Source organism: Salvia splendens, chromosome 11, assembly GCF_004379255.2.
Source record: "Salvia splendens isolate huo1 chromosome 11, SspV2, whole genome shotgun sequence".
Classification (NCBI taxonomy): Eukaryota; Viridiplantae; Streptophyta; class Magnoliopsida; order Lamiales; family Lamiaceae; genus Salvia; species Salvia splendens.
In genome coordinates, this window is record NC_056042.1 from 5,461,330 (window position 1) to 5,532,850 (window position 71,521).

Consider the following 71,521-nt stretch of genomic DNA (forward strand, 5'->3'; position numbering starts at 1 on the left):
ATGGAATGAGCAAGGAATGGCATGAAGATATGAATGGAATGAAGATGGAAATGGAATGGAATCCCCTGTGTTTGTTGAATGTAAGAAATACAAATGGAATGAAATTGAGTAGTGTGTGTAAATTATGTGTATTGCGTGTGGTGTGCGCAATGTGTGTAGTGTGTGGAGTGAGTGTGTGTATAGTGTTGATTTTTATTAATAATTAAAAATTCTAAAATTTTAGTTTTGTTATAAAATTTTAAAATTATAAAATTGTGTGAAATTAAATTTAAATATAATATAATACTACTATGTTTTATAATTAAAATCTAAAATAAAAATAAAAGAGAAAAATGGAATGGAATGGTCTTTCCTTAGCTAACCGGAAGGAATGACTATTCTCATGTGGAATAGAACGGTGACTAAGGAAGAAAAATACCAAGGGTAGGAATGTCATTCCATTCCACTATACCAAGAAGGGCATAAGCCTCTCGATCGGCCCTTCCATAGTGAATGCTCTAAATATTATATTAATATTTTTATAAATTTATACACATTAAATATTATTCATACGTTTTGATTTTTTTTTTAAAAAACAACAAATGAAACCGAAAATTTGGCATTTGAACAAAAAGAAATCCAAATCGAAAATTTAAAAAATCTAAACTAAATTTGAAATAATTCGATTCAGTTCTTCAATTACTATATCTTGCGGACTTTGATTATACCACTTTGGATTGAGAAGAGAAGAAGAGAATAAATTACATGAATGATTAAAAAACTTAATACACGTGGCTTATTACTAGCAACAGTTCATGATTTTAGGTGAACTATGTCGTAATAATCTGTTAAATCATATTGACTGTGCGAATGTGACAGAAATGCATAAATAATGAAATTGAAAAGGTCACGATTCCACGTTTTGGTATGTTATACGTTTTCATCAAAATTTTAATGATTGTTGGTAGATTGTGATGGCTCAAGTACCAAGTTCGGCAAGCTCGTTCAAGTTCGGCAAAGTTCGGGCTCGCCAAGCTCGGCAAGTTCGGCAAGCTCGCCAAATTCGGTAAGCTCGTCAAGCTCGGCAAGTTCGGCAAGCTCGTCAAGATCGGCAAGCTCGTCAAGCTCGTCAAGCTCGGCAGCTCGGCAGTTCGGCTGTTATGACAACTCGTTTCCGGCAGCCGTTAGATCTGTTTGTTAGTCAAGTTTTAATCCTAGCCGTAGGATTGAAACTAGCCGTTAGTTTTAGTTTCTGTTAAATAGTTTTTTTCAGTAGTTAGTTTGATATACTGTAGCTCATCTTCTCGCTCTCGTTTTTCTCATTCCAGTGAATAAAATTTCCTTTACAATTTCATTCCAATCTTCAACCGATTGATCTTGATACTCAAATCGTTCCTCAATTTTTATCAAATTGGCGCCGTCTGTGGGAATCGGGAGGCGCGATTGATTTCTGATTTGTTCTTTCGGTGGTAAGATTGGAGGGTGTTATGGCTTCTAGGTTTGAGGCCGAGAAATTCACGGGTAGGAATGATTTCGGCTTATGGCGGATGAAAATGCGGGCTATGCTGATTCATCAAGGCCTGGCTTCGGCGTTGGAGGCGGGCGGAAAGGAGGACAAGTCGGAGAAAGGGGAGAAGATGGATCTTGACGAAAAGGAGATCCTTAAACGAGCTGAGATCGAGGCGAAAGCTCATAGTGCAATTGTGCTATGCCTCGGGGATAAAGTTCTTCGAGAGGTTGCAAAAGAAAAGACTGCAGCCGGAATAATCGCGAAGCTCGAAGACTTGTACATGGCTAAGTCCTTGGCAAATAGGCTGCTCATGAAGCAGCGGTTATACTCCTATCGATTCTTGGATGATAAAGGGATATTGGAGCAACTTGAAGACTTCAATAAGGCGGTCGATGATCTTGAAAATATCGACGCCTCGATAGGGGATGAAGATAAGGCAATATTACTTTTGAATGCTCTGCCGAAGTCATTTGATCAGCTACGAGATGCCATATTGTATGGCCGAGAGGGTACTATCACCCTTGTTGAAGTTCAGTCGGCCATAAGAGCAAAGGAAATTCAGAAGTCAGGCTCTAAGAATCCAGAGGCTATGGCTGAGAGCCTAAATGTCAAGAAGTTCAAGGGAGTCAAGAGGTTTCAGAAGCCGAGCCAAGAAAATCAGAAAACTCCATCAAATAATCAAAAGGAAACCCGCTCATGTCATTGGTGCAAGAAGCCGGGTCACCTCAAAAAGGATTGCTTCGCATGGAAAAGAAGGCAAGCAAATGGTGGTGGAAACCGTGTTCCATCCACTGACTGTGTTGAGGAAAATGATGTGCCAGAAATTCTGAATGTGATGGAGGGTGGTCTGGGAGGATCTTGGATCATGGACTCGGGGTGTAGTCTGCATATGAGTCCGAATCTTGGCTGGTTTGAGGAGATCCAAGAGATGACTGGATCGGTTATATTGGGCAACAACCAGGTTTGTACCATCCAAGGTATAGGCAAGATCAGGCTGAGAATGCAAGATGGATCTGTGAAGATTATAAGTGAAGTGAGATATATACCTGATATCAAGAGGAATCTCATTTCACTTGGGCTTCTTGAACGCAAGGGATATACATTCTGCTCTACTGGGGGAAAAATGACAGTTTCCAAGGATCAAAGAGTGGTGATGGAAGCTAAAAGGAGGGGAAGCTTGTACTATCTACTGGCTAGTGTTGAGATCCCTACTGCACAGGCAAATATTGTGAAGGCTGATGACTTCAAAATCTGGCATATGCGGCTTGCTCATGCAGCTGAGGGAAGCATTAAGGAGCTGGCCAAGAAGGGGATTATACAAAGTTCTGGGCAGATGGACACTACTCCATGTGAGGAATGCATTTTGGGTAAGTCCAAGAAACAGCCCTATCCCAAAGGCAAGCACACTTCCACATCCACTCTTGATTATGCCCATAGTGACTTGTGGGGTCCTGCATCTGTGGTGTCAGTAGGTGGAGGGAAGTATTATATGAGTATCATAGATGACTACTCTAGAAAAATGTGGATATACATCTTGAAAGAGAAATCAGAGGCTTTTAGTAAGTTCAAGCAATGGTGCCTGGAAGTGGAAAAGGAGAAGTCAGTGGTTCTTAAATGTTTGAGGACTGATAACGGCTTGGAGTATCTCTCCAAAGAGTTTGATAACTTTTGTAAGGAGAGGGGAATTAAAAGGCACCGGACTGTACCTCTGAATCCTCAGCAGAATGGCATAGCAGAAAGGGCAAATAGAACCATATTAGAGAGGGTGAGGTGTATGCTCCTCTCATCTGGACTTGAGAAGAAGTTTTGGGCTGAGGCTGCATCCACGGCTGTGAAACTTATCAACAAATGTCCCTCATCAAGTATAGAGGGAGACACACCTGATTTTAGATGGTATGGCAGCCATGGAGATTACACCACATTGAGAGTGTTTGGCTGCAAGGCATATGCTCATCTCAAACAAGGGAAGTTGGATGCTCGGGCTATTAGGTGTGTGATGTTGGGATATCAACCTGGGGTGAAGGGATATCGTTTGTGGTGTGTAGAGCCAGGGAATCACAAGATTGTGATTAGTAGAGATGTTGTATTCTCTGAAACTGAAATGCCTTTTCTGGATAAGAACAGAGTGATAGTTGAGAAGCCTGATTCTGTGACTGATTCTGTTGGTAAAGCTGACTTTGAGGTGGAGCATGGGAGGCATGAGAAACATGGGGAGAGTGAAGAAGTCACTGAGCCTCAGAGTGCTCAGAATGAGACACAAACACAGCCTCCAGATAATCTGGAAAACTACCAGCTGGCTAGGGATCGAGTCAGAAGAAAGATCAAGCTGCCATCAAGATTTGATGATTCTGAGATGCTATTTTATGCATTATGTGTGGCTGAAGATGTTGAGTATATAGAGCCATCCTCATATAAGGAAGCAATGGAGAGCAAAGAATGGGAAAAGTGGATGAAAGCAATGGTGGATGAAATTGATTCTCTACTGAAAAATGGCACTTGGATATTGGTTGAGAAACCTGATGGAAGGAAGGTTATCAGCTGTAAATGGATATTCAAAAAGAAGCTGGAAGGTGCTGAGGGTGATCAGATCAGATTTAAAGCCCGGTTAGTGGCTAGAGGATTCACTCAAGAGCATGGAGTTGATTTCAATGAGGTCTTCTCACCGGTTGTAAAGCATTCTTCAATTCGAATGTTGCTGGCTTTGGTTGCTAAGTTGGATCTGGAATTGGAGCAGCTTGATGTGAAAACGGCCTTCTTACATGGAGGACTAGAGGAAACAATCTACATGGCCCAGCCTGAAGGCTTCATCAAACCAGGGAATGAAAATAAAGTATGCTTGCTGAAAAGAAGTATATATGGTTTGAAGCAGGCTAGTAGACAGTGGAATAAGACTTTTGATGATTATATGATCAAGATTGGTTTTCAGAGATCAAGTTATGACTCCTGTGTATATGTCAGAAAAAGGGGCATACAACCTACATATCTTCTACTTTATGTAGATGACATGCTTGTTGCTGGAGCTAGCAAGAAGGCAGTGCAAGAAGTGAAGGATGAACTCAATGCTGCGTTTGAAATGAAAGACCTCGGGCCAGCAAGAAGAATCTTAGGCATGAACATTATCAGAGATAGAGCTAAAAGGCAATTATGGCTCACACAATCTGATTATATATCAAAGTTGCTGAGAAGGTTCAAGGTGGAGAATATGAAGGCAGTGGCTACTCCACTAGCAATGCACTTCAAGCTCAAGGCTGATCAGAGGCCCAACAGTGAGGCTGAGTCCAGAGAAATGATGAAGATACCCTATGCTAATATAGTAGGGAGCATTATGTATGCTATGATCAGCACCAGAGCAGATATAGCACAAGCCACAAGTGTTGTCAGCCGGTTTATGGCAAATCATGGAAGAGAACATTGGATTGCTCTCAAATGGTTGATGAGATATCTAAGGGGTGCTGGGAATGTAGGCATTCTATATGGAGTGAATGATGGAGGTGGAGCTGATGCTATTGTGGGATATTGTGACTCGGACTTTGCTGGTAACTTAGACAACAGAAAGTCTCAGTCGGCATACATATTCACAATGTTTGGGTCTGCTATTAGCTGGAAATCAAGTCTCCAAAGTGTGGTGGCACTTTCCACAACGGAAGCAGAATTTATCTCACTTGCTGCTGCAATCAAAGAGAGTTTCTGGTTGAAAGGAATGTTGTCTGATCTTGGGATTGAGCAAGGGGCGATAGCAGTTGGCTGTGACAATAATAGTGCCCTATTTCTGGCCAAGCATCAAGCTTATCACGAGAGATCAAAGCACATTGATGTGCGGTATCACTTCATCAGGGAGGAGATTGAAAGAGGCAATGTGAAAGTCTTCAAAGTTCATACTTCAGAGAACCCGGCAGACATGTTAACTAAACCATTGCCTAAGGAAAAGTTTCTGCTATGTTTGAAACTAGTGGGACTGGAAAGGAAGAGTTTGGTTGGTGATTGAGCAATCAAGGTGGAGTTTGTTGGTAGATTGTGATGGCTCAAGTACCAAGTTCGGCAAGCTCGTTCAAGTTCGGCAAAGTTCGGGCTCGCCAAGCTCGGCAAGTTCGGCAAGCTCGCCAAATTCGGTAAGCTCGTCAAGCTCGGCAAGTTCGGCAAGCTCGTCAAGATCGGCAAGCTCGTCAAGCTCGTCAAGCTCGGCAGCTCGGCAGTTCGGCTGTTATGACAACTCGTTTCCGGCAGCCGTTAGATCTGTTTGTTAGTCAAGTTTTAATCCTAGCCGTAGGATTGAAACTAGCCGTTAGTTTTAGTTTCTGTTAAATAGCTTTTTTTAGTAGTTAGTTTGATATACTGTAGCTCATCTTCTCGCTCTCGTTTTTCTCATTCCAGTGAATAAAATTTCCTTTACAATTTCATTCCAATCTTCAACCGATTGATCTTGATACTCAAATCGTTCCTCAATTTTTATCAATGATATTGGTTATTGGACGAAATTAACCAAAATGAGACTTATGATTGTCCCTTCCAACACACAGATTCTCAACTGAAGCCGAATTCCCACTTGCAGCAACAGCAACACCGGCTGAACATCGAGTCACTCCGCCAACCTTTCCTCTGCATGCAACTTCAAATCCCTTTTCTGCGTGCTCCTCTCTCACACCAACACCGGTAGCTCTCTCCCGGAAAGCCCACAGTCATGGCTGATTGACCCCAATTACACACCCTCAACGACCAACCTTCACCGCTCCAAAACAGCACCAGCTATGCCCACAATCAATGAAATTCACCATTGCTCGCATCCGGAGCCTCCGCCGCAGTTTTCCACGCCCTCAATCATAAAGCAAGGAGTGATTTTCTTGATCATTTACTTGACCTTTGGTGTGATTATATGCTCTTTGATTATGGACTCCTTCACGACCACTCGAACTCACCCCATTGTAGATGCTTTGTATTTTTGCATTTTGACTATGTGTACAATTGGTTATAGTGATATAACTCCTGGTAGCGCTGTGACCAAGCTGTTTTCCGTCGCTTTCATGCTGCTGGGATTCAGTTTCATCGTGGGATGGTCAGTTACATGCTTGATAAGACTATCAGGAGTGGGGTGGCTCATGATCCTACCTCTTACATCATCGATGCGAGGATACGGATGAAAGTGGCGTTGGCGTTAGGTGTTGTGGCTCTTTGCATTGGAGTAGGGGTTGGTTGTGATGCATTTTGTAGAGAGGCTTGATTTGTTGGATTCATTCTATCTGTCTGTTATGTCAGTTACCACCTTTGGATTCGGGGATAAGGCGTTTAAGTCTTTGCCCGGGAGGCTTTTTGCCTCAGTCTGGTTGCTCGTGTCGACTCTTGCTGTTGCTAGAGCCTTCCTCTGCTTGACTGAGCTGAGGGTTGAGAGGCAGCACATGAGGTTGGCGCAGTGGGTGCTAGGGCAGGATATGACTTTCGCGCAGTTTCTTGATGCAGATATTGACAACAAAGGCTTTGTGTCGTGAGTGCTTCTCTTTGCTCGTGCTAATGAAGTTAGATTATAGCTAAATGTTTATCTTTTGGCATTTGAATTACTTATGATTGATTCCCTGATATAGTTTAGTGGATAATGCTTTAGCCTTCCTCTAACTGACTGATAAAGGTTTCTTCTTTAGGACATCAATTTCCTAAAGAAGATATATAGGTTTCTTCTTTTGATACACTAGTACTACTATTTGTTTAGTGCAAGCGTGTGTGAAAATATTCTGATACTTTCAAGCAATAGTCATGCCTTTTTGATCACACATTTGTTCTGTTCTCTCTATTTTGAATTATTTACCTCTGAGGGTGTGTTAGATATAGTGTGTTGATGGGGTGCGTACTAAACAAGCCCAACAGCAATGGCGGCCCATCAGCCCAAAGCCCAAGGAAGAGTATGAGTTCGGCATTACCAAAGAGTTCGGCCTCAGCCTACAGCTCGGTAAAAGCCAACCAATCAAGCTCTACTCTCAGATCGGCAACCAAAGCAGTTCGGTCTCAGTATTCGACCGAACAAAGAGTTCGGCCTCAGCCTACAGCTCGGTAAAAGCCAACTAATCAAGCTCTGCTCTCAGGTCGGCATCAAGCTCTACTCTCAGATCGGCAACCAAAGCAGTTCGGTCTCAGTATTCGACCGAACAAGGAGTTAGTGGACCCATACAGGATTTCCACAACTTCCAACACACCCACTACCACGTGGTGTCAACTCAGGCCACGATCGTAGGCCATGACCTACGCTACATCCACGATCTTAGGCCATGACCTCCGCGACATCCACAACCATCATTAGTGGTGATGCAAGCCACGATCTTAGTTCAATGTATAAATAGAACTTAGATCAGATAGAAAAAGGTTAAGCTCTCTAGAGATGAAATATCATATAGCAAGTCTGTGTTGTATGCTGTAATCCCAGATCAAGCAATACAATCTTGCCCTCCCTTCTTCCCGTGGACGTAGATTTACTTCAGTAAATCGAACCACGAAAATCTCTGTGTCGTGATCTGTATTCTCTACCAGCATTTACTAACATCAGAAACTCGCGGATTCATCACTGGCGCCGTCTGTGGGAACCAGAGAACCAAATTTGTGATAAAGCGAATTTTTGACCCTTTTTCCACCCCAAAAAAATGCATACCAGACCACTTCGGTTAACTGGGAAAGTCCGATCCACGCGATAAAACTCGCCGAATTAGGACAAGGGAAAGTTCGATCCCGGCGACAAAAATCGCCAAATTAGAACACAAACCGAGTCCGGTCAAAGAAGTTTCTTTCATCAGACCAAAGACGAGTCCGGTCAAAGATGTTTATTTCATCAGACCAAAGACGAGTCCGGTCAAAGATGTTTATTTCATCAGACCAAAGACGAGTCCGGTCAAAGATGTTTATTTCATCAGACCAAAGACGAGTCCGGTCAAAGATGTTTATTTCATCAGACCAAAGACGAGTCCGGTCAAAGATGTTTATTTCATCAGACCAAAGACGAGTCCGGTCAAAGATGTTTATTTCATCAGACCAAGGACCGAGTCCGGTCAAAGAAGCTTACTTCATAAGACCGAGGACAAGTACGATGAAATTTTTTCGCTAAGCTGTAAATACACAGTGTTAGAAGCGAAAACAAAATTTCATTTTTCAAATCTTGTTCGGCATACAACTCCGCTACCCTACAAAATGGCGTTACGCTATTACAAAGGACTATTCTACTGTCCGGGGTTGCTAAAGTTAAGCCACCTATCTGCAAAATCCTCTGGAAGCCGAGTTCGGTTGGTCCGAGCAGATGAAGAATAAGCAGGTCGACGAGATGCTATCCTCGACCCAACACCTCTTCCGCGAGCCCCAGAAGCTCTAACCCCTCGGCGATGAAGAGTCTCTGCAATAAGCATCTGCTGATCTTGCTCGCTCATAGTCACAACTCCTCGGCGAATTTCAGTCCGTCCCTGTCTTGACGATTCCGGTTGCTCCTGAGCCCGTTCTCGTCTTGACGTTTCCGGCTGTTCCGGAGTTCGTTGTTGACTTGGAGTAGGATTTTGAACAAGGGAACCAGAGGCTTGATCTGGAGTGCGAGCATCTGTTGGCGGGAAATGCCTAAGGAATCTCTCGATTGAGGGACGCCGGGAAAGAATGATGTCGTACCGAGAAGCCCAGCGCCGCAATGATTTCACAACTTGTTGGCAAGCCGAGCTCTCCAGCGCATTGTTCCTCCGGAGTACATGATATTCCTCCCACAGTTCGTCAACTCGACTCTGAACATCTGATATGGTCACTCCCCCGCGCATACGGATGTAATCCTCGTACGCAGTCCTCTCAGCAATGGTCGTATTCAGCTCGGCCTCCAGATCCTTCTTATCGGACTCTAAGTCCTTATTATCGGCCTCCAGCTTCACTAAACGAGCCAGAAGCTCGTCATTCTTCGTCTGATCGGCTATAGCTCTTTTCTCAGCTTCGTCTAAAGCCGAAGAGTACAGCCGTTTCCAGTGAGGTATCTCCATCTCCTTGAGTACAAAGCAGCTATATTAGTTCGGCAGCTGTACCGAGCAGATAGTAAAACACAACAGGAATAAAGGCGAGTACGAAAAGCTATACGAAGACAAGTGTAGAGAATTTTTCATTCACAAGGAAAATTTTTTACACTAGGAGGGCTTCAAGGCCATTTTACAAGGAAGAAACTAGACTAAGAGAAGGGAGACGAAATCATACTCCGCCAGCTTCATCTCCGGCTCCTAGGTCTGGTTCAGCTTCTTTCTCCTGAGCTACCTCAGCCTCGGCCTCGCATCCTGCCGGCCTCGCCTCCGCCTCCTGATCGGCTTCCTTCTCCGGATGCCCGGCCCGCTCGACTTCGGCATCCTGCTCCAGCGGCTCGGCCTCACCCTCTCCGTTGTAAGTCGAAGCGGGTGAAACGGGTCCCACGGAGGCAAAGATAGCCTCCAGGTTCTCGTCCCGATCAGCTCGACAACTCCGGACTCGGTCTGCAGAAAGCAGGACCGAGGATGAAGCGAGCTCCTCAAGGAGCGGCAGATTCTGAAGCCGAGCTGCTATCTCTCGGCTGTACAGAGGCAGCACGACGTCGGCCCCCTGCTCGCCCTTATCGGTAATTAGCCTTACCAGGCTACCGACAAAGGCCGAGAACTGGCTGCTCAAAAAGAGTTTCTCCGTGTAAACACGGAGAGCCTCCCCCTGGGCAGCCACGGCGGCAGCCTCCTTCTGAGCCTCCCGGTGCTTCGTCTGCTCTTGCAGGATGATGAGCTGGTTTTTGGCTGACCGGGCTTCATCCTGAGCCGAGATCCTAGCAGCTCGGGCCCTCTCAAATTTGGCCTCAGCCTGTTCGGCCAGACTACGAGCAAGATGCAACTTCTTCTGCATCTCCTCGTAGTCGTGGGATGCTTTGGAGAGCTCCACGGAGACGAGCTTGGCTCTCTGAAGATGAACAAGGAAAAAACTCAACAGAATGGCCATCAAAAAATGTGGAAAAGAAGCCAAGTCAGAAAGCTTACCTCCACAAAATTCGTCGGCCATTGAAAAGGCTCAGGGACGTGTTCCGGGATGTCTGCAACCACCTCGGAGACGACCAGGTCTTTCCCCGGCACTCTTGGGGACTCATGAAATTTCCCCTTCCCTTTAGCCGAACACGACTCCGGCTCTTTCGGATCCGAAGAAGAGGTTTTTTGCCTCTTCGGATTCTTCTCGGCTTCAGACGCCGAGCGAGGGGCTCTCTGCCTCTCCGGCTCCACAAGCTCGGAGGACTTTCGGATAGCCTTATTCAACATGTACACTGCCAAAAAGCAAGAAAGCCAGGTTAGTTTTCTTCGTTAAAGCAGTAGAGCATAAAGATAAAGAGAAATCCTCACCCTCGGCCTCTTCGTCCGAAGACGAGATGTCGAACACGACGTCGCCCTTGACGAGCTCAGACTCCGTGTATTGTTTCCTAACTATGGGAATCTTGTTGAGCTCGCCATCGAGCTCGTCCAACGGTTCAGGCCGAGAATGACGGATAACGGACTTCGGCCCTCTCCAGGGAAAACTAGGAGCCGCGGTCCTATCATAGTAGAAGAAGCGATTTTGCCACTTCGGCCACTTCGTTTTACAAAAGGCCCTAAAGGGCTGTACAGGGATCAAGTAAAACCAAGACCCCTTCCTCTTAAATTGAAAGAATTTAAGGATCGCCTTCAAAGACAAATCCCTTCCTAACTTACGGAGTTCGGCAGCGAAGGCCGACAAGTGCCTCCAAGAGTTCGGAGTCACCTGGCCTAAAGGAAGCTGAAAAAAATCTAGTAAATCTATAAAGGCAGAAGGGAGGGGGAAACGAAGCCCGCATTCTAAGCAGGCCTCGTACACGGTGGCGTAACCCTCCGGCGGGGAGTCAGCCCTATGATCACCGTCAGGTACCACCACCTTCCCCCCAGGAAAAAAGTATTTTTCGGGTAGGGATATCACAGTATCCTTACTCAAAATACTATGGAAATACTCTACGGTCTTCTCCCCGGACTCTTTCCGGCCAGAAGACCCTTTACCGCCTCTCCTACCGCTACCCGACTCCGAAGAAGAAGAAGAAGACATTTTTCTTACTTTTTGAAGGTGAAGAAAGTCTGAAGAAATTCTTGAAAGCGGAGAGAGAATTTTCGCAAAAAAGAGAGAGTGCAGAAGAAGCAGTCGCAAAAGTGCTTCAATGATGAAGAAAGGAGGTATTTATCAGATTCGGCGAAGATTTCAAAATCGTCGCACCGTTTCGAATCCCACCTTTTCAGGATTCAACGGCCGGATTTTACTGTCGCATTTAATGCAGTCACGTGCCCTCCCCCTTGCCTTTATCCAGAATGCCGAAGTGACTCACTTTGCCGAAGTGATTCACTTCGCCCTTCGGGGGGGGTAGTGATGGGGTGCGTACTAAACAAGCCCAACAGCAATGGCGGCCCATCAGCCCAAAGCCCAAGGAAGAGTATGAGTTCGGCATTACCAAAGAGTTCGGCCTCAGCCTACAGCTCGGTAAAAGCCAACCAATCAAGCTCTACTCTCAGATCGGCAACCAAAGCAGTTCGGTCTCAGTATTCGACCGAACAAAGAGTTCGGCCTCAGCCTACAGCTCGGTAAAAGCCAACTAATCAAGCTCTGCTCTCAGGTCGGCATCAAGCTCTACTCTCAGATCGGCAACCAAAGCAGTTCGGTCTCAGTATTCGACCGAACAAGGAGTTAGTGGACCCATACAGGATTTCCACAACTTCCAACACACCCACTACCACGTGGTGTCAACTCAGGCCACGATCGTAGGCCATGACCTACGCTACATCCACGATCTTAGGCCATGACCTCCGCGACATCCACAACCATCATTAGTGGTGATGCAAGCCACGATCTTAGTTCAATGTATAAATAGAACTTAGATCAGATAGAAAAAGGTTAAGCTCTCTAGAGATGAAATATCATATAGCAAGTCTGTGTTGTATGCTGTAATCCCAGATCAAGCAATACAATCTTGCCCTCCCTTCTTCCCGTGGACGTAGATTTACTTCAGTAAATCGAACCACGAAAATCTCTGTGTCGTGATCTGTATTCTCTACCAGCATTTACTAACATCAGAAACTCGCGGATTCATCATGTGTGATGATATGCTGATGAAAAGGAATGGCTAGGCACTTGGTTTTCTCGTTGCCCCGATAAATTCAGACGGACTTATTTGTGCTCGAGTTAATGTCTGAGCACCCAAGCCAGTGTTCAAAAGAACACTAAAATGTTTTTGTATCAGTTTGAAGCTAGTTCTCAACTCGTAAGTTAGATTGTTGAAGCGAATTCATGTCACTGTTTATTCGCGATAACTTCATGCTTTAGCCATTGATGGGAATTTATAGTTTACAAGCTCAAGGAGATGGGAATGGTAACAGAGAGACATTTTGCAGATATGCAAACAGTTTAGATGCAAGAAATAGCGGGAAGATAACCCCCGCAGATCTTATGGAATGTCACCATTGATTTAAGATTGCTTATCTCTCCTTCATTCATCTTTCATACAATATGCTCGGATCATACAACTTTGCTCATCGTTGTGGTAGGCCGAGCCTCTGCTAGTTGCATGAATGTTCTTGTATTCTGTATAGCAGCGGTATATCGAGTTTTGATCTAGTAGATTTATAAAAGATAATTCTATTGTATTGAAAATACCAATTAACTGCCCTTATTAAAATATTATTGCTAGTATATGAACTCTCATTCGAGGTCATTTTTCCATTTTTATTATTATTTATTTATTTATTTATTATTATTTTTTTACATATCTTTGTGTTAAAAAGTCAATTAATTTGAAAACTACTTTGCACTTGTTAGATTCATGAACTCAAAAGATATTCCATAAGTTTATGAAATTTGCAAAATATTAGTATTTGAGATCTTCTCTTTTTACCCTTGAATATAAATGTCAAATTCCTTCTTTTATCCTCTCCTTTTTTATTATTTTTTTCACTCTAATCTCTCTTCTCCTTCGCTGTCTATACAATCTTCATGTTACGCATATATTTACTATCTACCGATTCCGAGCTATGTAAGAGCATCCACAAATAGCACGGACTAGCCAATAGGCTAGTACCATAACTAGCCAAAAACATCTCCTGCCACATCATCAAAGACTTCTCACAACCCGCCACATCATCAGGACTTTCCACAACCCAGTAATAGGCTAGCACTAGGACTAGCCGATGCACTAGCCCTCCTGAGGAAAAAAAACACCAAAAACAACAACAACGAAATGAATTGGAGAAAAAAACATATAAAAAATGAAATGGGAATATGAGATTTTAGAAAGAAAGAAAAAATCGGCTAGCCGCTCTTGTCCGCGCCCTAGCTCTAGGGCGATGGTTTTTCGTCCGTCCTTCTAGCCTAACACAATAGCGGACTAGCCGACACCCTAGCCGCACGCTGGTGGCTAGGACATCGACTAGTCTGCTATTGTGGATGTCTAAAAGTACGAAAATTTGTTACATAGCAGGAATTATTTTAACTAAGATGGTCATATCTTTAATATTCATAATCTAAATAGGGTTTGGAATGGAAGATTTGCATGCAAATTAAGTTAACAAAATAATATATTGTGGTGATTATTGGATTAATTCAATTCGCATGTGAATCACATATAGCTTGATAAGAGAACAAAATAAATTTATGCATAGAAATTAAACCCTAAACATGAATTATGCGGAAAAAATAACCATACATTAGACTGGAATAGATAACGTTGTAGATCAATATAGCCGAAACATTTTGAACTTTTGGTGTTGCCGAGGATGGGTCTTCCGAGACGCCAATTTAGATGTGCGCCAAATGTAACGATTCTTCTGGGGAGTATCTCTTCGGCCCTCTGTTGATGCTGGCTTCTTGCCCTTGCCCCTCATATGACTTGTCACCGGCTTCATATTGCTCACCTCGTAGTCATTTTATATTCACCATCGTCCATTAGAAATGACTATGATTCGACCCCGTCAATAGATAAAAGAGTGGTATCCGGTTGGATTTTCTAGTTCCCTGACATCGTTGGATCCCAGCCTTTTGAACGAACAAACTCATCCATATGTCGTTGTTCACTATCAGAAGGAAAACACCGTTGTTCAGATCCATTTTTTGTATGTGAATATGTTAGTATAGAACGAGAAAAAGAATGAAATGAAAGTGGAATTATGTTGAGAGTTTTAAATTCGGAACTAAAATTATTTTTCACACCCCTCCATCCACCCCTCGAAGCAACCCCTTCCAACGGCCCTGCAACAAACACCGAACCATGCCGCACACCTCCAGATGGCGTGGAGTCCCCTCCCCGACCTATTACTGATCCTAAACCAATTACCTTTTTTCTCGGCTTATTTGAGCCAACCTATCAATTCAAAGTTATTAAAAATGTGTTTGATCCCTTTTCATTTTACGGCGGACAGAGCGATGCTGCCTCCCAACCTGATACCGATGCCTTAAACAGTCACCTTTGTTCTCGATTTATTTGGGTCAATCCACTTTGAACTTACTTACTTCATTCGTCCTATAAGAGTATGCACTTTATAATTATGGAAAGTATGTTTATTTAATGAGGTGAGACTCAATTTTTACTAATAATGCTTTAATTTATTTTTTTTATCTATTTCTTACTTTAGTAATTATGCATTTAAACTTGTGTCCACCAAGAGTTCACTTTTGTGGGTGTGATCAATTTTCATATTGGTAAAAACAGCTAAAATCTTATGCTGTACATCAAACAAGCCCCTATTAGAAAACACCCGTCTCTCCAGTCTCCACAGTTCTGGTCCTTCTGGAAGTAAAACACAGTAAACGCTATATCGCAGACGCAATCGCTGCAATTCCTCGCAATAATTCTTCTGATTCCGACGTCGAGCTGGCGATGGCGGAAAGCCGTGACAATTGATCGAAACGACGAGTTGTAGTGTCTGCTGTCGTTCTTGATGGGGCTTGAATTCAGGCGCCGGGACTACAGAGCCGAGGAGCTTGCCCACTCGCTCCAGAGAGCGCCTGCTGATACTCACCCTCTTTCCTCTTCTTCTTTACCTCTCCAGGTCAACCACAAGTCGATATTTTATCAATTTGTTGTACTATAAATTTAAATTGTGGCTTCTGTAGCATTGATTGAGATACGGGTTTGTATGCTTTGGAATCGATTACATAGCTTGTGCATTTTACCTTTAGCTTTGTTTTTTACGTTTACCCTTAGTTCATACAATGACGATGTTTGATACGATTGAGTTGAAGGTGGAAGAATGTGAAAGTGAAAAGGATGATTTCTGTGATCCGCTTAGAGTTAGTGATGGATCGATGGCAGTGTCTTCTAGTAACGTAGACTGTGAAGATGTTAGTACTGAGGCAACAGCGCCTTCTCAACTGAAAACGACGAAGGGATGGATCTCTTATAAGAAAATGTTGATGCAGCGGTTTCCCGTGCCTAAAAGATCACCAATGTCAGTGGTAGGTATTTCTATTAGTAAAACAATGTAGAAATTCGTTTTTGGGGATGTTTTGAAATCTTAGTCAACTATACTATTATTGTATCTATGTCGGGAGTGAATGCATTCTGTATTTTGGATGAAGTATTTAACAAGCTACTTAATCTTGTCCCCAACAGGCATCTGGTGTGCACTTGAAGGGTAGCAAAGGTAGTTTATATCTGATGATCATCGACCTTTTTACTGCTTCCCTTTTGATTTACAGCTTGTATTTAATACTATGTAGATATTGGCAGCAATTGAGAAATCAGCAAAAGATTTGCATTCAGGAGGGTTGGATGATGACAAAAATTTCGATGATGAAGATGTTAAAGTAATCAGTCAACAGGAGCATTTGTCAAAGTTGCATGGACTGAAAGATGAAATTAATCAGTATTGGTGTGCTGGTGATCATGTAACATCGTTAAGGCTGTCAATAAAGGCGAGTGTCCCAGTTCCCTTTGTGAAGATGTAACATTGTATTGTTAGGCTTCTTCTAATCTTGCCTGTAGCAGAAGACCCTAACAACAATACACAATTATTCATGCATATGTATAATGATTTATAATGTGTGTGTTTATGTACATGTGCATGCATTCTTTCTCCGTTTCTTTGTTTCTCTCTCAGTACTCCAGTGTGTTCAAGGATCAGGGTGTTTATGTGGGAATATGAAAGATGATTTCATCTTTTGTGCTCCAATGCATATCATCGTGAACCTTATGGGGGGATCTGCGATCCCTTTTTTTTTTTCATGTCCCCCAGTCTTCAAATTGCCTTTGACAGCAAAATGTTATTTTCAGGCTGTGAGGTCTCTAATGGACTCATCTGCTATCCAGATTTACCCAACTCTTTTCGTTTTAGCAACTGATATAATGGACATGCTTGGTGATCTTGTGTGGAACCGCATCAAGGAAAAAGCAGAGATCACGGAAGGTCGGTGCTCTGTCACAAGAATATGTTTCTTTCGTTTGGTATTATGATGCACTTACTTTATCTCCCCCCAACTTCTGCCTCTGCACATGTTTCTTTTTACCAAGATCTTGTGAAATATGTATGCTCAGACTCACTGCCTACTGATGCAGATTTAATTTTACTAGGTCTCCCGGAGAGTAAAATCAATATTAAATGATCAACATTTTAAATGCAGATTTAATTTTACTATGTCATGATCATTCCAAATTTCAGTATGATACTAAAATGCATTGACTATAATGCATAAGAAGTCAACAATTTGTAGTACCTGGTGATGGTCTATAACTAATCAAATGCTTATGATTACCGAAAGGTGTTTTTTTGCTGGATAGTGCTAAGGAATAGCTATGTAATTGACATTTGACAATCAAATGTTTATGATTACTGAAAGATGTTTTTATGCTGGATGATGCTAAGGAATAGTTATACAATGGAACATTGAAGCTGATCAATTTATTGGATTTATGAAAGATCTAGTGATACAAATCTCTGCCCTATGATGCCCTTACATATATTATTTGTAAACGGCTAGAAAGTTTGTAAAGCTGCAAATCATATATACCTTATCTTATTTACAGAAAACTTCAATGCTGGTGATATATGCTTTGATGCCAAAGAGACCTGCAATAACTGGTTCAGCAAAGTTGGATCTATTCGGGAGCTACTTCCTCGCATGTGAATCTTCTGCTTCTCTCATTGTTTCAGGCATACAGTATCATCAAGATGATTCTGTCACTCTGACTGCAGTATATCAGTGTTAATCAAATAAAATTCTATGGGGAGACTTTCAGTTTTAACATCACTGCATCATGAAGTGCATCACTTAACAGCTTTTTTAGCTTAAAGATACTGAGAAAGATTTTCTTGTCGATCAAAAACACATACCTTGATAGAAACCGACAGATTCTGGTCCACCACCATAAGGAAATATTGGAGCAGAAGTGTAGCAAGCAAGATTCCAAGTGATCTTAATTTATCTTAATCAGTAATATATTCATTCTATTTTTTCTCAATATCTGGCTTTATGGCTTGCTATGGTTCTGTCAGTATCTTTCTCTTATGGCGGCAGACTCAAATTTGGGGATTGCTATCATGCCTTTATTCTGCTACACTTTGTAGCTTAATACTGCAACCTTATTGATATTTAATTTGACTAGACTAACTGGTGACAAAATCTGTTATTATTATCCTCATGATAATTCTGCAGAGGTGCTTTAATGCCCCATTCTGCAGAGGTGCTTTGATGTATTCAATTTATTAGGAACATTTCGATACTTTATTGATAAAGTAACAGTAAAGGTTTGGCAAATTTCATGATCACACAATGACACGAGGGACTGACCCTAATTAGAATATTTATGGTCTGAATTAAAACTGAACTCCCTTCAAGGTTGTACGGAACACTATGATGAAGCTTTTATGGATAATTTCAAGAGCTGTTGTGCTTAATTTCTTGTGTATTAAGTATTAAGTTTATTGTTTGTGCTTCACTATTTTCCTAGCTTGATAGTTGTTCTTTGATTGTTTAAGCTATTTAGAACTTGCATTACTGCCTTGTTGGCGCTTCCTTCATGACCACCCTGAAACTATCCTTAAACGCTTGGTGGAGATGACGAGAGGCATTGCTGATCCACTGGCATCGGCATATTGTCGCCTATACTTGGCTCAATGCTCTCAAAGATTATCCCAACATGATACAGGTGCTGATTCCTGCTCTATATTACTACTTTTTTTATAATGCTAAATGTGCTCATTCGAGGACTATGATAGTTACCAGTTACCACTTCTACGTTATGTGCTTAGACTATATTCTTCTAAGCTGCGTTCTCTGTATTATCCTTGTTAAAGTTCATCTCTACCTTTTCTTTACGACAGATGATTTTGAGAATGCTATATGCAGTACATTAAAAGTGGGAGTGGTTTAGTACTATATCCACATAATATGTACTAGATCCATTTTTAGCCTCATTTCAATAAAATTTTGAACAAGACTTAGAACATCAAAATGTATGATTTAAAAACACTCTCGATGCATTATGCACACTGACAAATGCTGTGCCTGAAAATTGTAAGACATGCTGTTTCCAAGTTCTAATATTCATGAGGATTTGATTGGTTTCTGTTCGATTGTTTCTATCAAATTCTGTGCACCCCTTATAGCAAGGGATTCTGCATTTTGAGACAGGTTTTCTTATCGCGTGCATAAATGACCTGAAACTGGTACTCGTTCGCCTCACACCAGCAAGAGAAACCGTGAATGGGAATCTTTCTGGAAATAGTCAATTACTGCTTGCTCTGGTTGAACCTGCTATTGAGTATATCATAAAATGTTTATTCAAGGATCTAAAAAAGGTCAGGCCAGATTTTTCTCTGATTTTGCTCCTTTGCTGGTCTATTGTGATGGTTAGGTTAAACATGGTAATGCTTGGTTGTGCAGTCCTCTTCATAAATTTGTACAAATCTTCATCTAAATAAAAAAAATACTCCAGTTTGATAAAGCACTCAGATAGTTCATAGTTGATGAAAATCCAAAATTTGATGTTCTAATATAAGATTCTGTGAAATAAAACAATCACAATACCTACCTTAAGCTAGGGAATACGAATTCTGGAAAGTTGCACAACTTTTCTTGTTTATGGAAATCTTTTTACTGGCATAATGTATTAGAATTGAACCAAACACTATATACTAATTATGAATTAGAATACATTCCCAAGCAAGGTTCGTTGGCAATCAAATGAGCCCTTAGTGTAATATATATTGAAATGTTTTCTCTTCCATGGATGAGGATGACCATAACATACTTTACCTTATGGACTATGAATATTTTCTTGCAGATGGAAATTAGTAAAATGCTTCTTGCACTTGGATTGTCGAGCAATCTGTCAATCTTGTCTAAAAATCATTCATGCATATCGGTCGTCCTTCATCATATACTAAAGGAACTTCCAGTTGAATATATTTGTTCTAATGCTGTGGAGTTGCTACATCTTATAGAGATCACTGATGATAGGTCTTTTGATCAGGTACATGCCTTCACATTCACATACAATGGGGTTCTTGCACTAGTAATTCCTGAGTGTTATTTTAAAGTTATTCTCTGACAGATCTATTCTTCACTGCAGTCGTTAAATTTCAATTTACTTGGACATAGGCTATGTGAATTGGTACCTCAAGTGAGTAACGTCTACTTATTGATCGATAAATTTATCCAGGTATTTCATTACATTTGAGGAACATTTGTTTTTTTGTTCCATTCTTCCTAATTCCCCCATTGGTTAAACAGATTGCATCTATCTGGGACTGTGATACTTGTTTCTGTTTCTCCTAAGTTATTCTAGACAATATATTAATCTTCTCCTGGTTTTACTATCTCGACAATCATTGTTTGATCTCTAATACTACATTTATTATTTAAATTATCACTCTTAGTCTGAAGCTACTTGTCTCTTACACAATGCCTCACTTCATTTTAAACTAAAAGTTGCATGCAACTTCAACCAAGCACAAAGGGAGCAGGGTAGAACTTGTATGTTGTCTGTGTGTTCTAGTTTCAGATGCCCTCTTTCTCTAATTTATTTTTGTCAGTAGAAATGTTTTGCTTCTCTCTTATTGTTTAACTATACCTGCATTTCAGGTTCTATCTTGTTGTGCAAATCTTCATGCATACTTGATGCTTGCAGATGCTTATTTGGATATAATCTTGGAGAACCATTTGGTAATATAAAGCTTCATAATGTTTTATTTTTGTTGTATGTGACTATGTGTTTTCTTCTCTTGATACTTGTATTTGTTTTGATTTAAATCATGCTGCTGATTATTAGCATATAGCCTGATCACTAAGGACATTCTTTTGGTAAAGGACTGGAGACGTTCTGGCTCAAGTATAATTTTAAATAGAAAGTTTATGATCGCTAGAGCCCTAACGCCTTCAAAAGTATGCACGTGAACATGTTTTGTTGATGTCATATGAGAAAAGCTAGATGTTGCGTTTCAGTATGGTTTCCTTTTGTAGTCAATCATGTCAGTAATGGCAAGTCAAATAATATTTTATACTGTTAGTTGGTAGTTTGGGTTTGATGAAAATGAAAGGTGGGTACAAAACATCTTAAATTTTCATAAAGTATAATGGTAAATTATATGGTACTAAGTACCTATATGTATGTGTCCCAAGCATTTTTCTTAATTTTTTAGCTAATATGGCTGGTTGTTTGTAGATTTCTGACATTTTAAGATACTCAATTTCCTTCATTGGCTTCATTTTCATGTGGGTTTATTAGTTCCCAAATTCATAAAAGCTCCCTTAAACTGACCCATTTTTGCAGGGCAAGCTCCTAAATGTAATACTGGATGGAATATTGGAGCGTGTGAGGGATGAGAGGATTGGTGAAAACGAGTTGGTTATACTGCAATCAGTTTTCTTGAAAATTCTTACTCATTTTGGTGACATAGAGAAAATATTGGCATTGGTATACTTCAAACTATTTTTTCTTCTATGTGCAATTACTTAACGACTGTCACTTAGCTTGCTTTCTGCTCTTCTATTTCCATATTTTTAACATAGTTTAATTCCAAATTTCATTAGAGCACAGAGTCATGTATACATTGGCTTCATATTAACTACTTTGACTGAATGCAATCACATCCGATGTTTTGCAGAACCATTTTATGGACATCTTGGATATGATGCATGGGAGCGCGAGAAACTCTATCAATATGCACATTCTTAATATGGCAACTAGGTACTATCTAGTCCCTTTACTTGAAATTTGGCTTTTTTGTTTCATGTCAATTTCGGGGGGGGGGGGGGGGGGGCATTTGTTTTTCATGATTGCTAAGTTACACGATTGAGTATTTTTTTTCCTCATTACTATGTTTTCTCCAATCCTACCCTTTTAATGGGATATGTATTAAGAAAATTAGCTCAATTGATTGAAATTATCAGGTCCTTTGGATATCCTAAGTTCCAATTCATCTTAGTAAACAATGGATTAGCCTATACTACTTTATCTATCTAGGCTAATTCTGAAAAATAAATGCCCCCTTGATGTTACTGACTGAAACCCAAAGTACTTCATGCCAAGCTTTTTGGTTTGAAGGTAGCATTGACTGGTTTTTCTTTCAATGAAGTTTATCGTTGATCATTTCAGATTGAATTTTTGCATGTCATGTGCTGCATACAGCGTTGAATTGGTCTGGAGGATTTCTTTCAATGCAAAGGATGGAGAAACTAAAAGAAATATTGTTCGTCTAAGTCTAAAAAAAGAAATGAGTGGTTAAGGCCCCCAGCATGCAAAATAGTGTTATTGCAGTCAAATTTTTCTGTTACATTTTATTGAAATTCTATATTCTGGTTGACCTTCTTCCATTAGTTTTCTTTATCCTAAGTTTTTTTCGTTCATGTTTTAATCAGTCTTGGTGTGCTGATGATTGTGTAGAACCATTTATGATAAATATTTTATCATAAACATTTTGTGGTGCACTTATTATACATTTTGTGGTACACTTTATATACATTTTTATGATACATTTTCCCTACATGTAACCCAGGGATAAAGAAATTGCTTGTTAATTTTATCAAGATGATTGGATGTAAGATTTTAGCGAGAAACATCTATTGGAGGGCATTGTGGTCCATGTACTGATAGGCAGACTACTGGATCCTAGAATTGTTTATTAATTATTTTTGTTAAAAAACAAATATTTGAATAGATATCAATCTTGACAACTTGACACTCCTCCCTGTACTATTGTTCACTTTTGCTTATTTTTCTTGTATATCCGTCGGAGGTTAATAAGCTCCTCCCCAGGAATGGTCAAATCCAAGACCCGATCATCATTGAGGTGCTACTTGAAGTTGCTCAGGCATTATACAATGGCTTAGACTTCTCAAATATGAGAAAGGATGAGTATCAACATCCATCTCGTCTGATTTCCCGTTTTGTTTATATGGTAACCTGATATTCGTAAAGGGGTTTTATATGTTATTATTGGTTATCAAGAATTTACTACCAGATGTCTGCGCCTCTAACTGTTAGGTTGACCACGGGATAGAAGTGGAGAGCCATTTGAGGTTCCTTGCCCAATGTCGTGGAGCATTTTCTAGCATTAATGAACTCCAGGTTCTAACACCCTTTAATTTGATTTGATTTGTTTTGTTTTGTTTTGTTTTGTTTTGTTGTATCTCTTTGTGTAGTGTGTCACACCATTGAATATTCTTTCACTGATTTGGTTGTCTGGCTGAAGGGCTGTTTACTTTTGTAAGTTTGTTTTATACTTGTGCCATGGCAATGTGCTTTCAAAAGAACATCAATGTTTTCTGGAATCTTATCATTTTCACCTGTGGCTGAACACATTCTTTGACTAAATGATGATACTTCAGTACTTCACACACTACATCGTCTTCCTGCATGAACTCAGCTGAAACTTATAAAGGATTAACAAAAGGATTTTTCTACTGAACCATTCATGAACAAACTGACCCCAGTCCTCCTATTCATTCTATACCTCCTGATCAGGAGACATCTGAAGTCTTGTATACTTTTTGCATCATAGAGTTAGATATTAATTGTATGATTCAACTCTAATTGTACCAATATTAGTTTTCTCTTACTGTTGCATGTTGCTGATTGGTTTCGTTTGCTACCTTCTTTCTTTCTTGTTTTGCTTTCCACTTGAGGGTGGGGATCATCATTGATAACTAGATATCAATTTGAGTTATTCCTGTGTGGATTGTCTAACATTGTTTTGTTGCATATATAACATGCTCATAAACATGAAAATCCCAGTGTAATGAATTGATGTTAAATTTGCAGGAGAATCTTGTTCATTCCAGCAACAACTTAGCCATTAGAGCAATGAGAGATGAAAATAGTAGCATAAGTTTTGTCAAATCATGCCTGGCATTCAATGAAGTAACAATACCTGCTATTCCTGCTAACTTAAGGCAGTTGAACTTATATATTGAAACTGCAGAGGTACAATTTCTGCTTTGTATATTCAGTAGTCTTGTTATTGCAACCAGATGCTTGCTCTTCCTAGTCTTCCTGCTTATCAGGTAGCGTTGCTGGGTGGCTTTGTTTCTCATCTGGATGGGCTTCTAAATGCAGCAGTCAATTGCTTGGAAATGATTGATCCAGTCAATGGTTAGATATGTAGTTCTCTACCAGGAAAAAAAACTTGTAACTTGGTGCAGATTTTGACTGAAAATCATTCGGAGTAACATTAATCAGAAAACAGTAGTAGACTAGAAAATTAGAAAATTTTAAATTCTAGTAGGTCATATTTCAATGGTAGCAAAAACAAACCTCGATGGTATTTCATGTAGTGAAGGTGAAAGTCAATGCAAGTATTGGAATATGTATGATCTGATAATCTAAGAGAATCCCAAATCGAAATATGTAAAGTTATCTTACCTGGTCATTTATGCTCTAGCCTCTTTTCACCTTTTCATCATTAGTAACCATCATACCTTATGTTATGGCTGCTATTCTAAGTATTTACTTCAATTACTTGTTTTATGGCTTTTTACCAAAAATTTATATACTGAATCAGTGTGTTGCATGTAGTTATGCAGATGGCAGAAGATGGCGATGAAGCCATTTCATTACTATGTAAGTTATGCGGCATGTTGGTGATGGTCCCAGGTAAGTTTGCACCATTTTTCAGATTTTCTGGATTGATGACTGCTTATGGATTAGTGATTTAAGTTTTACTTGAATGAGCTCGACGTAGCTCTAAAATTTTTACCTTGAAATTCCGCTGGTGTGTAGAACCAGAAGTAGCCTACATTCCCAAGCGTTTGCTGTCTTTCCTCAACTCCCAAGCATGGTGATGCTTCTGTTCACCTATTTGTTAAACTTTCTTACTCTAAAATTTTGCCTTGGTAGTAACATGGTCGCTATACTTTAGGATATTGCCGAGAATGAAGGCCAGGATATTCTCTGCAATTGTTTTCTTGTCTGCAGCACAATCCCAGAATCAACTGCTGTACCATGCTGTGAGTGGAAAGGTAATTCTGTTAGGTTATTACTGCAATTACAGCTCAGGCTCTCTATGCATATGATTACCTTGAAAGTGCAGACACCCCAGATTACACCAGTATAACATTTGTTGTTCCTGGGTCTCAGCTACAAGATTTAGTTTTAGGCTTTCCCAAAAGAGCTCTTTTATATTATTAAAAGTTGTGGGGCTTTGGTTGTATACCCGGGAAGTCCTCTCAAACAAAGTCCCACTTTGTGTTAAGAGAATCATATCATGATTAAGTTTTCGGCATGGCTATGATATCAATGTTGGGGTCCTGGCCTAAAGTGCGGGCACCTCTCATCTCAACACCAGTAAGATATTTTGTCCGCGTAAGCTCTTTACCGGCATGGCTTCTTTTTTGAGCTTTCCAAAAAAATTGTAATACTATTAATTAGGATAGAGTGGTTCACCATGAGGCGGTATTGATTATAATCCACCTATGTTTTAATAGGAATCAGCTGTGCTATTAAGTTATTCTCTGTTTTTCTTAAGAATAATTCAGTAAATTGTTTTTTGTTTATTTAAGTGTTTTTGGGGTACATTTTTTGGTCCGTCAGGTGTGTCCTGGACTGTCTTTAAGCCCGAGAGAATTTGTAATTAATTAGTTCCCTTGACTTCATTAATATAATATCTTGGACGTGGTTCTCACATGCATACTGTATCTTCATTTTGTCTCTCCAGGTTATTTGTAACTACCAACTATTTGTTGGATTCCCGTCTGATCATCAAGAATTACTGTCTTTGTCACGTATTGCTCTTCAGGGCATTGTAAATTGTGTGATGCAAGAGTCTTCTAAGGTAACAGAGTCTCTATGGATATCTTTTTTCATCTATTTCATTCTGATTCGTGTCAGTTCCTCCTTTAGTTGCTGCATTTCTGTTCTGTTGTTTGAGCACGGGTTCATTTGGTACTGATATGTATCATGAACTTGAATACCGACTTGCAGGAGCGAGGAAAATTGGCTCTCGAAAGTTGTAACTGTGTAGCTTCATCCTTTATGGTTAGTAAACAGATACAATCTGATGGTATTTTATTCAACCATACAAGAAATTACATCATCTTACGTTCTTGGTTTTCCAAAAAATTGGAAACAAATTATGTTTGTGTCCCATTTGTTTCTGTCTAGTGTGGATTTCTACCATTATCCGCTCGCCCCATTTTCTTTTCAAGTCGTAGCTTAATATTTGCTTATATTATTTTCTCTAATGAATGTTTAGGTGTCTGACGAAACGTTAGAAGCATGCTCCAAGTTGGTGGAAATAGCCAAGTCCTGCTACAGTGCAGATGACAAGTTTCTACAATCTACATTGAAGTTTTTAAATGCTTCCCAGTTTCACTTGTAGTGTAATTCTGGCCCCATGGGTTAAGAGTTCAGTGTATGATTTTCATCTCTCGAAATCTTGTATATTTGTTGTATGATTTACTATCATTCAAAATCCAGAGAAAAATATAATGTGTTTGTTGCTGGTAAATATTTCTGTTTTTCTGTTCAAGTCGTTACCCAGATTCCTTGCGTCTTTTCAGCTTCAAGGCTAGTCTCTAACTTTCCCTTTTAGGTGAAAGTTATGCATTTTATTCTGTTAGTATGCATTGAATCTGTTTCCTAATTAGGTTAGGATTATGTTTCCTAATTAGGATAGGATCTCATATGTGCCTATTTATATCGGAGTAGGACATATAATTCTGTGATAGGAGATCCAATCAATCTGAATAAAATCTGTTCTTCGTTCCTGTAAATCTGTATCTTCTTTAAGTTTCTGTTTACCTCGATTACACAATTGCTCTATTCTGCCACAACATATTCTGTTTTTTATGCAGATTTTGTAAATTGCCAAACTCGTATAGACAATGATTGGATTGGATTGGATTGAAATTTGTCTTTAGAAGAAAACACATCTGTTCTCTAGTTCTAAAAACTAAAAGTCTAAAAAGTACATCTTTCAATCAAATTTGAACATGTTGGCAAAAATTGTTTCAACTTTCAGTCTCATATGTACGTGGTAATGATAAGCAACACTATCTCTGTAGTCCGTAGATTGATTTACGCTGTGTAAAAGAAAACATGTACAAAACTAATTTACAAGCAAGCATAGCTTGACAGAGCCAATAAATACTACATTTGATTTCCTTGCTTATCACTATAATTAACACAACCTATGTCAGTCCTGTGTTCTCCTTGCGCCCAAATAGAACATACATGACGATATGCAGAAGAGTTTTCACAATCCAGTCCTCTACAGAATCTGACACCAATTTCTTTATCATCTTTATAATCAGCATCACCACAAACATTACCAAACTCCTGTAACCACAAAACTCCAATCTGATTAGAACTTCGGCTTATAATGGTTGAAGTGGCAGCAAGCCATCTATCCAGAATAACCAGAATGTTAGGAACCAACTAATTTGACACAGACAATCGAGGTGCAATTTTGTACTCCCAAAAGGAGAAAAAAATGTGCTTATAGGTGAATGAAGATGAACAGTACTGTTTCAGAACTAAGAAAAAAAGATTGACATTCAGGGAGATTACTCTGACACAGGCGTAGACATGTAGACTAAGCAACAACCAAGCAAATATCCTCAGTGAAAGGCTACGCTCAATAAAAAAAGTTTCATATAAATATGGGACGAGTGAGTTACTGATTTGGGCTAATAAAAGAGCAACTGAATGCCACAATGTGATTAATCATGATATCAACTCACATTGCAGGTAAATCTTTCAACTATAGTGTGATTTAACAAATAAAAACAATAGTCCCAGTTATAGATGCATATTAAACATAGACTTCGAGTTATTTACCAGATCCATGATATTGTTTGTTTCATGAGGTATAAGGAGACTATAATCAGCAAGCTACTGATAACGTCCCTTAGAATTGATTCACCAGTACAATTGCTGATAAAGTTCCTCATAATTGATTCACCACTACGAGTGATATCCTTTTCCTGTGAGAAACAATTAACATAGTGTTGCAGAAGGATCAGACGAATCTTAGTAAGAATAATTATGTTAATTTAATAGCCAATATGATTTAATATTAATATGAAGTTAAAACAGATGATTAATGAATCATTGCATCTTTTTCTTAAACCTCATAACACTTCAAAAGCAATTTTGTCATCATGACTTGAATGGAACAATCGTCGGTTTTATTTGACAGTTGGACGGAAGATGAGAGCTGTTTGTTCTGATCAACTGAGCAAATACAACCACACGATGAATAGAGAGGAGAACCGATTATCATGAAAAACAAGAAAGATGCAATGAAGAAAAGGTAAAAAAAAGTCAAAGTGCGACGAAGATGAAACGCTTACATTGGAAATTCAGTTGCGGAGGCTCGTAATTGAGCAACGGCTCAGAGCTCATTTCTCTCCACCAACGAATTCGCGAGAATTATGAGTCGAATTGGGGTTCTACATAGAAAAACGTTGCTTTCATATTGGGGATTAAGAATTGGAATTTGTAGGCAGAAGCAGTGTCGCTTGTTGCAATCGTGTAGACGATCACCGGAAAATGACGGCTCATTTTTAAAACTAATTTATACGTTGTAAATATCAATGCATATTCTTCAGATAAAATATGTGAAAGTCAAATTCATTATTTGAATTAGTGAAATTCTTATTTATGAATAAGAAGTGTTGTTTAAATACGTTTTTTTTTAATTTTTAATAAAAAAATAAGTTTTTTAGGAAAATTTAATCTTAAATTGTTATTTCTCTAGAAATAATCTTATTTGATGTTATAAAAAATGATTTGAATCTAAGTAAGATTTAATTTACAAATAAAAGGGGGGAAAGTTGAAGGAAAAAAATAAAACATGGAAGTGACTTATTGAGAAATGAGAATCGAGCCTACAAGCTTCTACTACCAAACTCACATTATCCAATTAACTAATAAACCATGCATTGACTTTTAAAACATAATTTGGTATAGTTTATGAACGAGAGTTTGTATGCGGTTGACAGCACTAAGAGCATCCTTGGTCCTTGGAGTATGGACTCACAATTATTTATTTTTAATTTCATGTTTTTTCTATATAGCACAATATTCACATCCATGCTCTTCTGTGAGAGCATGCTCTTACATTATTCAAGGGTCCCACCATTCTATTATTCAATTTAAATATTTCAATTACTAAAAATATTTTCATAATATTAAAATGCATTCAAAATACTAAAAATAATATTACAAATTACTAAAAAATAAAAAATTACATAATTGAGGAATCTTGTTGCTTCCTAATTGAAGACACAAGAACATGATTATGTTAAGATGACAAACCTTCTTAAAATGACAACGTGCCACTACTATCGTGCTGCCACATGATACGTTATCCAACAATATTAAGGCGTATCCAGCAATATTCATTTATTATGCGTTTATAGATTGCATGATAGTAATATGTGGATTGCCGTGTAGATTATTGAGTATTGCAGTATAGACATAGAATATTTCAGTTGCAGTATATATATAGACAGATTACTTTTTTAATACCGTTATTTTGCATTATAAACAATAATGCAATACTCCGCACTCTACACTGCAATCCAGGTAATACTATCATGCAATCTGTAGAAATCCATCTAAAACACTTACTGCTAGATAGTGTGCCACGTGGCAGCACGAGGTTGTTGGTACGTTGTCACTCTAACTATGGTGACATCCTAATGCTCTCCCACAAGAACATGCTTATATATATAGGCTACAAATTGGTAATTGCAACCATATACATAAACCTATATATCTCAAGTAAAAATTGACATCGGATAAGAAAGATTGACTGATATAACTATTATTTGATGTAAAAAAATTAATTTTTATTTTTTTAAAACAGTTAAAAACAGCTATATTTTTGGGAATCTGATTTTTTTTTCGAATTATTTTCAATTTTTTATGAATTTTTTAAAAAATTAATAAATTTAACGAAATAAAAACACGCCTGTTGCGCATGAGGCGATTGAGCATCACCACCCAACTGAACGCTGCCACGTCGCCCTGCTCTTCGGCACAATGGTGCTCTTTGGCAAGAGCACGTCCGTGCCAACTGCAAGAGTGCAACAACAAGCACGGCGGGTGTTCTTGCGGAAGATCACCACTAGGATGCTCTTCCGTTTTGCCTTTTTTAATAGGAAATCATTAATTGACTAAATCAATAGTAGTATCGTTTATACTCTAGTGAATGAATTTAATTTTGACCAAGTCGCATTGTGAAGTGCAGAGTAAATATCATTTGTTTCAAAATGGGTGCTATAAAGAACCATCTCGCTTATAGTGGAACGGAAAGAGTAATATAATACTCCCTGCGTTCCACTAGAATATGCACTTTTTTTTAGTCCGTTCCATAAGAATATGCATTTTTTAATTTTGGAAACTCTTTCTACTCTAATAAGGTGAGCCCATTCTCCACTAACAATACTTTAATTACTTTTTCTCTCTACCTCTCTTTTACTTTCCCAATTTTGCATTAAAATCTGTGCCGAACCCAAAGTGCATATTCTTTGGGGACGGAGGGAGTATTTAACTTACTCTTTCTTTCCTACTTTATTTTCTCTCTTATTCTATTCTTTCTACTTTATTCACTTTTCTATGTTATTCTCTCTACTTTTTTCACTCTCTTAATATATCTATTTTATTACTTACTAATTTAACATAAACATTCATTTATTAAACTCTGTACTAATTGAAATATTATTATTCGAGAAAAATATCATCCTATTAAAAATATAAACTTACTTAAAAAAAACTGTAATTCTTATTCACATCTTAAAAAAAACTATTAATCACGGATAAGGGCATCAGCAATTGCGCCCGTCCCAACAGAATTCCGACCGGCGTGCCAGAATTCCGCGGCGGACTCCGCCATTGTGCATGGTATGCACGGATAAAGAGTTCCGTTGACGAAACCGCAGTTCCGCGGCGTTTAGAGCATCAACAATGGCGCGAAATTCCCAAAAACACCTCATGCCACGTCATACGGACTTCCCACTGCACTACCACGTCATAAGGAATTCCCACTGCACATTGGCGGACATCCCCAAGGACATCCCGAAATACTTCCCACAATTAAAAAAATTCACAAATTCACAAATTAAACAATTTCCAGAAGTAAGAAATTTACGGAATTAAATAGTCGACACGAATACGGAGAAAATGCAACCACTTTATTTTAAAAAAATACTTCATTATAAAAAATACATAATTACTAAAAAATTACATTATTAAAATAAAAACCGGCTTCTCACTCCTCGGATCCCCGTCGCCGTCCCCCCCTTCCACTATCCCCCCGCCCTCGCCCCGCCCCCCTCGCCGTCACCGTCCGACATGTCTCCGAACCCAAAATCACGCCGCATACTGTTGATGAGGGGTTTAAGCGACCGCTTGTAATGGGGGTCAGTCGATTGGCGCCATTCAACCATTGCACGCAACAAGGTTTCATGTGCCGGGATGCAGGCGGATGAGGGGTTCTCGGGATCGTTTTGGGCGGGTGCTGCCGATTGGGCCTCAGCGGATCCGCTGGTGCTTCCCCTCGCCATTCGCAACGCGGACTTTTGCCTAACCGGGCTAGGGCAGCTGGCCGACGATGTAGGTGTCGGCACTGCTACTGTACTCTCCGGAGTCGCTGATCTTCGTCCGCTTCGGCCAGCCAGATTCAACACCCGCAGTGAACTTGGCCGAAGACTGCACCACAAGAAACACCGCCCAATATTTGAATTCCCCGAAGCCCAACTGAGTGTCGGGGAACGGCTGATGAGACAGGAGCTTCACATCCTCGGCAAACATGCCGCTGGTTGTCGAGCGGAGGTTGTTTGTGTAAATGCCGACAAATCGGCTGAGCTGCCTCTTCAGCCGATCCCACTGTTTCCGGCATTGCTCTCCGTTGTGAGGCTTCCCCCCTGGCAGTTTGAACTGGAGGTAGCTTTAGCTAATGCGCCACCACATCCGGTCAATGTGTTGGTTTGCCCCGATGTAAGGATCCTCCACTACCACCGGCGACAGTGAGGAGGCAGGGGGTCCCCCGGCGAGAACGTGTCATTGCCAGTGAACTAAGTCTCGAGAGGAGAACTCGTCTGGTTGTCCATCGATTGGGGGACCCGCTACCTCCTCACTGTCGCCAGTGGTATGGGAGGATCCTTACGTCGGGGCGAACCAGCACATCGACCGGATGTGGTGGCGCATTAGCCAAAGCCACCTCCAGTTCAAACCGCCAGGGGATAAGCCGCACAATGGAGAGCAATGCCGGAAACAGTGGAATCGGCTGAAGAGGCAACTCGGCCGATTTGCCGGCATTTACACAAACAACCTCCGTTCGGCAACCAGCGGCATGTCTGCCGAGGATGTGAAGCTCCTGTCTCATCAGCAGTTCCCCGACACTCAGTTCGGGGAATTCAAATATTGGGCGGTGTTTCTTGTGGTGCGGTCTTCGGCCAAGTTCACTGCGGGTGTTGAATCTGGCTGGCCGAAGCGGACGAAGATCAGCGATTCCGGATAGTACAGTAGCAGTGCGGGTTCAGCGGAACTCCCACCCGCCGAGGCAGAGTTCCCGACACCCACATCGTCGGCCCGCCGCCGTCGCCCGGTTGGGCAAAAGTCTGCGTCGCGGATGGCGAGGGAAGCACCAGCAGATTCGCCGAGGCCCAATCGGCAGCACCCGCCCAAAACGATCCCGAGAACCCCTCATTCGCTCGCATCGCGGCACATGAAACCTTGTTACGTGCAATGGTTGAATGACGCCAATCGACCGACCCCCATTACAAGCGGTCGCTTAAACCCCTCATCAACAGTATGCTGCGCGATTTGGGGTTCGGAGACATGTCGGACGGTGACGACGATGGGGGCGGCGGCGACGGGGAATCCGAGGAGTGAGAAGCCGGTTTTTATTTTAATAATGTAATTTTTTTTAGTAATTATGTATTTTTTTTTATAATGAAGTATATTTTTTTAAAAAATAAAGTGGTTGCATTTCGCCGTATTCGTGTTGACTATTTAATTCTGTAAATTTTGCTGATGCTCTAAGTATATTTTGTAAAACCTTACCATTCTCCTAGAAGTTAGTCATGCTAATCATGTTTCTACTAATATGTACTAATACACATATGCATGTGCTTCTATATTATGTTTTGATAATCATTTGTGACCAATTTTCAATATATATTTTTATATGATCCGTTGTTAATTTTTCTTACATTGCTAACAAATTAATGTAGTATATTAAAAATGTCAATACAATGACAATAAAATGTCAACATAAACTTAAGTTGATATTTTAATACATTGTGTTGACATTAATATTTAAATGTTAACACAATTTATTAAAATGTCAACACAAATATGTGTTGACATTTCGTGTTGACATTTTTAATATACTATATTAATGAGTTAACAAGTTAGTAATTTAAAAAAGTTAATATTATAACGCACCACTATTTTTATATTTGTGACCAATTTTCAATATACTATATTCTACTAACCGTCCACGAACTGAATCTGGGTCGTCTTCAGGTCCCCAAAACAATATTACTAATTATTTTCTGCATTCTATTTTTTATAACTGAATTGAACCGACCAATTATAAAATTCAATCTTAACCATATAATCGAGATGATATATTTTCTTTTGTTTGACCACATGTGTTCTGAACCCATTTTCAGCGGAATCGGATTAATCTCATTCAATCGAGCTTGTGAATTAAGACTGAAAGTTTTCCAGCGAATGAATGGGTTTGAACCCGTGACCGAGATGATATATTTTACCGATTCATATCATACGATAATTTTATTAGCTTAAACAAATCAACCCAAAGAAAGAGATCAAAGAGAAAGTAAGAAAAGATCACTCTTTTTCCCTCGTCAATTGTCGTGTTTGCTTACGAGAAATGTTCGGATCACCCCACATTTTCCTTTACCCAATTGATCATACAAAGGAAAAAACCGAAATCAAAAAAGAAATTTCCACATCAATTTGAACTAACATTTTGGAAAAAAATGAGTTCTGGGGAGCTTCTCAGCGTCGTACCACTGGAATTGAAATTCCCATGTGGGTATCTCCTTCATTGTTTCCTTTTTATAAGTTTTCTGATCGTTTTCTTATTTTCTATGGTTTGTTTTAGTTCAAGTAAATAGGCAGATCTGTTGCTTCATTCAAGCTTCGAATCAAACTGATAATCATGTGGCTTTCAAGGTGCGCTTATCTCACCCTTTTTTGGATGAATTTTGTGTTTCAAGCCACATTTTCAAACCTTTTTTTGTAATTAAGCTTGTTGATTTTGTTCTTTTACTTCAGAAAGTTAAATGGAGTACTTATGAACTAATTTGTTCTTTTAGGTTAAGACGACAAATCCCAAGAAATATTGCGTCAGACCAAACACAGGAATTATATTGCCCCGTTCATCATGCGAAATCAATGGTAATTCATCATGCATTCCCTTGTTTTATCCGATCGATCATAGTTGTAGGGTGTTGTAATTCTGGTGATTAGCCTAAGAAACGAAACATGATCGAATTATGTAACAATCGTGTATTATATTGAACGGCTTGTTTATGTGATTTCATTTTCGAGTATCCCATGGCTTGTCTGCTTCAGCTAGTGTCTCTAGGTTCACCAAAAGGCACAACGTTTAACATTCAATCTATCTCGAGTTGTGACTAGGCTATTTATGAATGGATATCTTCTCAAGTTGCGCTGGATTATATATAAATGATGCATCTATTTTGGATAAGGATAGTTCCTGGGAGTGTCCTTGCCTTTGCTGTTTAGTATCTATACTTTTGAAAATTATAATTGAATATCACATTCATTTCTACTTTCTAATGTATTCCGTTGGTATTTGAATCTTACATATTTCTTATCTTGTCTTGTCATATATTGTTTCGTAATTAAACTAAAAAACAATTTTTGATGGAATACTGATATTGTTCCTACGTATTGTAGTCACAATGCAAGCACAAAGGGAGGCTCCCATTGATATGCAATGCAAGGATAAGTTTTTGCTTCAGAGTATTGTGACGAGCCCCGACACAAATCCTAAAGATATCACTCCAGAAATGGTAAGTTTTGCTGCTATTAATTATCGTAATTTGGTCTTTAGCTGCTAGTGCTGACAAGAGAGTGCACAGAAATATTGATCACATATGAAAAGAACCTAGAAAATGCATTGGAGAATAATATAGTAGACTTCAAGAGTTAATACTGCATAATCTAATCACTAATCTATTCTTACTGACTTTCCACAATTCGACAAATATGCTATAATGCTTTTCTCAATGACCATTCTTTAACTTTGAGTGTACTGTTCATCACTTTTCACCACTATCACACTCAAAGCTTTATGTCGGTTTCTCAGATAATTATTCAACACGATACATGATTGCTTAACCAATGTGTAGAGGGATCCTTTATATCCTCATCGAGTTTGATGGCTTCTCTGTTCCATGCTTCCTACTTACATACCAATATGATTACTAGATATTCGATCATGTTTGGTATTATCATGTACACATATCAAATCATCTCTGGTGTCTCTCTTTACCTATTGGACACCTAAATCTTTTCAACTTTAATATCTTATCCTTGTGTGTTTTCTCAACATCAATATGAACATTTTTGCATCCCTGATACAATCATCTTATCATTTGTTTCCCCACACTCCAAGCCGAAAAGAATAGTTGGTTGAATACAGTATTGTTACGTTTTCATTTGGTAGTGGTCGTGCATGCTCATTTTCATACTGTATTACTATGCCCTTTAGTTTAATCCTAAATAGCAGAAAGAGTTCTACTCCAGGTAGAAAAGAAAGTACTACTACAATTTAAAGTGAGAGCGGCTCACTAAGGTGCCATTAATGTTCAGTAGTAGTAATGCGTCAAGTCATAAGATAAATAGTAAGAGTTCAAACAATAATGAAATATTTTTAGAAATTGTTAAATTAGGCTGAAAATATATAAATATCTTTTAGAAGAACCCTAGGCTGTAAATGGTTGGTTCAGAAGTAACTTATGAATGATAAGTGAAATTACTATCCAGCTAGGCTTGTTGATTGCCAATGGATGTCTTGTTTGTTGATCTGTGTAGTTTACCAAGGAGCAAGGTCATGTTGAAGAATGTAAGTTGAAAGTGGTTTACATTGCACCACCTCAATCATCCTCTGATGCAGATGGATCAGAAGAGGGTTCACAAAAGTACAGAATGGTGGATAATTCGACTGAGGTTTCTGCAATAATTTCTTGTGTTTCTATTTTACAATTACTCATTTTTCATTCAAGTAATATGGCACATTCCTTTAACTTATTAACTCTGCTCATCATGTATGTGTATGTGTATGTGTATGTGTATGTGTATGTGTATGTGTATGTGTATGTGTATGTGTATGTGTATGTGGGGGTTTCGTTTTTTGTGCATGCTACTTACCACTTTTAATTGATTACCATGATTCATTACCGCAAAGGGAGTCTACCTTATGTACTTTCTTTGTATTTTTAAATGAGAGTGTGTTATATAGCTTACTTTTTATCTTATAAACAATAGTAGATTTCTTAAAATCCGTGCCAAAGATTTGTTCATGTTATTGTGGGATGGTGGGAGTATATTATTTCTTGTTTGCTTTTTTCATTTTTTTGCATTAGGGAGGGGGTATTATTACATTACTTGAAGCTTGTTGTTTTAGTGGGATAACCTCCAGTTGTTGATTTTTGCCTTCGTATATTAAACGATATTCATGAGATCATTTCTGTATTTTGAATATTAGGCACAATCTCTTATTTCCAAACTTACGGAGGAGAAAGCTAGTGCAATCCAAAGGAGTAACAAACTCCAGCAAGAATTGGTTAGATCCTTATGTTATCTAAAATTCCCATCACCTTTATTGATATTTCATGCTCTTGAGACTGATTTCTAGCTTTAATTTAATACTGACTTCATATTGATTGCATTTTTAAGTTGTGGAGATATCAGATAAAAAAAGCCTGAATGTGGATTGGCAGAGTTTTTATTTTAATCTTTTGTGCATTTATATAAGTATGTGGTATTGTAATTCTGGATATAGATAGTTGCATTCTAAAGCAAAGAGGAATTAATAAATCATTTACTATGTGCCCTTCATCTCTGCCTTCAACATCAAATATTATTCACTCAATATTTTTCATGAATTCTTAAATGTTGACACTTGATGCTCTTAACTTTTTCTCTTCACATCCCATGCTATCATCTCCGTCCCCGTCTGATTTTCAAAGTCTGAGGACTGACATAATGTTTTTTGTTTTGTGTTGTGTGTTTGTGTGTGTTGAGTAGGCACATGCACACACTTGATGAGCACTATGTTGAACCCAAAAACACTAGCAACCTTTCGGTTTGTGTAGCTTATTTATCGAATAACAGTGTTTGTGATTAAAGAGTAACTAATTAGGTTCTGTGTTGGCGTGTTAGGAACTCTTGAAGCGAGAAAGCAAAAAGGGTGGCATATCTCTCGTAATCGCAATCCTTATCGGCTTGCTGGGTATAGTTCTCGGATACTTCATCAAAACGACAAATGCTACGTAGGAAAGAAGCATCTGTCGATTACATTCATTTGAACATTTTTCTCTGGCAAGTACATTCGTTTCAATATTTATCTTAGTAAGATACTTTTTGTAGATCATTATTTGGCGGTTAACATTCATTGTTATTTATTGAAGCTTAATTATAGCATTTGTTGTCATCAAGTTGCAAATTTAACATTAAAAAAGAAGGGATAAGAAACGATTTTTTATCACATTTTAATTTTAGTGGTTTACACATTGTATATCTCATGTTCTCTAGGTTGAAATATACTATGAAAAAATATTATCACATCAACATTTATGATAATATTATCATGAGCTAGAGTGAAAAGTAGTAAAAAGAGGCAAGGGATCATACGAATTTGTTTTCCCTTTTACCCGAAAATTTATTCACAATGTCACATGTGAAAATAGGTGAAAATATGTTTTTCGACATTTGCCATATTTCATCAAAGAGAATGAATTATTTTTGAATCCCATATTAACCGATTAAGGAGTAGAAATAGTTGGTAATTATACTTCTTTCAGAAGATTTCTATTTGAAGAACTACTTCACCTCATCCATTAGTTAGAGATCCAAATGTAACTGAGCCAGCTCCAAATTGATAGTGAGATTTATATTTTTTTTAACACAATTTAATTCATGTTGACATAGGACGATAACAACACATGATATAGAATTAAAATATGATAATGGATCACACAAATCCAACATGACATTATTGTATCAACACAATAAGACACGGACACGATAAAGCCTTGACATCAACCTATTAATTTCATGTGTTCCTCCTGTTGTTTCATTCCATGTTGTGTCCAAAATTGTTAGTCTTACTTAAAGATCATTGAAGCATAAGAACATAAATATTTTCACGAGTGAAACAATCTAAGCTCCACACATGTCTCCAACATACTCCAAGCAAACACCGCGATATCATGTAGAAAAAGAATGCCATAATAATAGCAAGAACTTGTGCTAGTTTATTCAGTCAATATGGTAAAACCATAAATTGTGGAAAAATACATAATGTGGCATCTAAATTTGCCACAAAATTTTGGTGAATCAGATAAGGTACCTATAAAGGGTATGAAACAGTCATGCAGAGAAACATGCAAGACACATGGGCTCGGTGCCGAATGGTGACATATCCTTTAAGGCCCAATGTTTAGATGCCCGTTTTTAGACTTTGTGGCTTTCTTGTGGTATTAGCAGCTCGTCGTAATCACCTACTGTAACCTGTTGAAAATAGCAGCTCATCGTAATCATCAACTGTAACCACTTTAAGATTTTGGAGGGTGACAATCAAGCAGACGCCTACCTCGTGTATGTTTGCATCATATGTATACTTGACATACAACTGCTTTGGTTCTCCGGGACAAGGATCACAAGAGCCCATGATTCCAGATTTTTTCACACCTTCGTGTAGCTGAACAAAAGAACATAAATATTGCACGATTACCAACTTAATCACAAGACGCCTACCTCGTGGATGTTTGCATCATAAGTAAGCACGACTACCAACTTAATCATTAGGTAAATCATGCTCATTTGAGATGCTATGTTTATAGACCAGCAACTAAAGAACTAGTTCAAATAACAAAAGGAATCGGAAATAAGTAAAATTAGCCTTCTTATTTCCAAGAAATATGCAGAATCTGAAAATACTAATTCACCTGTACTAATAATCATGTTTTTAAAAGGCCTGGACTTCTTTTTAAGCTTCTACCTTTGCTAAATAGATCTTACCATTTCCGTCAAGAGAAATGCTATGTTGACATTCTCCTAGAACAAATACAATATCAACGCAAATATTTACTTGAGGTAATGATGTCTACCTCCCACAGCCCTCAATCTCAATACACTTTTTGTTGACAACAATGTCAGGTTATTGCCGAAAATGTGCAAAAGGTAATTTTCTAATGTATTTCCCAAATGAACTTTATCACCAGTTCAAAAGCACCACCATGCCAGATAATATGTAATTTAGCAAGAAAGATTACCACAAATATATGACTTTCATGTAAAATAACATTGCATAAAATTCATCTCTATCCGGGCCATTTGCATGCAAAATTTTCAATAAATATTTGCAGAAACAAACCTTTAGCTTCCCAGAATCGGTAACAAGAAAATTTAGCGGTACTGTAATATCTATGATCTGTGAGGGCACTCCATCTCCTGTTTCTTCCGATCTATGTCTGTTCAGCAGAGCTTTCTGACTTCCATAAAGTGCCTGAACAACCACTAATCCACCCATTTCTTCTTGCTTTATCTTCTTCCTATTCGCCACATTCTGCAATAGCTGCTGGGCTTTCGTAGCAGCATTTATTGCCTCTTCAACCTGAGGAACACACAAGAAGTTACGTAATATGGGGTAGGAGGCTAGAGAAATACAGAGATTCTTTTATAGTTAGAGACAACATTTAGAAGATCTGTAAACTCGTTTCAGCAAAGGACCAAATAGTACTTAACAAGACTGCTCCAGGTACATTAAAAAATTTAGATGACCCACCATTATTACCACTGTCGAAACACTTAATTCATAATAGAGCTCTAGAAATATATTATAGGAGTAGAAGTTATCCACGTACAAAAAATCAAATATACACCCCAGATATCATGAAGTAGGACTGACGTTATTGATGCAACTCAATTCCACAACACAAAAATAAAGGTTTAGTGTTTAAAGTTTAAACTTAATTGTTTTCCTTCCTTTATCATCTCAATACGACAACGGCACAAAAATTAATGCTTCTCCTCAACCTGTCAAACTCAAACATGACAAAAAAAATCATTAGGTTACACAATAACCTATTAACAACCTGGTATTGACACTGTAACATTAAAAAAACTAAATTATGTACCTATTAATATTACTATCAATAAAAAAAATTAATGGAATTATTTTCATAATCGTTTTTTGTTTCATGCTGTGTTAACATGTAAAAATTCATTCCATTATCAGGCGTGTTGTGTTACCACTTACCGCGAATTATTTATCACATTTACTTGAAATGAAAAATGTAACGGTTACAGATATCGCTAACCTTTAGATAAGAGGATGTTAAAAATTATTGCAGTAGAGAGAATCATATTTTGAAGGGGGATTTGTTAGGAGTTAAACATTAATGTTTGCTTAACTTTGGGAGAATAAATTATACCACCCAAATGTCAATTAGCTACAAATTGTAAGGTTGGGACCTAATTGAAACAAATCTACGTATATAGAGTAATGTTTGCCTTAACATTGAGAGAAAAATTATACCACCCAAATCTTAATTTTCTACACCAAATTGAAACAATTCTGCGTCCAGTTTTATACATATGGCCAATCAGTAAACGTGTGCGAAAACAAATCAATTCCTCAAGTACATCTAGAGATAACCAAAGATCGACCAAATTAAGAGGTTTGCTAGATGGTAATTTACGAATCATGTAACATTTAATTCATAGATGAAGTTAAGAACGCATTATGGTACAGAAAATTAATGGACAACACAGAAAGATAAAATTGCACATTATAATTGGAAGTCACAAAAAGCCAGACTACTTTTTATGAGATTACACATCTAATTCCATCCACAGTTAACTTTTTTTTTCCCAGAATATGTACCTGATTTTTGGTCTTCTCACGGTTCTCCAATGACTTTTGCTTTTCCCATCTTAGATAATAAGGCTTGAAAACAAAGTTCTGAAAGTACAGAAAATGGTATTGTCTAAAATATCTGTAAAAAAAATTCAGTTGATACAACTCAAATGAAGGAGAAGAAAATAAAAGGAGGCAATTCAAGTGGACAGATCAGTGATACAAGTTCTAAGCATCATCAGAACTAGCTATATAAGTAGCCAATATGTAATTTGATGAATGGAGAGAAGTACTCCAAAATCTAGTATAAATCCAGCAGAGGCCAGAGAATAACTAAATCACTTCATGTATTGAGGAAAACCTTAAGCGTAAAATACAGCGATATGGGAACAATGAATGCTCCGGTTGCAAAGACTGGATTCAAATGATGGGACAACAATATCTGCACATCAACAGTTATACAAGTATATCAGCAAGATAATATGAAGGATTTCAATTGATATGAAAAGGGTGTAAATCACATTTTTCGCATGCTGTCTTAAGAAATTACAACATCATATCTATTCATAATGCAATTAAAGATAAACAACCACAGACTTATTGTTCCAAGAAAAGGAAGCAAAGCAATACTTTCTCCCCTGTTAAATTATAGATGCAATCCAACTTTTCCATCATATGCTCCAGACATCCATTCCTTTATTTTTACTTAACTTAGCTTAGGTAGTAGCTAGTTCTCTTGTTATATTTATCAGTCCTTTCGAAATTTTTGACATGTAAAGGGATGGCAATGGATCCCGGACACATTCAGGATCCGTTGATCAGATCCGTTTTTCAGGATATAGATCTTTCAAAATAGGACCGGGAATATGGATCAAAACTTTAATTTCCGGGCCCGGATTTGGAATATACATTTTTATACTTTTTAGACGCAGATCTGGTCCAGATCCGAACCATGATCCATTTGATTTATAATTTTAATTTTACAGTGTAGTATCCCAACCCTTTGATTCTTTCACAGCTGCTCCAGCACAGAAATCTTCCAGACTTCCACTCATTCCACAACCTAATCACAAAACCCTTCCTCAACTCTCCAGCAACCTCACCATCACCATCCCTTACAGCCACCTACCCCTGCGGGGATCCCATATTCAGCCCCAAGACCGCCTCTGCTGCGGCCATCCTTCTGTTGCATCTTCTCTCTAGACAGCAGCAGTCCTGCTGCGGACACCACTCACCAAACCTCTCGGCCACTCAGCCGCAGCAATACAAGTGCTACTATTCAGAAAAGTCGATGGTGATAATTGTTTGAACTTAATTCTGCCGTTTCATTTTATGTTAGGTATGGACATATATTGAGTTCTCAAAATTTGAACAGTATGGCTCGTGTTTTTATCGCATTAGATTGACATAAACTTGTACAATTTGTTTTGTTTCAATAAACATAATTATCTGACAGATACACTACCACATGAGATTGGCCTTAGAGCCTTGTTTTATGTGCTGAAATAAATCAGATTGTGGGCTCATTTCCTTTAAACATTTTCATGAATATAGGTTTATAAGTTCTACTAATCAAGAAAATGTCACAGTGGATTTAGATTGTCAATAAAGTGTTATTGTGAATATTAGTTAATTTAGAATTTCTTTAGAAGTTGAAAAAATATGGATCTGGGCCGAGATCCGAGACCCTACGGATCTAATGGATCTGGACCAGGGACTCATTCTTTTGACCATATCGATCTGGACCGGATCAGACTTTCGGAAAAAAGCCAATTTTTTGGATTTGGATCCGGACCTTGTAGGATCCGGTCCATTGACATCCCTAGACATGTCTAAGTCTAACGGTTTTAGACAAATAAAGTGACAGTAAAATATTATTCGGCCACAAGAAGAAGTTGTTCCTGAACCAATACCAGATACAAGACCATTTGAGTGATAGAAGAAAATGTTTTTGATGATGAACTTACAGGAATCACTAACTTCTGTCCCCCACGGTGCAATTCAAACTTCCAGATTAGTCCCTATCATTGACAAAGTTAAAGGAAAATAATCAGAAATACATTCAGCAAAAAAAACATAAATCAGAGGATATTACTGAAAAGGTAAAGAGAAAAAAAGAAGGAAAAACGATTTACTGAGCAAACACTTCAAGTTTTTCATCTGCAACCAGAAATCAACAAATGAAGATTTTTTATGTAACATATGTATACCTGAACTCCAATGGAGTACAACATCCGAATAGTACTGAATTTAGATATCTTTCTTCCACCCCCAATTTCAAGTGCAAGTGCATCACTGCAGAAGATGTAGCACGTGAATTGCAACAGTTAGAATAAGTAGATCATTTTGCACTTTGATAGTATAATAAAATATCCATGTATTTGCATAATAACATTGTTGTCGACCTATGTTGTGACTACAATGAAACTTACAGGCCACCTCGCACCTAGGCACGCCTCAAAACGCATTTTAACCATGGATGGCAGTGGATTTTGGACCCAGTCCAAATCTATAGATCCAAGATCTAAGATCCGGTCCAGGTCCAGGTCCAGGTCCAGGTCCAGCCCATTGGCATCCTTAATAATTATACCCACATTGTAAAAAGCAAAAGACACACAGCTCGACCTCTGTGAGTATATTACCAACATAAGGCAAACCCAAGTGTGCACAAAACATTGGTAGCTCATATAGTACAACAGAGATCAGAAATTCTGTAAATCGAGACAGCAAAAGACTCACCTTCCAACTGTGCCAGCAATTCGACCATGTGATTTAGAGGAAAAGAAGCGAGTGAAGTTAGCAGTTGCTCCAAATGAGCTTGTTCCAATCTATAGATAGTAAGAGCAAGGACAATAAGATCAATCGTATTACAATTAAAATAACAAACGTCTATACATCACAACAGAAGAAGTTTCTTGGTACTACTGAATCCAATGTGATACACATATGATATGACAAACACGTCTGAAGAGAAATGTCTAACAGGCGACAGCAGAAAGTAAAAGCACCCTAATTTGCATGAATGACTTAATCAGTAATCAGTTCTACATTGACAGGTGATGAGAACTAAGAGATTTGTCTTCAGATAGATGTTATAGAAATCCTTCTACAGTATATAGAGTCAATGGATCCCCTTATGCCAGTCTAAAAGAGCATAAAGGTATCATCATCTATTGCATTGGGGGAAACAAAATCCTAAGGATAGTGTTAAGTATTCATGTCATTCTAACCTCCAATGCCTATCCACCTCATTGTAATTTTGACCGTCCGTTACCAACCTCTCCTCTATAACTTCAGGTCAAACAATCGAAACAACTTGTTACTGAAAACTAAACTGCTCTTAACTTAATATACTAGAAAGTAACATTTACATTTTACTAATTTAGTGGAAATTTTTTGTAAAAAACAAAATCAATGTTGTGGCTCCGTTCACTTCTACGTAGAAACAGCTTATTTTTTATACACAAAACATCTTAAACGAACAGTAAATAACAATTTACAAAATCTAAAACAATAAATTACAAAATGTTTTTATTTTGTTTTGAAGGCAATCACCAGCAGCACAAATAACTCTTGATGGCTTTGATTGAAAATCATTCCTACACTAAAGTTATTAGCAAACTAAACTACAAGTGAGTTCAAAGGAAATAGCATTCCCTTGAATGGCTAGAGTCTGCTACTTTTACTAATTAGAAAAACAAAAATTATCAAATTTTGCAGTGCTCCAATCTTTAAAATGAGATATAACAAGTTAGCTCTTATGTGCAATAATAAGTACACACTACACTGTGTAACATTAAGCATGGCCTAATATGCATATTGATCATACAAATTACGAATTGCAATGATGTTAAACTGCATATAACCATCTATTTAGGACAATAGCTATGAAAACAACTCATTCTCACTTTTTAAAGTAACTGTGATCTCAGAAGCTGGGAGAGAGAGAGAGAGAGTGGGCTTCCAGAGAGGCAGAGACCCACAGTGTATTATCTTACTGAAGCTTTTTTGTAGCCTAAAATCCCAAATGACTAAATAAACTATCAAAACCTAAAACCATTTAACTGCAAAAGGAGGCCACCTTAATCTCTCCTGAAGCTGACACTTTTTGCTCTTTCTTTCTCCAGCCAATACCAATAGATGACTCTTCACCTAGAGATAGTTGTATCTGTAAAATTAAAACAGCAGAAACATAGCATAAGATAGAAGGAGAAAGGTTATATACGTTAAAGTCAAAATAGTTTCTATTGACTTCATATATATCCAATGTGTGGCTACCCAAAAATTAAGGAAAAACCTTTTACATTCTAACACTTAATTTTCTTGTACTGCACTCACAAATGCAGAAACAAAAGGATTGTGCAGTTAGTTGGTATATACTTATACATAGAAGATAACTGCAGAGAAAAATACCTTTCCATTTGATGTTTCTGACAGTTGACGGCTCCAAGTGTTCGAAAGATTCAAAGAGCCATCTCTCAAAGACGCAGTAATGCCCAATGATGCAGTAGAATGAACAGATAACTGGCTGAAAGCATAATGCAAAAACATTGAATAAGGCTACTAAACCAAACAGGAGAAAATGATCAATACACGAAAAACAATGTCATACCGGGAAGTTTGTATTCCTACCAATGATTGCAAGCCCATAGATCCCATTAATTCCACAGAGGAAACTGGAGATACTTGATGCCTAAGAATTGCAGTTGCTGCACCACCGCCAGATCTTTCATTGACAGCCAAATTACCACCAATATCGAGAGAAGTGCGCTTAGATATTTGAGATTGAACTTCAGTGGCCATAGCCATCCTGACATGTTGCAAGCACATTAGAAAATAAAATAAATATAAATATATAAAAATAAATCAGGGCAACAGAGTAATAAGAAAACTTTTCTGATTAATATTATACTCACAAAACATAAGCTAAATACATATGGCGGAGAAATTGATCAAATGCTATAGCTACACTCAGAAATTTTTTAGTTAGCTCCAATAAATATATTATTCAACGTTGTTTATCAATCTTACTTTGTCATTCTACATGACCCGCCATTTATACATTATTTTTCATCTCCAACCATAATATAAGAGTGGGGGTGTTGGCATAAAACACAAAACAATACAATCAACCAAATGTACTCTCGTTTTGAGGCCTGTATGAATCTCTACTTCTAAAAGTTTTCATCAAACAATACCTAAGTTTGCAATTTCCATATGGCTTTTAAAAAGTTGCAATTACAACAATACCTTTGATTTTTTTGCAATTAGAATATCCACAAATTTTTCAGCAATTAGAATATCCACAATTTTTTGCAATTAGAATATCCACTCAAATTTGAGGATGTTGTAATTGCAAACTTTTAAAGGTAATGGTGTAATTGCAACAATAAAAAATCGTAAGGAAATTGAAATTTTGGACAGATTGTGTTGTTTTCCGCAATACACCCTTCATCTGAAACAAAAACAATTTAAACCTTGTAATCATCATTGGCAAAAGTAAGTTTTGAATATGAAGGCTGGAAATAAAACTAACAAACCCTCTAATTTATGTGTAAATAAAAGAGAAAGTGTCAAAGTTTAAAAACACTAGAGAGGCAACAGATTTATGCATTGTAAGTGTCAGATTCCCAGAAAGTGGAGCAATCAGAAAATTAAGCACACTCTCCCCCACAGACAGTTCTCCAGAAGTATTCAAAACGAAGCATGTTATTCAAGTTGATAGACTGTAAGGATTTAGTGAAGGCCATACCCTCTCATAAAACCATCACCATCTAAAAGATCGGGCCATGACAAATTTGCCAAAAGTGAGCCAGATGATCTGATATTGGGTTCAGCTTTTTCTTTTTCTCTCTGACGCTTCAATCTTTCAAGTTCTTCCTTGATTTCATCAACTTTTTCAAGTTTAGGGCCAAGCTCCAGGCCGGAAGTAAGCCCCTCCATTCCATATATATCGTATATGATCCTTTTATTTTCATCTGTTAAAATCTCATAAGCTTCACATACTCGTTGAAAGTTCTCTGTTGCAATATCCTTCATCTATACAGAAAAACACATTTTATCTTAGATATAACATATGTAGAGTCATGTGTCATGCCTCAAACAGCCCTTCCTCGAACCAACTCAAAACAGAACATAATACTTCAAAAAAGAATATACTCCAACTAGGGTTTCACAGAGATACCACAAGTAAACCTACGAAGACCATTAAAACATCACGCACACTTGCCACTTTACTAACCCTTGCGAAAGTTAGCTAACTGAAGAAATATTTCTTTACTGACCTATTAATGCATGCAATAAAGTAGAAATCTGACCAGGATTACCTTATACCATAAATATTGTAGTGACTCGCAGCATGTTGACACTTGACAATGACAAATATGTTTGACTAGAGATGGTTAGATCTGAAGTCACTAGCATTATCATGAAGAGAATAAAAAATGTCTCTTTTGTTTTTATAGATTTCTGCTGTTGTTTCATCTTATATCAAATCAAATTCAAAGCTGCCTTATGTTACTAATATGGGCATGTGACTTGATAATATATTGTTTAGTGAACATTTCAAGCCAAGTCTTGGTTAATTGAAGAAGAATGGTAAGTCTAATAGAATATAGTAATATATGTCACTAAATTCTTCATATCGAGAACTTTCTGCTTACATGTAAATTCAGTAGATATTCACTTACCTTGGGTATTGTATTTACCATGTTATAAAATAAAGACTATTTATCCTTTAAGGTAGCCTAATATTCTTAGTTTATAACTATTTTAATCAAACAAAGCTATATGGTGAGGCATGCGAAAGGCTAGCTTTCTAATTATTCCCAGTAAGTAAGCTAATGAAATCAATAAAAAGATCATGAAAGACAAAATCCTTCTCCAGAACTTCTAAAAATGCAATAACCAATAGCTTGATATCACAAGTGATAGGTATAGCAGCTTGAGACTCTAATATTTTGGCAACAAGTTGCACTGCCGATTTGATAAAACTCTTTTCTATATCTATTGTCTATCTAGCTAGTGATTTTAGACCATTATAGAAGCAAACCGAGCTCCTTAACATATGCACAGCTCACCAGGAAACTAGAGGAGCTTCGATACCCTATGACTGGAACATGATAAAATATGGAGTGTATGCTGGAACATAGGGGTTTTACTAGACAGGGTAAACAGGGTTTAATATATACAAACATTCTATGACTTAAATTCCAGGCATACATGTGGAAGTTCATAATATGACAAGTTCTAACAGGCATTTTTGCACCTCAATTATAATAATGTCATCCATCAGCATACCTTGGAGCATCATACGATTACCACTTGGGCATTTAGCAACTATAATCGATTTATTAAGAAAACAGTAGGTAATGTTAAAGATAGCCTTGGGCATTGATGTACTGTCGAGAAATTCTTAAAAACAAGAGCAACTTAAAATCAAATTCCTGATAATGATCATCAACTATCTTCATAATGTATAATCATCCTTCAACCTCAAGTACTATATAGAAGGATATTTTAACATAATTCATTACCACGATTGGACAATAAATCAGAAAACTATCGGCACAAATAAATAATTGAAATAGCATCAGAGTGGGAATTCAAGGAGGGGAAACGAAAGCAAGTGAGTCAGAGGCAAAAGAGCACAAGTTTTTTTGAGAGAAAGAAATACTAGTAAATTAAGCGCATCTATTGAGTACATGTGGAGATTGGTGTTTATCAGGATGATAAACTTGGGCCCATTGGCGATACGCCTTTCGGATTTCTTCATCAGAAGCTTCCGGCGAAACGTTGAGCAAAGCGTAGAGCTGCTTGTTGTTGGTTTCACCATTTTTTTCAGTCATTGGACAAAAAGGGGGTTTAGGGCTTTAGCAAACAACAGTCAAGTAAGAAGAGAATGAAAATTTGTTGATTAACAGAAGAGACGCACTTCTTTTGCCTTATTTGGGCGAGAAATTTCAGAATATGGGTTTAAATTCGCTGACCTTTCGAGATAAGGGATTCAATTCGCTTATCTTTCGAAATATGGGACCGAGACATGCGAATTTTTCGAAACAAGGGTTTTACACTTTTTATATTTATTCTCTTCATTTTTTTTATTATTTCCCTTCTAATAATTATAGATTTACTAAACTATCCTTTAACTCATCTCTCAAAAAATTCATTTGAGAAATTATTCTCTTATTTATTCTCTTCATTTTTCTTATTATTTCTTATTATTTACTAAAATTATCCTTTGAGAAATTTTTTGTTATTATTCGTTTAAATTTGGAATTTATTGCGGAAATTAGAGAAATATTTGTTGATTGAGGAAGTGGATTTGTTACTGAGGACATCTGTTATCAGATTATGATTGTGCACATACTTATATGTGAACGACTAAATGTCTCTGATGCTTTATGATTTCCAGTTGCTATAAAAATTTGAGCAGTTCGACTAATGGAGTTTTTGCTTGTTCATTCAGAGTAGATCATAAAGTTATCGATGGTATTTGTAGATGTCTTTTTCAAGATGTCTACTTCATCCTGTTTTGAGGATATGAGATTAAAAGACAGTATAAAAGGGGAGAAAACATAAGTGGGTGCTCAAAATAACGTTAATCTAAGAAATGAAAGTTTAACTGTATGTTATTATTGGAGGGAGGTAAAATGAAATTTTGAGAGATGAGTTAAAGGATAGTTTAGTAAATCTATAATTATTGGAAGGGAAATAATAAGAAAAATGAAGTCAATAAATATAAAAAGGTGTAAAACCCTTGTTCCGAAAAATTCGCATGTCTCAGACCCATATTTCGAAAGGTAAGCGAATTGAATCCCTTATCTCGAAAGGTCAGCGAATTTAAACCCATATTCCGAAATTTCTCTATTTGGGCGGTAGGGTAAGTTTCATCGCTGAAATTTTATTGACTCTTAATTAATCCTATATCTTTTTATTGCAACGTCCCAAAATTGGAATTATATTTAATGTGTGCATAAGTTTTAAAAAATGTAAGAAAAAATAAATTTAATAAGTTAATAAACAACGGGTCTCACTTATATATATATTGATTTTATAATAAAATATGAGTGAAGTTGGTTGAATGTGAGGTCTATTTACCATTTATGATAAAAATGAAAAATGTGATTCTTATTATGGGACGGACCAAAATGACAAAATGTGACTCTTATTGTTGGACATGGAAAATAGTATTCTATACTTCCTCTGTCTCATCTTTTCTTTTGCGGCTTGTTCGAAACTATTTGCACAATTCTATTTTAAATAAGAAGTATTATAGTATTTAATTAGAATATTATAATTAATTAAGTGTTCCTTTATTAAGTGTTTTAATTTAATTGCACTAATTACTCAATTTTAAATTTACGATCCAAAAAGAAAAGTATGTGAATTACATGGGATGGAGGGAGTACAATAATTGTGTTATCATTATAGTAATATATTGTTTACAAAATAACAAAGATCAAGTAATTCAGTTACTTTATTATGTGAAGTAGTAGAAACAAATTCAAAGTTTTAATTAAATAAAAAATGGAACTAAGCATTATTTTTTTTTTGGCTGATTAACCCAACAGGTTAGCTCGAATACTGAAGGGTTAGAGTCGAAAAATATAACCCAAAAAAACCACAATAGTCTGCACCGAATAACCCGGCAACTCGAGCAGTTGGCCCGAACTCAAACAGGTCGACCCGATTGACATCCCTATTTTTGGTATCGATAGACTGAATTCTAGGCTAATATAGGTTGTGGTTGTAATTCTTTTCTATTCCTTGTATCGCTTTTAATTATGAAATAATTTTATTCGTTATAGTCGCAATTTAATCTCATTTTTATACAGACAAGTACACAATATGAAAACTAGTACTCCCTCTGTTCCATAGTAATAGAGTCATTTTGCCATTTTGGTACGTTCTATAGTAATAGAGTCATTTCCCTTTTTAGTAAAAATCAATACATTTTTCCATACCTACTTTACTCTCTCTTCATCTTTCTATATTTTTCATTTTATACTTTATTCTTCCTTTACTTAACTCATATAATACAATTTTCTTAATCTCTGTGCCGAAAAGAAACGCCCCCATTACTATGGAACGGATGGATTAGTAAAATTCATGAAAGGAATATAATACTATACCAAAGAAAAAGTTGAGGCCTGCAATGTCTTGGACCAGACTAGCCCCCACTTGAGGATCCAATTCTTCACTGGGTAACCCAAAATATATGAATTTCAAATTAAACTAGTACTGTAACTATAAAGCCCTAACTAAAAAAAAAGGAAAAAAGTCAAATAAAGAATTGAATATTTCGTTTTCACGAAATGCTTTTACAATAAAAATACAAGTTATTAAATTATTTATTTGTATTCTCATGGCTATGATATGCTACTAGCTTAAATTTTATAATTAAGAGGACAAAATATGTAACGAACACATCAAAGAACAACACTCGAAGCCTTTCTAAAAAAGATGAACTAAAATAAGTGAACATATACAATTAAATTCAACCAAGATAATGATAATGCATACAAAGGACAAATGTGGCACACATCAAAGAACAAACCATCAAAAAGGGGAGATCAAATTACATTGTAACGACCCAAATCTAACAAAATAATAATAATAATAATAATAAAAACATACTTCTACTTCTACATCTATCAATTTATCAATCCACTGTAACGAAAGGACATGAGAAAAAAATAGAAATAGAATAGGATATACAAATAAAAGATTGAGAAATACTAAATACCAAAGTAAATAAATAAAATTATTTGAAAAAAGTAAATAGTTCATTATAAATTCGATCAACAAAACAAATGAACCATTTCATATTTAGCATATGATTTATATGATTATAATTTCTAATATTTAGCATACGATTTATACAATTATTCATATCATTATAAACAATAACAAAAAAAATATGTACTTATCTCAAAATACTATAAATGAACCATTTCATACTTAGCATATGATTTATACAATCTTAATATCTAATATGAGTGTAGTAATGTTAAATAAAAGAAATAAAAAAAGAGATGTGTAGATGAAATAAAATAAGATATATGAATAAAGGAAATATACTACTAAATTAAAAAGAAGCATGATCCTCTCGAACAAATCTAAAAAAAGGATTTCCACATCTCACACAATTTAATACGAAGTACATTTTTAATTTGTGAAAAAAAATCATACAACACTTATTAATCTAAGACTTGAAATAAATAAATAGTTCATAAGTTTTGGGGACGAAAACATACATTTTCATATGTAGAAACAACACTTAGAATTAACACAACAACAAAAAAAATTAATAAGTTTGAAACACTTCTTTATACACTATATTAACCGTAAAATCATTACTGCTACTAATTTCATCTTTACAAACTAAAATCTAAAACTTCATATTCAATACTAACAAAAATATTATGTTAGCCCAACTAAATTATTATGAACTGGATCAAATTCATTATTATAGAGTAGGCTAAACGAAATGAAATGGAAAGCCTAACAATTGAAAACAAAATAAAGAAAAACGTGCCCAAACCTTTTCACCCAAATAGATTACGTTAGCATTAAAATCAATTTTAATTAAGAAAACTTTAATAATTGTCTCTAAATAAAAGAAAAAAGATTAATGGTCATTAATCATATTAGTACAAACATATTTTGAGTACAATCAAATAGATTAATTGTCTCTGTCCCGTGCATAGCACGGCCAAAAACACAATCACACACTCATCTCTGTCGCCCCAAACCAAAGTCAAATAACACACTTACAGAATCCCAAAAGCCCTAATCCAAAATGCCTTAACAATCAGAGAACACCAAAATCTACTCCTCACGAGCAAAAATCAAATCAAGAACGCCGATGCCGACATCTCATTGCCCAGCACAATCGCCGATAGAGGATTCAAATCGGCAAAACCCATCGACAGCAATGATCCACCACAAATTCTATTGATCGGCAAAAATGAGACAGATCGGTGTTCAAAGAGACGGCGAAGAAGAAAGAGAAGAATTGGAGAAGAAGGATTCACAGAAATCCAACAACGTACGAAGAAGGATAATTCAAAGGCTTCTTTAATAAATCAAAGGATTTCAAACCAAGGTAAGAAATAGATTCATATTTTGACTGATTTTAGTTGAGCGATCAATGAAAGTTTCAAAATTAAATTAATTATCCGAAAAAACAGATCGATTATGATTCAGAAAATGTGATGTTCTATAGACATTAGTAGGAATTCTCAAAATAAGCATGTACAGTATGTTATTAACAATTGTGATTTTTTTTGCAGAAATGCAAAATTGCTTGAAATGTTTGGACCAAAAATTTGAAATTGATTGATGAACAAATTCTGAGAATGTCTCAATTACAATGGATACGTTTAAAAACTGAATATTTATATTGATTTTAATTGGATTTATGAAATTTGTTGATATACTTCTAACAATGTAACACCCCGAAAAAAAAGAGAAAAAAAATTAAATTAAATCTTTTCTTAGTTGACTTGGTCAAATATAATTCTCCTAATTCTATCACCTTACGGTTTCTCGCTATCTCCAGCCACCTGAAAAATCTCCAACAAATCAAATCCAATCTTTACAGATACACACACCCATAGTGATTTATATATACACCCAGACCGTTCCACAATCTTTACCTTTCCTCCAAATTCTGAGATAGCAAAGGGAGTAGAGAAAGCCGTGAGTTTCATTCCTTCCTGCAATTGCAATTGAAGGTATACACTTCTTCCACCCCACTCCTATTCCATTCTTGTGCATCTCATGAAACCAGTAACTGAAGCAAATCGATAATCCGAACAAATCTAAACCAAAGAATCGAACTTTAATTCATGAAAGCAAATATAGAACTTAACTTGCGGGGTTGATCGAGGCGAATTGGGGCTGCCAAACAGAGGCCACGATGAAGTACCTTGGGATAGCGGCGCCGAGCGACGGCGGTAGACGCGGCCAGTAGCACCTTCCCGGCGGAGACGGCAGAATCAGCGAAGACTGACCTACGGGCAGTGGCTGCCGACGACTGTAGCGGCGTCGGGTACATCGGCATGCGACGGAGGGGCGAACAGGCACGGTGACAGCAACACCGTTCCTTCCCGGCGAGCAGGCGACAACGGATGGAGAATTGCTTCAATTTGTCGACGAGAGAGAGAAATAGAAAAATAGAGAGAGGGAAAGAAAGAGGCGTGAAGGAGGATGGTGGAGTATATTGGGGCTTTGTTTGTTTTAAAAAAAAAAGAAATCGGGCCTTATAAAGCAAATAGGATGATTTATTTGGTTTGGACACCATTCTTTTAGTTGGGCATTACTAAATAAAATGGCGAGATAAGGATTAGTTAATAATTGTTGGGTGTGAGCGGCCGGAATTAATCGAAATACCTAAGCTTCTAATTGGGAAAAATTTATAATCTTGAACGAAGAAAATAATTTGGAGACATAGGATGCATGCATTTATTTTCCTTATTTGAAAAGTGTGTTGATTTATGTATTATCTAAATGCTAAAGGTGATACCTTGCAAGCGAGACGTGATATCAAGGGAAAGGAAATAATTTCGGATTAAGAACTTGAGGTGGGCTTTCTTTTTAAATATGGGCAATGCCCTAAGTATATTTTTATGTGAAAATGATATGAATATTTGTCATGCCGTGTTTTGTTTTATTCTATGGAACCTATCTGATGTGGCTTTTGCCATCAATGGATAATCGAATTCGGGTCTGTCTAGGGAGTGAGTCCCTATTCAGGCTAGTGTACACCTATGGAGATCGTGAGCCGTCTTTTGGGTCGGCTGGTCTAGTGACTTGGAATGTGGACACGTTCCTTGTCATCAATGGATCAGATATGAGAGATAGCTATGGGAAAATGGTTGATCAACCGAATTTTACAATTGAAATTATTTTAGTGTCTTGGGCGATTTCTAAAGTTAAAACCTCAAGGTCACTCAATGGTGGCATGATAAATACTTTTTATAAAATTGTTTTCGGCATGAGTCCACTGAGTGCATCAAGTACTCAGCCATGCATTTCTTTTTAAAAAAATGTGCAGGTTGAGCAGTGACGAGCGTAGTGGGTGTTGAGCATAAAAGTGAAGAATGTCTATCAAATGTCTAGAATATGTTGTGTCTTCATACATAGCATTATTCTACTATCGAAATGCTTCCGCTAAATATTGTTTCTTTTGAGTTGTTGATTGTTGAGATACTATGATTTTATTCGAGCTATTCCCATTTGTTTCAGGCTATGGTTGAGTTGTGTTGTTTTCCCCTTTCTTCCCCGCTTCTTTAATCCTCCCCTAGTCGCGATCAACCGTGTTTTCTATCCTTAGAAAATGCGGGCGTGACAAAGAATCTTTTGTTTTACAGGTAAATCAAATAGAAAAATAAATCACAAAGACAAATATTAACTAATTAAAAATAATATTAATAAGATTATAAACAATTAAAAATATTATAAACAACAACAAACATACATTTAAAATTCTCTTAACATTCTGTAATGAAACATTTCATATTCAGCATACTATAATATTAAAATATACAATTTCCAATATGAACGAAAAATAGTTCATGATTTCATTCAATTAAACAAATATATGTCAATATATAAAATAAGAAAACTAAATTTGTCAAATAAAAAATTTCATACCAAATAAAACAATTAATAATAAATTAATAACTATTAACATAATAATTAACTTGAATAATATTACAAAGTTAGAATTAGAATATATAAAAGCTCTAAAAGTATGGACCAAATAAAATGTTAGCAGCCAAAGTAAATAACAGAAAAATAATGGAACAATTTTACAATGGACCATTAAAAAAAGTCTATATTGTGAAAACGTAAATTACTAATCCTTATTTCTCACAAATGAGTACGCACATTTTACATAGATCAGCTTACAAAATTTAAATAAAGAATGATACTATTATTAAGATTCATAGGGCAAAATAAATGATAAGCCCAATAACTAATAAAATTGAAATTGGCCCAACACAGTATTCTCCAAATTTGATCAACTTAAGATTACACTAATACAATTAAATCGGCTAATTAAAATACATTAGGATCGACCAAATCCATCCCCTACACGACTACAACAGAGGCATCGTTTGGATTTCTTCCAAACCCTAGATAAAATCAGAGGAAATTACCTCCCTCACCACAATCAGCCGAAAAAGGTAACGACTTCTTGCCCTTCTGTTCCTTAATATGCATAAATCGCCTAATTCTTGATCGATTTTTTTAAAAAAATTATTCAAGAAGTTTTTTATACTCGTATTGACAATGCTTTTCCCCTAATTTCAGAAGCAATATAGAGTCTCTAAGTAGAGAAGGGCACAAACCCTAGTTCGAAACCATAACAAAAATGTAAAAAAAAAAAGAAAACGCGGATTCGGGCTGACACATTTAGGATATCATTTAAAAAATTATAGGGTTTCAGACACTCTACTTTTAAAAAAAAGTATGAAAAAAAAGAAGTAACTACAACTTGTGGCTATAAATTCGAAAACTGTAGGATTTCAAACAAAATTTATAGGCTAGTCATCTATTCTCTGTAAACATACAAATCATATATGTGAAAAATACTATTAATAGTATAGTATTAGATACTTTGCAGATTGCTCACTAGAGATATAAACCAAAAACTCGCTAGAGGTATAAACCAAAAACTTCAAGGAATAATGAGATAAGTGAAATAGATAGTGAATAAAATTCATATAGTAATTTGTATATGTAATTATATAAATTATAACAGTGTTTTTATGGATGGGAGGAAATAAAGTGGAAGGCAGGATGCATTTGATCAAGGCTTACCGGCTGCGAATGTACTTTTGCAGTGATGATTTTTTTCGTAGTCCATTTGTTTGTCTTCTTATAGTTGGAAACATGGTCTGTTGATCGTTCCATTTCCAATGTTAAACTTCCTTGGAACCCTTGTTATGCAAGTTTGTCCTATGCTTAAGATTATTCTGTTGGTTATGAAGCCCACAATCTCTATAGTTGTAGCCTACAATGTTAAAACTGCTACGGTATGCTATTGATTTGGCCAACTTGGTTTACAATATTCGATACATGGTTGTTTCTTCTCATTGTAACCTTATCCTTTTTTGAGGTGGAACAATTGCCCCTTGTGGAGCTAAATTGGATCCATCCCTGCTTTGATACCTATACGTTTAAAGTTGAAGTCTACAATCTCTAAAATCTGATCATTTCAATCAAACATAACACTGACAAATCTCCATGACCGTTCTTGTAATTAAGTTTATATTTTGTTGATTTTTGCACGACTTGTGCTTTCCAAAATTCTGAAATACCCGTCTATTTGACATGACTGTACTATGGGTTTCCTATGTGCTCTTCTCCCGATCCTTGGTGGTACTTTCTTGTGCTCTTCAAGGAATTGTTTCCATGACAAAACTGTAAGAAAATAGACCTTGCATGATGATTTCTTGTGAGCACAACAATTTCTGGAATTGATCTTCAATTAAGATATTAGTAGTTGATAAAGCTACCTGCAGATGTTCTCCTTTGTGTGAAACTAACTACTTCAACCACTCGATTCTCTCTATTGTAGAAATTGGCAAGCACCTCTAATTGAAAAAGAAGAAGAATGATAATGCAAAGAATAAGTAGAAGCAAGATGATACTGTAAAAACCTACATGTTTCCGCCATTGGCCAGCATCAGGTAGTGGTTGTTTCTTCCCTGTGTCCCTAACAATCTTGGCCTGAGTTTTTGCAGTGATGGCCTTTAATATTTCCTGATGGAATGCAGATTGGTGAAAAAATACCTCTAATATGGTGTTATTTGTTTTCATTTGAGCAGTTAGTGTGCAAATAGTGTCTATTTGGAAGTGGTATTTATAGAGAACCGAAACTTCCTTGGTAAAGTCAATTTGGACATTGGTTTTATAAAATTTTAAAATAAATCTTATATTGGTCTAGTAAGTCAATTCAGATATTGACCTTTACATCTAGTAAGTGGTCTTTGGTTTTTTTGTCATGATTCTGTTTTGTTGCACTTTTTATTCTGTATTCATTATCCTTCTTTTTCTTTTTTTTTTTTCTTTATCCATCTCCATCTCCAATTCTTTATTCACTTTGTAGATTTATAGAATTTTCTTAAATACAATTTCATGTATGCCATCTCTTTTTTGATATGACAATATTTTAAAATTTTAAAATATTTTATGTTTGCACGCACTGCAGAAGAAAATATACATTTTTTGGAAATATTTCAATCTCAGTCTTACCAAGATTCAATAATATACTGCACTTGTCTCAAGATTTAATTTTCTTCTTTTTCTTAATTTTTTTATTCTTTATTCATCTCTTTAACCATCTCTTCAAAAATCTTAGTGCTTTATAAATTGTTGGGAGGAGGACCAAATCAAAAATATTAAGATATAATGGATAAGTGAAATAGGTAGAGAGTAAAATCTGTAAAACCATTTAGTATTGTATATATTCCTATATTAGTTAGTAGTATAACATAATTACCAACTGACAGAAAAAAGTGGTAGTGGCATTCAGTGCTGAAGCAGAATGTAAACCACAGATTATTTCACACTTTCAAATTATTTAAAGATTTAATACAGGATTTAACAATGAGTTTATGCTCATATTTCGTGTGATTGTTTTGCTTAAATTCATACTTATACTTGCTCTCCACATAGGTCTTACAGTTGCTTGGGAAATTAAACTTAGATAAAACCAGTTAGAACATTATGGGAGATATAGTATTGAAGGTGCAATTACTTAGTCTAGAACTTGTACTGTAAAGATGACTTAGAGCATGTGAGGAAATTGGTATGCATAACATAAGTCTTGAGGTATACCTCAAGTAATATCTGAAAATGGTAAAAAAAATTAGCATTTTAATAAAACTCCACACAGTGCTGGTCTAAAACTGATTAATAGTCTCTAAGGTATTAACATGTAATATGATTTTTTAATGCTTTATATCATTACATAAATCTATGGGAGTATCCTTTGACCTTATCTAAGCAAATGATTATGTCATATTCTGCAGTCATAACCTTTCAAAATAGGAAGAAAGATGAGAGCGCAGGAAGGGTAGACTGATCTTGATAAGCATGACTAGAGCTCATTTGCAGCAATGACATTGAGAGGGTTAGAACATGTGTATGTATTAATTAAAAGAGTATGTTCAGTAGGTAAAAGAGTATTATGCTGCCCTATACATGAAAAAAAGAAAAGATATTCCTATGTTTGAAACATATTGTTGTCTCCTTACAATTTCGACAACATACTTTACTTTCTCAAACTAAACATACCTTACTATCATGAAATACAACTTCTAAACTGTAATCATTCTTGTCACCAGAATATCCATAAAAAATCCGGACACATCTGACCTTGGTGATAGAGTTAGAGAAACATGGATGAAGATTGTCGAGGAAGGTTATGAAAGGTGTCATTCTTGATTTACTACTTCATGTTTTAAACAAACAAATATAGGAGGATCAGTAACTCATGAAAAGAGCTGACAAACTACTAAAATAACTTCAATTTAGGAAAATGCAGATCAAGAATGGAGGCACAACAACTGGCAGCACGATTAAGGAATCAAAGAATGCAAACAAAATGTTAGATGAGGTAAAAATAAATGTTCTTTAGTCAGCTAAGAAGTGCTTGCATAATAAACGACTATTCACAACAACAAAAAATGTAAAAATAACTTGAACATAGTTGTAAGAGAAACTGATGCTTACTGAATTTTCACTTATTGATATTACTGATTTGTGGAATACGAATGAGTGTTGAGTGAGATTTGTGGAGTTGCTAAGGTATTTATAGGAAAAAAATACTAAGCATGCTATTTAAGAAACCAATGCAGTTTCCCAACAAGACACAATGATGAGTGAGTATTTCCACATATCAAAACAAAAAAAATCTTAAATATTATTTTATGTAATTAATAATATTGGATTGTATGCTTTTAGAAAACGTTTTTAAAAAATTTCTCACTCATTTTATGCATAATATATGTACAGGATCGAAATTAAAATATGACTTTAGTAAGGTTAGGCTCATTTAATTTCATAAGGTTATAAACATACAACTCAGGACAATTTTATTATGTGTATTTATAACCTATTCTTCTAATATATATACATGTGGCATGTCAGTGAAATAAAAGTCAGCCTAAAACCCTATTAGAACACAACAGCCGCCACTCTCTGCAGCAAAAAGGAGAGAGAAAGCAGTCAGATAAAAAAGGCAAGAGACACAATTATTACAATCTTCCACATGTGACATGGCATCCGTGGAAGCTGAAGCAATTATATTTCATGATCAGCAAACAACATGAACTAATAATAAGAAGATACAAAAGGTATTATATTCTTTCATTAATATTATAAACCAAATAACTTCTGATTCTATCATCCATGCATGCATTCCAGATTTAAAACTTAAAGTTCTTATAATTAATCATACTTCAGTAGTAGTCTTAGAGGCAGATTTAAAATAGATTTCATGGCCTTTCAATTGATTAGGGTTTAGGGTTATTAAGTAATAAACATAAGACTTAGATGCATTATTAGTCTTTCATTTCACTATGCTGAAAAATAGGTTATAAAGTCCAATATTTAGATGCATCAAAACATTACTATTTGGTTTCCAAAAACAAAAATGAACTTGTGATTTTAATCATTCATATTGTATCACATAATTGCAATTTTAGAAATCAATTAGAAGTTTAAAAAAATATTAAAGAAGGTAAATTCATGCCTATTGTTTGTTCTGCTTTTAATTTACAGGACAGTTTAAGCATATTTTAATACCGATTTATATAAAAATAGTTCACTAATTATATTGCTAACCTATTTAAATATATTTTTCCATTTATGTATCAGGTTGCATAGGAAAGGGAAGATTAAGCACCAATTTTAAGAGAGCCATTTATTGCAGAACAATTTTCGAAGTAGGTATGCAGACAAAATAAATATCATACAACAAATGAGCTCTGTCACATAGGATAATCAAAGTTTGCATGCACTATCTAGTTAAATAAAAGTTGTGAGCAAATTCTGAATTTACTATAAATTGTGCAAAAATTCTCATTTCAGGTTGGGTTGTTTGGAAGAGAAAAAGGCAAGAGGAGAAAAAAGCACAAATCTCGATTTGTAATTGTTGGTTCATATAAATATTGTATTATTGGTGTAATTGTGATGTATAATGTGTCATAGTTTAGAAAATAGGTAAAAAATAGGCCAAGAAAGTGAAAATAGGTCTGCAACACAAAATATGATTTTTTTTTACTTTCCAACTGGCCCCACATGTTCACGCGCCCCCTACGAAAAGAGTAACTATAAAATCTGCAGCAACTGGTCTAAAACATAAGCTCAAAACTAAAAAGATTCTACTATAAAGCCTGCAAAAAGTACTAAAAAATAAAAGAAAATGAATGTTAGTTTCCCGCCAAAAAACAGTGTCAGGTGTTAGTCCAAAAAACTGACCCTTTATATATCCAAAAAACAAGTTTATGGGTTTAGTTCTAGATGTTATACATCGTTTTCGTTTTGTTAAGTAAAGAAATATGTTTATATACATAGGTATACATAATTAAGAATTTCTATTAATTTGAGATTGGTACTGGAATGTGACACCAATTGTCCGATTATTCAATAATCGGGTTAGGGTGTTACATACTGATACGATTATTATTATTATTATTATTATTATTATTATTATTATTATTATTATTATTATTATTATTATTATTATTTAGTTAGTTAATTATGTAGTTAGTTAATTATGGATTTGCATATCTTTTCCATATCTTTTGTCTTGCTCATTAAGTTAGTACACCTATTATAAATAGGACTATTGTTATTCTCATTATTCAATCAATGAAATCATAATTAATTGTCTTTTATCTTTATCTAGTTTTCCGTTTAGAATTTCCGATTGTCGACAGAGCACGGTTTCTCTACGATTGTTTTTATCTTTTTCACTTGTCCCTTATCAATTGATGCTTTCATTGAAAGCACCAGTTGTTAAGGGATAAGTTCCCTTAACAAGATTCTGGAGTCGCGATTGCGATCGTCAGAGGGATAAAAGCTAGTCGCGGGAGCTTTGCCTGTCGATCAAACCAAGAACAATACAAAATTAAAATAAAAGTGTGAAAATAAAATAGAAAGATAATTGATATTTCTTGATTGAACGAAATGAATAACAATGTCCACTATTTATAATAGTGGATACCCTAACTTAAGGAACAATAAAATAATACTAATAAATATGAGAAGATATGATAAATCAATAACTAATTAATAAAGATATGAGGATATTATTAAAGATACGTTCGTATCACATATATAGACATATTTTATTCAAGTAACAAGAAGACCTTGTCAATTTAATTTGTTCATATACCTAACGTTGATAATTCAAGTAATGCCTTCCTAGATAAATATTTAAGCATTATACATATTATAGGTTATCAAACTAAGTCATACAAAGCCCCTGAACAATCTTCTATCAGTTAATGAATTATCAATGAGCTAAAATATTTTCTACTACTCCAACCAATTTGATGCATCAATTTATTCTATAGATAACGTTTATCTGAATACAACATTTTAAATATTATATTAACAGTAACTTGTAAGAATATTTATAATTCGAATATAAAATCACTTTTTACTTGAAGAAAAAAGAAGGTGAAATCTTGCATCTTGCATCTTGAAGTTAATACAAATGCATGTCATCGTTCAAAGATATTCACATTTCCGTTTTAATTTTATCTCCTTATTAAAACATCCAAGATTTTAATAAATTAAATAAATCCAACTAAAATCTAATATGGTCATTTTGAATAGACGAGGAAATATGTCCCAGACTTTGATATTTATCAAATTTATCATTAACCTTTAGTAATTAATCAATATAGGCTCAAGCCTTTCCAAGCTACTTCCTCTGTTCCTGTTAATTGAGTCGTTTTCTATTTTGGGAAGTTTCGAGATAATTGAGAAATTTTTATTTTTGGCAAAAATCAATACTCTCTCTTACTTTATTTCCTCCTCAGATCTCTTATTTTAATTTATCTTACTTTATTCATCATCTAACACACTATAAGTAATTTTCGTGCTCAAAAGAAATGCATCTATTAACAAGGAACGGAAGAAGTATTTTTCTGGTATAACATGGTTCACTATTTTGGTATTTATGTGTATTTTAGTGCAAAAGCCCCTACCATTGTAACAGAATATAAGAAAGTTATTGTCTTGAAATTCAACACAAAATTTAGAATATATAGCCCATACCAAAATAATTTATGTGTCGCCTGTGACTCAAATCTTTTCTATTCGAATCAATTAAATGTATCTTCATACAATGATAATGACTTAAATCTCAATCTTTTTTATTTGAATCAATTCAATTTATTTTCATATAAGGACTTATTTTAGAGATAAAAAATAATGTCAAAATTGGCCTGACACGATATCGATTTTTTTTCTCCACAAGGTGGATAAGTGCCTATCTCCAAAATTGGGCTGACACGATATCGATTTTGTTTTCTAAGTGCCTATCTCACTCTCTCATCTCTCTTCAATTATAGTACTATTATATATTTATTGCATTATACTATCAAAGGGCCAAGTTCATGACATTATTCTCCAAACCAAAAGGGATTCTTTTAAGGTTCTAAGCATAGTCTAGTTGTCACGTCAACCCAAGAGACTGGCTTTTGGAGATCCTCAAGACATACGGACAAATATTATTATACTCCAACTTGATTCTATACATGTGACATTTCATCAATGATTGTAGTTTAAAATTCAACAGAGAGAAAATAAATGGCAACACTAGAATAAAAAAATTAATTCAACTGTGATTAAAATTTATGTTGGGGGGCAGCATTTGCATGAAAAGGCAGAATATGCACGTATAAGTCACTCCTCACAATATTCTAATGGATCTTTGTTTGGTTTATTTTTAATCCAAGGGTCCGTGATAGATTAAATTAGGAGTACTAGTAATTATTTATTTAAAACCAAATATAGTGTGGATAAGTTTTCAACTTTTATACACATAAATACGCATTAAAAAATTAAATTAATGTCATCATTAAAATGAATGCAAGATTAATTATAGACTATTTTTATTGGTTTATAGAGGATATTTTTATTGTGTAAGAATTAGAATAAATGTTACTTATGCACAATTTGCCCTCTGGATAAAAATATTTCTTCTTTCATTAACTGAAAATCAAGAATAATTTAATTAATTAAAACCTGGTTTAGATATATTTGGGAACCGACCAATGAAAAGTCAGAACTTGAATCCCCATAGTTTTATAAATTATTGTCACAAGTCAACACCACAAAAGCTTTTGTGGACAATTGATTCTTTAGCTGGGTGTAGTGTGTATCTGTAAACATTAAAAAAAATAATATTTACTGATTTCAATATAAAAAAGAGAAATACATACATATGATTCTTCTATTTCCACTTGCCATATCATTAAAATCGTGCTTCTTATCACATTCATCACAACTTCTGTATAACACAAGAATGATTCCTTATTTGAAAACTTGAAGAATCAAATATGATATGTCCAGAGATGATACCAGCGCCAATCTGCTACTATGTCTTTATTTTTTATGAATAAAATTGTAAATTCTATAATAAAATTGAAACTCATGTTCTGAGATAGTGAGTTAGATTCATTTATAGCACTTTCACGTTCTATCGTGCTAATTAATGTTAGTTAATGATTATATGTAATTAATTTTATGAAATGGAGAGAATGAGATTTCCATGCATATTAATGGAAAGGGTGAAAAAAATAAATAAATGCCCAGTTCTGATAATACATAGTTGATATAGTATATATATGGTGAATTAATACTAGATTCTTTGTAACCCAATCTTGTGTGTTCAATAAATTTTAAATTCCAAATGTTACATTTTGATTTTAATTACTTTACATCCCTTTTAAATCTAACAATCTGAAGTCACAGTCTGCAAGTGTGTGCATACAATACATTAATCATAAATCTATTTTGTCAACTGAGAACTCGTGCATTCACCAACGACATCCAATTTTAATTTGTAGATTAGCGTAAATTTCCGTCAACAAATATTGCAATTATGTTTAGATTCAATTTTCATTCATCCTTCGTCAAATTCACTCTCGAAGGTAGAATTTTTGTTGAATTTTGCGAAAATGATATCATACACAATGTTTACATAACTTACAAAGGACGATTTCCTTAAATCTTGCGTCTTAAAGAACATCTCACTTATGGTGGGATGGAGGAAATATAAAATATGGTCCAAAAAAATGTCAACACAACTACCACAGTCAATATCATTGTATAAGTGTATTTTTATTTCTTAGCAAATTTTAAAATAATATTTTACATGTCATGAAAATATGATGATCTAATTATAAAAACATAGGTAGCTAGTTAATTGACAACCACAAATGGCAACATGCTAAGAGAGTAAGGGCATCCGCAACGCATCTCTTAACCGTCTCGGTCTCGTCTCGGAGAGACGAGACGGATAAGAGACGACGTTGCAGCCTTCAGTCCCGGTCTCTTCTCTCCGAGCGTCTCGTCCCGGAGGGACGGCACGGGCGACAGCGCCACGTGGCGAGCGCTGGCGCTAGGCGTGACGCCCACTCGCGGGCCCGGGAGTGGGCGTCGTCACGCTGACGCAATAAATTATTTTAAAAAAAATGATTTTAATAAAAAATAAAATAAAATAAAAAAAGAAAAACAGTTATATTACCGTTTTATTATCGTTGAAATTTTAATTTTTTTTTCTTTTTTATTCTATAAATACTCCTCTTTCATTCTCATTTATATACACAAACACACATCTATTCTTCTCAAATCATCTCTCTTTCCTCTCTAATTTTCATCTCAAAGCATTATTCTTCTCCCAAATTTAATCCATTCATGGATCCGTTTGAGCAAATGCGTCAAATAATGGAAGAATCGCTAGAAGAAGATCGACGTAGGGAGGAGGAAGCCGCGACGCCTCAACGTCGATCCCGGACTTACATCCATCGTAATTTTTATTTTTTTTAGATTTTATTAATGTGATTTTTTATTTTTTTAGAATTTTAAGTTGTAATTTTATTTTAATTAATGAAGTGTGTTTTTATTAATTGAATTTGTTGGAAAAAAAAAAGAAATTGAATGAATAGTTAAGCAATGAGATGGTTAAGAGACGGTTAAGAGATGTAGGATTACAGGTGCTGTCTCTTAGTTAAGAGATGGGATGAAAAGTACAGTGGGACCCATAAATAGTGAAGAGATAAGACGGTTAAGAGAGGGATAAGAGACAGCGTTGCGGATGGCCTAAGAGTCACGAGTTGTCATGTACAAACAATGGAACAGACAGACAAAGAAAGATTTGCAAATTAAAATGCAATATTATTTTTAAAGATTGGTATAAAGTTACTAAATTAGTGAAGTTGTTTTTAGTTGAATGCTTGATTATCTTAATTCCCGTATACTCTTTAACCAAACAAATCTTATTGAAACGATTTTCACTGGACGAACAATTACGCCAAGTGTCATATTTTAATTAGGGTAATCTTTCATTAGATAATCGTTCTAGGTTTTTATTATTGAATATCTGGTTCAATTTTGTTACAAAATTTTGTTTAATCTTATAGGAGCTGGCAAATTTTTAAAAAGAAAAGGCAAACACGTTTATTAAAATGGTATTAGAGCCGGCCAAATTGAACATACGATGGTCACGACTCACATTTATCAAAGACTCAATGGAATTTTTATTTTTTATTATTCTTTTGAAATTTTTTGCGTACCATTATACAACAATTTTTACAAATTTTGTTAAATTAGTTTGATTACTTTATTTAAATTTGTAATCCGTATTTATTTATTGTAGCACTAATGTAGTAGGATATATAATTGTTTGTATAGAATTTTGTGTTATTCTTATTAGAAATAATTGATTTTAAATTTGAAAGTGATTTGAGAATTTTTTGTGCATGCCTTTGTCCTTGGGATAAATTGTCAAAAAAAAATGTTGAAGTACTTAGACTAATGGAGTTTGTTTTCTAACTTCGATGTCTTTATCTGTCTACAAGGAAGAAGACGTTTCTTATTCATGTAGCTCTTCTTGCCTCATATTCATATCTCGAGTGTTAATACAAACTTGTCTACTTAGGAAGAGCCAAATATGTCAGATTGCAGAATATACGAATCTTAATTATAAGTGGACTAGGTTTTGGAAATATTTTCTAATTTTATTCTTATTTGTTTCCTACCCATTTAGTTTTAGTAGTATGATAATTATATGTGGAAGAGCTCAGATCACATAATTGTTATTCAACTTTGTAGAATGTAGAGTGATATATCCAATGACGACCATATCAAACTAAAATATCATTTCCCTTTGAATCAATACATAATAAAAAAATGCATTAACACAGCTATAAAAGGAAACATCTTTGCTCCATCCATCATAAAAAAGAAGAGATTAAGAAATCCACACTGCTCCACATTCATACATGGCGTCGGTAATCCCCCAAACAAATATGACGGCGGCGGAAACCCTCCCCGACGCCTGGGACTACAAGGGCCGCCCCTCTCTCCGATCCTCCTCCGGCGGCTGGACCAGCGCCGCCATGATTCTCGGTAAGTATACTCTTACCTATACGTACATAATTCATCTCATCACACCATACGTTACGTATATTATAAGTTTTGTTGTGATATGTTGTTAAGGCGTTGAGGCGTTTGAGAGGCTGACCACGCTAGGCATCGCCGTGAACCTCGTCACTTACTTGACCGGCACCATGCATTTAGGCAATGCCGCCGCCGCCAACAACGTCACCAACTTCCTCGGCACCTCCTTCATGCTCTGCCTTCTCGGCGGCTTCGTCGCCGATACCTTCCTCGGAAGGTACCTTACCATCGGCATCTTCGCCACGGTTCAAGCTACGGTGAGCACTAAAAACCAAAATTACTCTTTCCTAGTCATATTTTGCTATTTCCATCTGCTCTCACAATAATAGTAGGGCTCCTATTGTGGAAACGGAGGGAGTAACAAATTAAATTAAATTGATTTTGACTTATGATGAAAATTTAAGGGAGTGACGCTGCTGACAATCTCCACCACAATCCCGAGCCTCCGGCCGCCGAAATGCAACCCTGGCAGCGAGGCCTGCATTCCGGCGACCGGGAAGCAGTTTGCGGTGCTCTACTTAGCCCTATACCTGACGGCCCTGGGCACGGGAGGCCTTAAATCAAGCGTGTCCGGGTTCGGTTCCGACCAGTTCGACGAGTCGGACGGGAAGGAGAGGAAGCAGATGATCAAGTTCTTCAACTGGTTCTTCTTCTTCATCAACACGGGATCGCTGGGAGCGGTGACCGTGCTTGTGTATATCCAAGACAACGTTGGGAGGGAATGGGGGTATGGGATCTGCGCCTGCGCCATTGTTTTGGGGCTGGTGGTGTTCCTGGCCGGGACCAGGCGCTACCGCTTCAAGAAGCTCGTCGGCAGCCCGCTCACGCAGATCGCAACCGTCTTCGTGGCCGCGTGGAGAAAGAGACGCCTCGACCTGCCCTCCGACCCCTCGCTGCTCTTCAACGTCGACGACATTCCTGCCGCGGCGGCCGCTCAAACTCAGAGTAAGAAGAAGAGCAAGCAGATGTTGCCGCATAGCAAGGAATTCCGGTATGTTTGACTCGAACCTCTGACGTATTAATTGAGTAGAAACGTCGTACCATCTAAGCATTCTTTCTAGGAACAAAATATAGGTCCAATTTACTTTTTGGTTTAGTTAATTGCACCAATATTTTTATTAAAAATAAATAAATTTTGATCATGAGAGGTTAACTAGTGAATATTTTCTCTGACACAGAGATTAATTAATACTACTCATTTGTTATCATGAGATAATCATTCCTTGAGTTAAAATAATGTATATTTGGTCTATGTGTCTAGTATAAAATATCCGTAAATGATAGTAATAACTTGAGAATCTGTATCTAGTAATGATCAAGTTGATGCAAAGAGTCACTTCTTTTGGTAAGGAATGTTAGCATTATTATTAACATAAAAAATGACATTTCATGAGATGACAAAAAAAAGTGAGGGGTTGAGAGTTGTTGGACCAGTTGAAATTGGAAGCTTGTCACATATCATGTGGTCAAGCCCCATTTCTTGATTGATGGTATATTTATTTATAATCTTAGACCGCTCATATATATTCTTAACAAATGTGTCCTATTTGAAAACAAATGTACTACGTATCTTATTTCAAAATTAATGACAAAATGAAGCATACATAAAATTTCAAATTTTACCTTTATTATCATTATGAATTCATTAGCTTTACGATGATGGGATTACTCAATTGTTTGCAGTTTCTTGGACAAGGCAGCAATAAAGGATACTGAGTCAACAACCAAAGGCAAATGGTATATTTCGACACTAACAGATGTGGAAGAAGTGAAGATGGTAATAAGAATGCTACCAACATGGGCCACAACAATAATGTTTTGGACCGTGTATGCCCAAATGACAACCTTCTCGGTCTCCCAAGCGACAACCTTGGACCGCCACATCGGCTCATTCGAGATCCCGGCCGCCTCCCTCACCGTGTTCTTCGTGGCCAGCATCCTCATCACCGTCCCAATATACGACCGCATAATCACCCCCGTCTGCCGAAAGCTGTTAAAAAACCCACACGGCCTCACGCCCCTCCAACGTATCGCGGTCGGTCTAGTCCTATCCATCATTGCCATGGTCGCGGCCGCGTTGACCGAAGTCAAGAGGCTTCGGGTAGCGCGGTCACATGGCCTGACGCATGACCGTGAGGCCACTCTGCCGCTTACAGTCTTCATCCTGGTCCCACAATTCCTGCTGGTGGGGGCGGGAGAGGCGTTCACGTACATCGGGCAGCTTGATTTCTTCCTGAGAGAGTGCCCTAAGGGCATGAAAACGATGAGCACGGGCTTGTTCCTAAGCACGTTGGCTCTAGGGTTTTTCTTGAGCTCAACACTGGTCACCATTATCCACAAGGTCACTCTCGACAAGCCATGGTTAGCCGATAACCTAAACGAAGGCAGGCTTTACGACTTCTATTGGCTATTGACGATTCTCAGCGTTTTCAATTTGGCAATATTTTTGTTTTGTGCCAAAAGGTACGTGTACAAGGAGAAGAGGATGACTGAGCTAGGTATTGAGTTGGAAGAAGGTGATGACCTAGTTTGCCATTGATAGTTCTTTTTTTGTTGTGATAATCAGTTGCATTTCTACATATCAAAAGGCTAGGTTGTGTTTCTTGACTGCTTTTGTATAAAATGGTTTGTGGAAAAGAGTCACAAAGGAAGTGACCTTTTCTTTTTCTTTTTTCTTTCTGGATCGTGATTATAGTTAGGTTATAAGCATGCAGAAAAGTCAAATATTTGACTGTTGTGAAGCCAATATATATTTGCATTCAACTTTTGTACATGTTTGAATCCTTATTTGAGCTTTAATTATCCCAATTATAAAAGCTAAGAAGATATGAGGATTGAGGACAATACTAAATCTTTTCTGAACTTACAAATTTCACTTTGTAATTTTAACATTATATATATGCATAAGACCAAGAAATGCATAATTTCATTGAGTTTGATATTTAAAATGGCATCATCAACACGCGAACAATACCTTATAATTATATACTAGTACAAATAAGCATAGTTAGTCAAAAGAAATGCAAACACAGAAAATTAGCGGCATGAAATGCAAACAATACCTTAGCTGCATGAAATTATATCATAGTTAGCCAAAAGTCATGCACATCATAGTTAGCCAAAAGTTCATAACTTTATATTCTACTTTCGTAATTCATGGGAAAAATCAGAAAATCGCAAAAGTTTGTGACTTTTAAAGCAGTTTGGCCTTAAGAAAATTATAACAATAATAGATATAACTCTCTTCCCTTTTCATTAAAATGAATTAATAATAGTTTCTCATTTACCTTCGTGATAACTGAAACTCTCAACCTATTGGTTTATCCCCGTGATAACTCAAACTACCTTTTCTTCCCTGCAATCTACCCACCCGACCTTGACAGATCTACTCTTCCTTGTGTCCTTCGATATTCCAAAAGTATTCTCACTCACCATTGAGTTTAGCCCACTCTCAGCCATTCGCCCATTCCCACATTGGCAGTCGTTAACTCAATGTACTACGTGAGTTATAAACCAATGTTGTTTCATAGCCTAAAAAATTGGATATATTAATATAAACACTACTGATACTATATACATCGAAACATTTCTTTATTATAGTAATAGTACTATAATTTAGGATTTAAAAATATAGTAGTACTACTTTATATAGGATTTAAAAATATATTTATCCAAATTACAAATATAGGTCTTTGTTTGTGGTTCCATGGTCAAGACTCGAGGGTCATGGAATCGAAACCAT

The 71,521-nt window shown here is 36.5% G+C and overlaps 6 protein-coding genes across 12 annotated transcripts in view; 4 read left to right on the top strand and 2 right to left on the bottom strand.

The window, feature by feature from the left end:
• The first annotated feature begins 15,207 nt into the window (after positions 1-15,207).
• On the top strand, positions 15,208-26,409 carry LOC121755233 (VPS35 endosomal protein sorting factor-like). 3 transcript variants are annotated; one of them, XM_042150512.1, is made up of 23 exons: positions 15,208-15,516; positions 15,710-15,922; positions 16,080-16,110; positions 16,197-16,381; positions 16,740-16,872; positions 17,490-17,586; positions 18,442-18,611; positions 19,097-19,263; positions 19,749-19,937; positions 20,037-20,126; positions 20,549-20,629; positions 21,237-21,380; positions 21,571-21,653; positions 22,722-22,863; positions 22,950-23,033; positions 23,727-23,888; positions 23,969-24,056; positions 24,480-24,557; positions 24,684-24,741; positions 24,823-24,922; positions 25,618-25,734; positions 25,884-25,937; positions 26,155-26,409. In XM_042150512.1, exons 1-23 carry the CDS (start codon positions 15,406-15,408, stop codon positions 26,278-26,280), a joined length of 2,703 nt encoding a protein of 900 aa, XP_042006446.1. In that variant the 5' UTR covers positions 15,208-15,405; the 3' UTR covers positions 26,281-26,409. The 3 variants fall into 3 exon arrangements, 2 of the variants coding, with proteins under 2 accessions (XP_042006446.1, XP_042006447.1); XM_042150513.1 differs by having other exon boundaries at positions 20,037-20,087; XR_006040669.1 differs by lacking the exons at positions 25,618-25,734; positions 25,884-25,937; positions 26,155-26,409 and having other exon boundaries at positions 24,646-24,741; positions 24,823-24,913.
• A 460-nt stretch (positions 26,410-26,869) lies between these two features.
• On the bottom strand, positions 26,870-28,523 carry LOC121755074. Of its 2 annotated transcripts, XM_042150353.1 has the most exons (4): positions 28,256-28,523; positions 28,033-28,136; positions 27,741-27,886; positions 26,870-27,239 (listed from the first exon to the last, which is right to left on the bottom strand). In XM_042150353.1, exons 1-4 carry the CDS (start codon positions 28,305-28,307, stop codon positions 27,092-27,094), a joined length of 450 nt encoding a protein of 149 aa, XP_042006287.1. In that variant the 5' UTR covers positions 28,308-28,523; the 3' UTR covers positions 26,870-27,091. The 2 variants fall into 2 exon arrangements, 1 of the variants encoding a protein (XP_042006287.1); XR_006040620.1 differs by lacking the exon at positions 28,033-28,136 and having other exon boundaries at positions 28,256-28,522.
• A 5,207-nt stretch (positions 28,524-33,730) lies between these two features.
• Positions 33,731-37,619, top strand: LOC121756527 (vesicle-associated protein 1-1-like). Its single transcript, XM_042152091.1, has 7 exons — positions 33,731-33,974; positions 34,048-34,118; positions 34,262-34,343; positions 34,869-34,984; positions 36,009-36,143; positions 36,682-36,759; positions 37,359-37,619. Exons 1-7 carry the CDS (start codon positions 33,923-33,925, stop codon positions 37,470-37,472), a joined length of 648 nt encoding a protein of 215 aa, XP_042008025.1. The 5' UTR covers positions 33,731-33,922; the 3' UTR covers positions 37,473-37,619.
• Positions 37,620-38,405: 786 nt separating this feature from the next.
• LOC121756231 (chaperone protein dnaJ 13-like) lies at positions 38,406-49,001 on the bottom strand. Its single transcript, XM_042151723.1, has 13 exons — positions 48,762-49,001; positions 46,811-47,097; positions 45,671-45,868; positions 45,472-45,586; positions 45,140-45,226; positions 43,798-43,886; positions 43,269-43,353; positions 43,026-43,079; positions 41,420-41,500; positions 41,086-41,163; positions 39,574-39,813; positions 38,791-38,898; positions 38,406-38,708 (listed from the first exon to the last, which is right to left on the bottom strand). Exons 1-13 carry the CDS (start codon positions 48,903-48,905, stop codon positions 38,652-38,654), a joined length of 1,623 nt encoding a protein of 540 aa, XP_042007657.1. The 5' UTR covers positions 48,906-49,001; the 3' UTR covers positions 38,406-38,651.
• An 18,491-nt stretch (positions 49,002-67,492) lies between these two features.
• Positions 67,493-70,386, top strand: LOC121754080 (protein NRT1/ PTR FAMILY 6.3-like). Its single transcript, XM_042149416.1, has 4 exons — positions 67,493-67,728; positions 67,819-68,036; positions 68,184-68,770; positions 69,463-70,386. Exons 1-4 carry the CDS (start codon positions 67,602-67,604, stop codon positions 70,316-70,318), a joined length of 1,788 nt encoding a protein of 595 aa, XP_042005350.1. The 5' UTR covers positions 67,493-67,601; the 3' UTR covers positions 70,319-70,386.
• A 1,052-nt stretch (positions 70,387-71,438) lies between these two features.
• LOC121756028 (probable lipid phosphate phosphatase beta) overlaps positions 71,439-71,521 on the top strand; it is a 4,166-nt gene continuing 4,083 nt past the window's right edge. For all 4 annotated transcript variants that reach the window (XR_006040888.1, XM_042151484.1, XM_042151485.1 and 1 more), the window contains exon 1: positions 71,439-71,521. This exon is cut by the window's right edge and continues 636 nt beyond it. Coding sequence is in view for 3 of the 4 variants with exons in the window: in XM_042151484.1 (XP_042007418.1) it covers positions 71,506-71,521 (16 nt within the window). In the remaining variant the exon portion in view is untranslated.

Coding starts and splice junctions, on each gene's coding strand:
- LOC121754080 (XM_042149416.1), top strand. CDS start 67,602: ATGGCGTCGGTAATCCCCCAAACAAATATGACGGCGGCGGAAACCCTC. Junction 67,729..67,818: donor CAGCGCCGCCATGATTCTCG/GTAAGTATACTC, acceptor TATGTTGTTAAG/GCGTTGAGGCGTTTGAGAGG. Junction 68,771..69,462: donor CCGCATAGCAAGGAATTCCG/GTATGTTTGACT, acceptor AATTGTTTGCAG/TTTCTTGGACAAGGCAGCAA.
- LOC121756231 (XM_042151723.1), bottom strand. CDS start 48,905: ATGACTGAAAAAAATGGTGAAACCAACAACAAGCAGCTCTACGCTTTG. Junction 47,098..48,761: donor ATAAACACCAATCTCCACAT/GTACTCAATAGA, acceptor TTTTCTGTATAG/ATGAAGGATATTGCAACAGA. Junction 43,354..43,797: donor ATTGCTGGCACAGTTGGAAG/GTGAGTCTTTTG, acceptor CATCTTCTGCAG/TGATGCACTTGCACTTGAAA.
- LOC121755074 (XM_042150353.1), bottom strand. CDS start 28,307: ATGAGCTCTGAGCCGTTGCTCAATTACGAGCCTCCGCAACTGAATTTC. Junction 28,137..28,255: donor TCCGCAACTGAATTTCCAAT/GTAAGCGTTTCA, acceptor GTATTTGCTCAG/TTGATCAGAACAAACAGCTC. Junction 27,887..28,032: donor TGCTTTTGAAGTGTTATGAG/GTTTAAGAAAAA, acceptor TGTTTCTCACAG/GAAAAGGATATCACTCGTAG.
- LOC121756527 (XM_042152091.1), top strand. CDS start 33,923: ATGAGTTCTGGGGAGCTTCTCAGCGTCGTACCACTGGAATTGAAATTC. Junction 34,985..36,008: donor AAGATATCACTCCAGAAATG/GTAAGTTTTGCT, acceptor TGATCTGTGTAG/TTTACCAAGGAGCAAGGTCA. Junction 36,144..36,681: donor TGGTGGATAATTCGACTGAG/GTTTCTGCAATA, acceptor TTTGAATATTAG/GCACAATCTCTTATTTCCAA.
- LOC121755233 (XM_042150512.1), top strand. CDS start 15,406: ATGGGGCTTGAATTCAGGCGCCGGGACTACAGAGCCGAGGAGCTTGCC. Junction 23,889..23,968: donor TATATATTGAAACTGCAGAG/GTACAATTTCTG, acceptor CCTGCTTATCAG/GTAGCGTTGCTGGGTGGCTT. Junction 24,057..24,479: donor AATGATTGATCCAGTCAATG/GTTAGATATGTA, acceptor TGTTGCATGTAG/TTATGCAGATGGCAGAAGAT.